The sequence below is a fragment of the Rhynchophorus ferrugineus genome, unplaced genomic scaffold (assembly GCF_030347505.1).
Source record: "Rhynchophorus ferrugineus isolate W39M unplaced genomic scaffold, kcgeb_rfMv2 rfM8, whole genome shotgun sequence".
Taxonomy (NCBI): domain Eukaryota; kingdom Metazoa; phylum Arthropoda; class Insecta; order Coleoptera; family Curculionidae; genus Rhynchophorus; species Rhynchophorus ferrugineus.
Window position 1 is genome coordinate 23,333,083 of NW_027472587.1, and position 54,197 is coordinate 23,387,279.

General features: G+C 30.6%; 2 protein-coding genes across 4 annotated transcripts in view; both read left to right on the plus strand.

Moving 5' to 3' along the window:
- LOC143201520 (uncharacterized) overlaps positions 1-4,691 on the plus strand; it is a 10,693-nt gene extending 6,002 nt beyond the window's left edge. Inside the window, exons 4-5 of the mRNA XM_076412648.1 lie at positions 2,039-2,204; positions 4,540-4,691. Coding sequence (XP_076268763.1) covers positions 2,039-2,204; positions 4,540-4,591 — 218 coding nt within the window. The 3' untranslated portion in view covers positions 4,592-4,691. The remainder of the gene's footprint in view (positions 1-2,038; positions 2,205-4,539) is intronic.
- Positions 4,692-9,249: 4,558 nt separating this feature from the next.
- Positions 9,250-50,354, plus strand: LOC143201363 (uncharacterized). 3 transcript variants are annotated; one of them, XM_076412365.1, is made up of 10 exons: positions 9,250-9,519; positions 17,967-18,069; positions 18,131-18,365; positions 21,140-21,356; positions 31,452-31,774; positions 34,373-34,489; positions 39,713-39,832; positions 39,886-40,114; positions 41,265-41,519; positions 50,096-50,354. In XM_076412365.1, the coding sequence occupies exons 1-10, from the start codon at positions 9,381-9,383 to the stop codon at positions 50,275-50,277; spliced, it is 1,920 nt and encodes a 639-aa protein (XP_076268480.1). In that variant the 5' UTR covers positions 9,250-9,380; the 3' UTR covers positions 50,278-50,354. The 3 variants fall into 3 exon arrangements, with proteins under 3 accessions (XP_076268480.1, XP_076268482.1, XP_076268483.1); XM_076412367.1 differs by lacking the exon at positions 50,096-50,354 and adding an exon at positions 45,814-46,136; XM_076412368.1 differs by lacking the exon at positions 34,373-34,489.
- The last annotated feature ends 3,843 nt before the right edge of the window (positions 50,355-54,197 follow it).

The following is a 54,197-nucleotide window of genomic DNA, read 5'->3' on the forward strand; positions in this document are numbered from 1 at the left end:
TTAATTCCACGAGACCACGTATCACATGACTATCGATGTTTGAAACCTGAAATCTTAATTTTACATTATCCGTGAAGAATTTTTCTATAATTGTATCTAATCTACGGACTATTTCTGCATTATGTGTACATCGAGAAATATTTCTTGTTTATCCTTGAAACGTAGCATTTTGTTTCTGTAAATACATATCAAATAAATATAGGTACTTTAAATCTCACTTAAATACGAATATACACGAAATTTCGTTAATATAACTATATACATTGGAAATAAATCTGACAAGGATAATATTTAAAATTATTACCAAATGGTGCCAATTACTTTTATTATTCAATATTTTATAATAACTTAACACATAACAGGTCAATTGAAAAGTCCCCGGCCTGATACATATATAGCGCAACTAGAATTAAATCCGTATGTTTTTAGTTAGCCCTAAAAAGATGCGTGTATAAAGCTGTCGGATTATTAGTTTGTGAATTATAGCATTTTGAGTGAAGCAAATTTTGTTATTGTAAAAAAAATGGATAAAAAGGAATTTCGCGTGTTGATAAAATATTAATTTTTGAAGGGAAAAAATACATTTGAAGCTTTTTGCTCTTGGTTTGGCTCGATGTCGAGTTTCCCGACACTGCCCCAAAAAAATCAAACATCAAAGATTTGTATGCTAGGTTTAGATGTGGTAAAATGAGCACCGAATTCGGTGAACGCAGTAAATGCCCAAAAGAAATTATTACCGCCGTAAACACTTTAAAAAACCGTAAAATAGTTTTGAATGGCCGTTAATTGAAATTGAATGAAATAGCAGTTACTCTAAAGATATCAGCTGAAAGTGTACATCATATCATTCACGAATATTCGGGTACGAGAAAGCTCTGTGCAAAGTGGGTGCCACGCGAGCTCACTTTTGAACATAAACAACGAGTTGATGATTCGGAGCAATGCTTGAAGATGATCGAGCGCAATAAACCCGAGTTTTTGTGTCGATATATGACAATGAATGAAACATGGCTCCATCATTTCACTTCGAAGTCCAATCGACAATCATCCGAGTGGACTGCATACGGTGAACCCGCTCCAAAGCGTGGGAAAACGCAATAGTCGACTGGCAAGTTTACGGCGTCTGTATTTTCGAATGCGCATGGAATAATTTTTATTGACTAACTTGAAAAAGGAAGTACAATCAACACAGACATAGCGTTATTGAACTATTTGAAGAACGAAATCGTGAAAAACAGTCGAACTTGAAGAAAAAGATAGTGCTGCTTCACCAATACAATGCACAGTGTCAAAACTCAGTGTAAACAATGGCAAAAATCCATGAATTGGGATTCGAATTGCTTTCTCATCCACCGTATTGTTGAGATCTGGCCCCCAGCGACTCTTTTGTACTCAGATCTCAAAAGAATGCTCGCTGGTAAGAAATGCTCGTCGAATGAACAGGTGATCGCTGAAATTGAGGCATATTTTGAAGCCAAGGACAAATCTTACTACAAAAATGGTATCGAAAAGTTGGAGGGTCGCTATAATCAGTGTCAAACCCTTAAAGGGAATTACAAATATCAGCAAATATCTGCGAAGAGAGCATATTTTCGTTTTAATATTATATATAAATATTATTGCCATCACTGCCGCGGTTCAGTTGAAATAAAAAATATTCAAATATATTTCTGAAACCTGAGCGCAGTCAAATACAGACTTTAATCGTAATTATAAACATATCCTGAATCCTATTTGCATGGATATTTACGAAATTTCACCAAAAACAGACCTACCGTTTACGAGGAATTTAATTATATACGCATAGACTGATGAATTATGTAAGAAGATTAAATATTTTATATAAAGATTAAAAATAATTATAATTATAAGAATTATAAGCAGAATAATTAAAGAAAAATATCTCCAAGTAACAAATATATTGTTTAAACTATTTTATTCTTTATTAAGATTTTTAAATATTGATTGATTTATTATTTTTATTTTATTACCACAATTTATTGCATATTTTGTATATAGTGTATCAAATATTTTTCAGCAACGTATGACATAGGTCAGGATTCTAATCTTCCCGCAACTGAACCTTGTACTAACCCATTCTACGGATCATCAGGAAAATGCACTAGAATTCCTGAATGTCTAGACCTGCTTATTTATAAAACGACTATACAGCAATATGTCCCTCATTTCTGCAAAATCGGAAGGTTAGTATTACATCATAGAGATAAATGCTTATGTACCTAGTCATAAAAATAGTAAACAAATAATAAAGTAATGCACAAACAAAAGCACTCGAAATAGACTGATGGTTCTCTTAAGTTCAAAAGAGAAATACACCTCATTAACTTGAATGGATTTTTCTATATATCCATAATATATAATACATTAACGGTCAAATAATGATGAACATTTATTCACAATCACCTTGTACCTTCGCCCGTCAGTTTGGCTTTTAAGATCTCCGAAATGGTACTATGTCTGTCCAAATTTCTATTATATCTCTCTCTGGAATGGATTTCCATGTTTTGATGACCCTAAATTTAAGCAGTCTAAGACTAAGAAACTAAGCAACTACAATCCGCCATTGGTGGCCGTTCACTCTGAACTGCAAACTTCTGTCCAAATTCCAGCAAGTCTACTACGTAGTCCGTGAACTCACAGCAATTTCATTACGCCTTTTGTGGCCTCACACGTGGAACTGTAGCGCACGTACCGGAAATTCTCAGACTAGGGGTCTTTGAACATCTTCAATCCTCCTCTGTTGTTCTTACAGCTTTAGCTACGATTTTTTACCGGAGCTCTACATAACTACACTACGGCGTGCTTGGAACTACTGGGGAACAATAGCCAATCCGATGTCAACCTGTCTTCATTTCTTGATAATAAACTTTTTTCTGGTTAATTGAATCAATTCAAAATTGAACAGTCTTAAAATCCCTCCGGAATCCTACCGACTAGTGCCGGTTATGTAAAATTTAAAATCTATTAAATTACTTAAAAAGTTGTTTTAATGAAAGATAGAAGAGGAAACTTGTTTAACGACTATACAAAAAGGAAATACATATAAAACAAATTTTTGGGCCACTAAATGATGGTAGGTGTTTATTTTTTTGCGACATTTTTCATTTTAGCAAATATGTTAAAATCCCTTCTTAATAATTTTATATTTCTTCGGCCTACACCAGCCGATTCTCTCTTGCTTTTATCAACTCTACTACTGAAAAGTGCATGCCCATTACTCAATTTATAGATGCCAAATCCCTTCGTTTTGATTATCGTTAGTATAAATTATTCCCCCAGTTCTTTATTAGCTAGTCCAGTATATTCCACTTTCTCATATTTCCAATTTGTGATATGTTGTTCTAGTGATATCTTGTTATCTGTAATTCATTACCATATTCTATTATTCTAAAATATTCGTCAATAATGGTATATTTTCATATATCATGTGCACATATATTGAATTATTATCAATTTCCTGGTATTTTTATTATTCTCCCTTTTTTATTTATTATTTTCTCTTCCTTCGATTTATTTATCATTCAACCCGTTATTTTCCTCTATTCTTTAGTCATCTTCTCCTTAGTACATATTCTGTCTTTCAATTTAACGAGCTATATAACCATTCTTATTCTTCACGATCAGTTGTTCTGATATTTTCTAACTCAATTAAAAAGCAATAGCAAAAAAAAAGCTTTTCAATTCATCATCGTCTTCCATCCTCACACCAATATTTGGACTACAATTGTATCTCTTTTTCTCTCCGTCCATATAATTCATCAATTCCCTTATTTGATCATTTCCTTCTTAATTAATTTATTCCCATTATATTACTCCATGATCTTATCCAGTGGTCCCTCCCTAATGTATACTCCTTTATTTTTCTTTAATTTTATTGTACTCACACCCTAAATAAATTGAAATATGAATAAGCATTTCTATTCCTTTTCCAACGTTCCGTATAGTTTCCTTCTTAAACGTTCGTCTGTGTTTTCTTTTGCTGTTCATTTTGTCTCAAAATCCTACCGCACGTGCTAATCTCATTATCTATATCGTTACACCTAGATAGACTTCCGGCTATTCCTATTCTTAACACGGCAATTAATTTGTCTCTAATTATCCATTACTAATCATTTTGCGAATTAGTTTTCCACCGTTGCTCTTCTTTTAACGACTTTATAACAGTTTCAATTGCCAATTAATTTAATTTACTACCGTGCCACTATATTCCTGTTAAAACTATTATATAACTAATACAAATAGCAGGCAAAATAATTTGCATTCAAACAGCATACATTTTACACATTATATCACTATTTTAGGGGGGCAGTTCGAGATGGAGAGCTTCGAGCTGTCCTCGTGGTGATGTTGTTTCGATGGCGTTTCTTTAAGGTGTTTATTATTAAATCCCAAACCACTGATGCCAAATCCGTATGGAAAGTATACGACTGGAAAGCGCCCAACATTGCCCCGCCCTTATTGAAAAGTCTTATCGAAATTACATTAACTATAAATTATTACAATAATTTTTTGTTACAGTTTTGCTGGCGTGTGTTGTCCCCAGAGGGAGCCTTTCTACTATCATCATTAAATTTTCAAAAATTGTATTCATGAAAAATTATTCATGTATTATATTTTATACAATGTATTTCTGTTCATTAAAAATAAATAATAAGATTACGTGAAAGCTATTTATATAGTTGTAGGGTTTGATCTATGTAAATTCAATATTCAAATAGCATACGAAAATAATAGTAATAGTTTATTGGGTAGAAAAGCCTATTTGATTTAAACTCGAAACAATGTTTATGTTTATAAAATTGACGCTCATTACATCCACGCGGAAAAGTCCAAAATATCATTTGTAACTAGAATAACGTTGCTGTTTTCTTACATTCTATAGTCTCTGACAATATCATGTATATCCTGTAATATTCAAAAGTAATTTGCTCGTAATAGGCTCGGAAAATATGGGAATTTTGATATTTCATCGAAAACAACGAGTGTCCGGATAGGAACACTTCTACAAGTGCTCAAAATACCTACATAATTGATTTAAAACAATTTTAGATTATTATAGATATCAAACAACACTCCATATTGTACTACTCACCGTAGTTCAGTACCATTTCTGAGTTCAATAAAATATATTGGTCGTTTTACACAATTTTATAATTTTATTAATAACGTTATTAATTATAATTTTAGCATATTACGTCGGTGTGTTAACTTAATTACTTATAACTTTATATGTATTTGAAGCACAAAAAGCTACAATATATAGAATGTTTATTACAATTGGTATAATTATCTATCATTATGTCTTTACAATTCTCCAGACAGACTAAAGAATTTATAAATGCTGCTGATATATATTTTGTTAGTATGTCTATATTTTGTATTTTGTCAGCTATGTTAGTTGTAGAAGAATTATTATCATTTAGATTAATTCTTATGCTCTGTGAGCTTTAGACGAAAATAATTATTTATAATAATAATATATTATAATATTAGGATGTATGTTGAACATAACTTAAATTTAAACCATTTAATCAATCCATTCGTCGATAGTAAGTGTAGTATGTGACGGTAACTGAATTAATAGTATTAAAAAGAAAATTAATACTCTACAGTATAGAAATGAGGTCAGTAAATATTCCAGACATACTAGTCATGAAATTTGGCAGAATAGTGAAAATATCAAGTAAAAGTGTTAATATATAACATTTAACAAGAAATGTAATTAAAATTTTAAGAATTATAAAAAGTATCCAATAATAATAATACACTAATAGTTTAATCGCCACTTAGAAATTGTAAAAATAGTATTAATGAAATAAAATGTTTCCTATTTGCCTTCTCAAGACGTTCAAGAATTCAATAACCCTTAGTTTGGTTAAGTAAGCCTTTCGAACTTTTTGTTTTGATTTAGTAATTTAACCACGATAATCTTATCTCCGTTTTCGGTTAATCTTAACACCTGTTGAAGGCATGCGTTTATTTATTTAATAATTTTTCTGTATTATGAGTATATTTCAGTACAAGGTAGAAAACAGCGGTAAATTTGAAGTCAATTAAATTATAAATCCATTTTATTCCGTCTGGTTGGCATTCGGGTTTTACAGGAATTTATGCTGACTTGAACATACCAAATCCATTAGATATTCAGAGTTAGGAACTGACTAACGTAATCAGTTATTTCAAACAAGAACGCGAAAATGGGGATATATCTCCCAGTAAAGTGCACAAGAGAGGTGAGTATTGATACTAATACATATTATGTTATGGGATTTTACTGGAAATAGTTAGCGTGTTGTATTAGCCCTGAATATTGACATGGGTACTGTAACTAAAATATACCGAAACGTTGTTTTTCACTTTATATAATATTAGATGTATCAAGATCACCTTGATGTAAGCTTTATTGGAAATAAAATATATATGTGTGAAATGTATAAAAAAGTAAGTACTCTTTCCGATATTCTGTTCAGGGTACAATCATAACCTCAATACAACTATTTCAGAGTAAAAATTTAAACTGGAGTATTCCAGGAAAATTCAGGAATGTGCAACTTTTTAGGGGGAAATATTTTTGAATTTGTTACTGGGTAAATGTAAACTAAACGTTGTGTTTTATATTAGCTTTTTTAGAAACAGGTATGAAAAAGGTACTTTTTCAATATGATGAAAAAAATATTGTCATGGAGTATTACGCCTTCCACTTTATCATTGCATATTCAATGCTATCGAATTGATATGAAAGTGGCAAATAATATATAGTCGAGAGAAATATATTATGTAGCCCTGTTTTAGCTTGCAGATACACATAAGAAGAAATTGACAAATGGTGGAATTGTGAACAAAAGTTCGATAGATTAAACAAAAATGCATTCTTGAGTAGCGATCCTGATAGTAAAAGTGACGGAAACAAATTTATTCATATGGACTTATGGCCCAATGTTGATAATTACCAAAATAAAGAGCATATTATGCGTAAAATTTGTGTCTATGGATAAGTGAGTAAATGTATACATGAGCTATATGAAATAATGGATTTCATTTCACTCTTTTGCAAGTGGTATAGCGAATGCGTTGAGTGGAATGTCGTGATTAAGTCGAAAGATTTAGAGGAAGTTGGCCGAATTTTGGAAGGAAATTGTTGTTAGGTAATAATAAAAGGTAGAAAAAAATAAGGCGAATTACAACTCATTTGAAAATAACTGGACAATGAAACGTGAAATTGAAATTGAATATAAAATACGTTACTTGGGAATGATATGTTATACATATTCAATTGATATCTTTAGATTGTCTGCAATTTCATTAAATTTCAATTTATGGTCAGTCAAAATCATTATGTGGATTTTTTAAATGTTTTCGTTGGTAACAAACTCTTTTCGGTGTCCACTGCTTTCACAGTCTTAGGTGCTCATTTCACCACGTCTAACTCTTCCGGAAACTCGGCATCAAGCCAATTTTTGGCTTCAACTGTATTTTTTCCTTCAATTCTTTCTTTATCCATTTTTTTCACAATAAAATAAACTGCTTAGTGTTAGGGACTATCGACAGAAATTTTGGTTCGACTGATTTTACTAATTTTTACCAGTGACTGTTTTAGTCGTATTTTTAATTACTATTTTTGGTCCTACTTGTATCATTCGACAAAAATGTACGCAATTTATGTATAAAGTTTATATTTATGGGTAATTTATATGTAATATATATAATTTTATGATTTTTTTGGTAGTTTGCTTGTAACAATAACAATATGTTGAATATTAATATTATAGCATTTTGGTACGATATTTTTCAACATTTTTAATGCAATAGGATAAAAAGATTAAACTTGGAAATGGTATATAGTAAAATATTTTGACTGTTTTTGTTGCAGTAATAGGTAATATTTCGATTACTCTCCATTTTTGTTAAAAAATATTTCCATTCACTAATAAATAACGCATTTATATCATTTCATTCAAATCACTTTTAATTATGTCATGAATAAAATTTATTTCTATATGTTTACTTTTTATATAGTATTTATGTTTATTATACATCTTTAGTTTTTAGGTTTTGTTTAAGTTCCATTTTATCGTCTATATTTATTACAGTAGATTATTGAAAAATAGCAATTAACACATTAAAATACAATAAAACATTTGTAGGGTATTATTCTATTCCATAGAGAAATCCCATTCCTTTTTGCAGATCCACAGAACATTCAAATATAAAAGTAATTCTACTTTGTTTAAAATTAAATTATAATTTTCATGTTATATATAATTATTATAATAGTATTCAGCAATTATATTATTCCATCCATTTTTTAAAGTTACTTCGTGAAGGAATTTGTACATCTCCGTCTCGTTTATACTACCTTTGGGAAATATAACCACATATAGAATTAACTGCTCCAAGAAATAATCTCCATCCATTCCTGTCTCATAATTTGTATAAGAAAGGAACCGTGCATTTGACTGAAAATAGTAATTACTGTATTATATAGTACATACTATTTTATAGTATTACTATTACATATATATATATATATATATATATATATATATATATATATATATATATAATTATTATTAGTAATATACTTATGTGGTTTAAAGAGAATCTTCGTACTTATTTTGATATATTTAATTATATGATGACACTAAAACAAGGTAAAGTTATAGTAAATATTTCAAAACATAACATTAAGATTATTTATAAAAAGAACAAAATATCCCCGCCTCCGCCTGCTCATACCCTAGCTAGACTTGACTTGATTATCATATATGGAAGTTTTAGTCATAGTCTGCGTCCCGCGTATTTTGTTTTATACGACAAAAAACAGATTTAATAGAAAGTCCGTCGCAGAAAAAACGTATACCCACAAACAAGGTGGACAACTAAAGTCATTTACTTTAAAGATTTTCAACTTTTGCGCGTAGGTTTCAATGTGCGAAAATATAGCAAATTTAGAGCTGACAATATGTATTTCTTTTAATTTTGTAATAGAACGCAATCGTTTAAACTTTATACATAAATTATTTTATTGATTGTACACCTTGCTATTTATACCCTCGATGGTATTTGAAAAATTGATGTTTATAATTTAGCTGCTGCATTAAACATTTCAAGTAATCAAATCGAATGGGACAATTTTATACGCTACCTCTAGATATCGAGACTCGTTGTTAAAAGCCTTTCTTTTTCGACTAATACTCGATATAGGAAATTTACTTTGGGTTTATTTCAGTAGGAAAATGGAGTTCTGAAAGCGACGGCGCAAAGTGTTTCGTTTATTCTCAGTGCGCGTTGGACTGTGGTCGGTGGTCGATTTTCCGCAGGTCTGTTTGGATTCGTTTTAAGATTTTCAATTCGCTAGAATGCAAAACAAAGTCGGTCTGAAACTCTTTACGAAAACTTGGTCACTGAAGAAGGAGAAGAAGAACATAGAGGAGGAACAACCGAGACCACTGACAGCAACTTTAGAAAAACCGACAATTTTAGATATTCGCTTTATAGGTAATGTAAATAATTCAACCTTAATGCCTTTAAAATAAAAAGTAATTGCTTTTAAAAATGGATATTTGAAATTGAGGATTATGATTGAAAGTAAAATATTTTGCGGTGTTAATTATTTTAAAGCTTAATCTTAGTTTATGTTTAATATTTTATTGTGTTTTCGAATATATAAATAACCCCTGACTAAAAACACAATATGTATTAATCTGATATGGAGTAAGGTTCAATAATCTGCGGAACCTGCGAGTCATATTTGGCATCAAATAGATTTCACAATTAAAACATCGATTATTTTTTACGATTCAAGATTAAAAATTACGAACAAAAACGTTTACATCTTGTTGGCTTCTTTTAGTGTCTGTCGATTCAAGATTATTTCAGTTATTTTATTGAATTGATATCACTCCAAAATATCTGTTTAAGGGTGCTGCTAGTTTATGAAAAAGTGATGTTTTGCATAAACGTTATATCATCATATATACTAAAACCTGATTCATAAACGAGCAGAACGAATTTAGTGATTTAAACGTACCGCAGGGAAATTTATACTGCGGGACATTTGATAATGATAGGTATTTGGTTTACTTGAGTATTAATACTCCTGAATTTGTGAATCAAATTTATTAAAAATATAATTGTTTAGAAAAGGATTTCTAGTCAATTCATGTGCTCAAAGTGTATATTTCTATACTAAATTAAAAAACACCTATAAAACAGTTTACCGTTTTTTATTAAGAACTCCAATAAAGCATTCCGTTTGTTTTTTTTACTTTAACATTTACGACAAAAAGGTGCAATATGTATTAATCAAAATATTTTTTATAATATTCGTTTTATGACTTTTTCCCCATCTTTCCACTTTCCAAAACGATACCGTGTCAAAAAAAAACGTTAATAAAAAAATTGAATACGCTGAGCATAGCTAAATCCCTCAATGTATCATTACAATCCCTAGAGCGCTTAGCCGAGAATTACTCGCTATTTATAAACGACACTAAAAGATGACATGGCCAAAATTTCATTTGTTCACACTGCACATTCGCACTTCCGAAATTTGTTTAAATCCGTCAGAGCGCGAAAAATTGACAGAACTCCACCTGAGTAGAATGACGGTGTTTGCGATTAGGTTATTGACGGATAATATTGATTAGTAATAGAAAAATTAACATATATGTATAATAATATATTATGGCCTTGAACATTCCGTTTAGGCGTCGGTGTGGGTGGTAGTCAAACAACAATATCAATGAATGTTGAAAACTCAAGTCATGGTTAGCGCCTGTGTACACTGAATAACTTAATAGAATAGAATAGACTTAATTTTATATAAATAAATGTCAAAACTATCGAATTTAAAATCTAGATTATGTTGTTTAACTGTTTCTACATTTTGTCCAATATATATTTTTGTTCTAAATCTCTGCTGTAAACTATTATTACGAATTACACTTTATTACCTGATCTGATATAGATGAGCACCAATCCTTAGACCTTTGTTTTTTTTTGCAAATTGATTCTTTCAGTGAATACGAAACGACGTGACTTTTAATACTAAAAAGGCATACATGATAAGAATAGTAGTATTCCATTAATCAGAATGCAAATTGTTTCCTCATCAGTCACATATATCATATTTAGCCATGGAATAGACATTGACAGACAGAGAACGCGATGCCCCATGTATAAAGTTGTAGCCAACTCCTCTTTGTTTAAACCAACTGAGGACGCGCTAAGCGGGTCTATGTACTAGTGAAGAAATTTAAAAAATAGGATTAAAAATATTTATATTACAGGGTGAAATAAAAATATATAATTTTAGTAAAATATTTCATTTAAATTCTAATTAATATATGCACAAAAAAGTTCAAAATACTTAAAAAAACAATATCTAATCTGACAACTTATAACTTGTGTTGTAATTCTAATTGCTATGGCTTTAAATATTAGTAAAAAACTATAATTTAAACTAATATAGTAATTATAATATTGTAACAGGTAACATTTTTAACTACAAAACCTTTTCTCCTTTATCTACATTTAAGTAGGTACTTAATTGGATAATATCCATATTAGATGCCGCTGTATTATTTTAAACTATCATTTACTTTTTTATCTACCAGAACAAGCAACAATTAATTATTTTCTCAGGACGTATTCAATTAATCAACAGATGAAGAACTATTGATTCCTATAATTTACCTGTAGCCATAATTTATTTTTAACAGATTGAGGCTAGTTAATCTTCATTTCAGTTCAGTTTTATCTATATAAATTTTAATTAGAGACTTACCATTAAAATTACAATTAGAAATTGCATCTTGGTTAAACAATCATCTTCCACATTTTGGTCAATAATCATCTGGTCGATCTCAAATGGGTCTTAAACAATAAGCCTTCCTCTTTCTTAATGTAAGAGATCATAAGGGATTTCCAAGAGTTTATCATTGATTCTGGTGCCGAATCTTTGTAAAAATTATTAAACTTATTTGAACTTTCATATCCTGGAAAATAAAAATCTTATTGTTTTTTTGTATTTAAACAAATATATGTTTACTTTAAATGCTACAAAGATAATGTCATAGCAACAAATTTCCCTAAAATTATGCACACAAGTTCATAATACCAGTAAAACCTCAAACATGTGACAAAATATTAGATCAATTGAAAAAAAATTATATTTTTATCACCTTCTAGTGATTCAGACGCCTAAAATATGATTGCTGGTGCGGCCATCTTTCTATATTTATATGTTTTGTGCAGTTAACTACGAAAATTGCATGTATGGTAACTATAGCAATATTCCATGAATAATAACGCAAATTGTTTCTATATCAACCACATTTGTCAGATTTAACATTAAATCTAGAGGAAATTAAATGACGACAAAGTAATTTTGACATTAAAGATGGGGTCATTACTTAGACGTCAACACCTATATCCCCAAAAACCACCACGCTCTGGTACGAACTTTAAATGCCTTTCTGCCTCCGTAAGTTTTAAATTTAGTTAGTAATGAGCTGGTTCCAAATGTCGCACGAATGTTTGTCAAGACTTCGGTATTTGTAGGTATTTCATATTTGCGTGTCGAGAAGTATGAAAAGAATAAAAGCCGTTGTAAAGTGAGGAACAGGCTCTAATCTTCAGATCTTATGGATAAAGATATTTTTTTCTTCGCCATTGTAATATACTAATTAATAATCGGTTAAACGCTTGCTGACGAGTTACAATTGACATTCTCCAAAAATATAGTTTTTTATTAATGTAACAAAAAAAAACAAACATAAGCCAAAAACCAAAAGAGGTGCTATTTATAGTTATATCGATTTGGATTCATATAAATCGCTTTACATGAAGAAGCAAGCAGATTTAACACGACATATAATTTTTATGATGTTATAATATTATCACTGTATGTAAGCCATTGTTGGCTTTGATTAATGGTTTATCTTTATGTCTTTCTGAAAACATAGCACTACCGTATCAAAAGATATTCGTGCCTCTTCGAAATTTTGTTGTCGAAAACTCTGTTCCGGCTATGCTGCAGCGATCTGAACAAGTACTGATCAGGAGATATTATATATGGTAGGAACGCTGAGTGCGTCTGAATTTCTTAATCGAGCCTCAACAATGTATCTTTTCTTTTCGTCATTCAATTTGTAGATTTGTATGGTAGGCATCTATTGTACCAGTTTAGTTCACATTTACTAGCTTCTAATAGACCGCATATCAACTTTTCATTGTTTGTTATAATACTATAGGAAAGACACGTAAGTTTTTGCCTTCAGCATTTCATTTTAGTTCATTTCGGTCCTGCCTCATCATATTTAGCAATATCCGTAATTAGTTTATCTGGAATTAGTTGCATCTTCAAATATTTTGTCAACTGCTAAGCTGCCACAATGTAATAATTCTTGCAATTAATTAACAAGGAATTTTTTGGTCTTCTAGACCGTTCTTTGTGATTTACGTCGAAAATTCAGCTTTTAAGTTGTAAAAACAAAACCCGCAGGTGAAGTATGACGGAGCAGCATCAATAAGGGCTGCTAAAAGTTGTAATGGACTTCGACCGCAAATTTATTGTGAATGTCAAAAATACAATATAAGGTATTCCATGATTAACCAATGCATGCATTGAAAAACTCAACAGTACTAAATGTAAAAATATTGTTTTATTTAACGCGATATTGAATATAACACCTAGAAGGACAAAAAAACATATATATTTCGTCACGCTAAATTCTTTTAGTAGATATTCTTACTGTTTAATGTGAGGTTCAAACTATGGCCGCGGGCATTAAACCCTACCGACTAGCCAGTAGTAACGAACTCCAATAATATGTTAGTCTATCCGATCTTACTCAGCCTGTTCACTGACTTGATTGGGATGATTTTCTTTGTAGCATTTTACTGGTTTTTCTCTGAACAATCAAAATATTTCTGCATATTATGGAAAACTATGCTAATAGACATGAATCAAAAAATGAAATAAGGCAAGCTTAAAATAGAAAGGGGTCTTCAGGCATAATATTACTATAAAATAAATGTAGGAGAGTAAAACTATGTATCTCTACGAATTAACACAGTAATAACAAGTCAATTGAAAAGTCTCCGGCTTGACACATAGATGGCGCTACTAGAATTAAATCCATATGTTTTTTAGTTAGCCCTAACTCTCAAAAGATGCGTGCAAAAATTTGGCAGTTGTCGGATCATTACTTTGTGAATTATAGCATTTTGAATGAAGCAGTTTTTGTTATTGTGAAAAAAATGGATAAAAAGAAAATTGCCGTGTTGATAAAGTATTACTTTTTGAATTGCAATAATACAGTTGAAGCAAATACTTGGCTTGGTGCCGAATTTTCGGACACTGTCTCATGAAAATCAACCATCAAAGATTTGTATTCTAAGTATAGACGTGGTTAAGTGAGCACCAAAGATGGTGAACGCAGTGTATGCCCAAAAGAGGTTGTTACCGACGAAAACATTAAAAAAATCCACAAAAAGATTTTGAATGACCGTAAATTGAAATTGAATGAAATAGCAGGCACTCTAAAGATATAAACTGAACGTGTACATTATATCATTCACGAATATTTGGGTATGAGAAAGCTCTGTGCCGCGTGTGAAAGTGGGTGCCGCGCGAGCTCACCTTTGACCAAAAACAACGACGAGTTGATGATTCGGAGCAGTGTTTGAAGATGATCATGTATAAAAAACCCGAGTTTTTGCGTCGATATGTGACAATAGATGATACATGGCTCCATCATTTCACTCCGAAGTCCAATCGACAGTCATCCGAGTGGACTGTACCCGATGAACTCGCTCCAAAGCATGGTAAAATGCAATAGTCGGCTGGTAAAGTTATGGCGTCTGCATTTTGGGATAATTTTCATTGGCTACCTTGAAAAAAGGAAGGACCATCAACATCGACTATTATATAGCGTTATTGGACTATTTGAAGGACGAAATCGTCAAAAAATGGCCGCATTTGAAGAAGAAGAAAGTGCTGCTTTACTAAAATAATGCACCGTGCCACAAGTAAGTGAAAACGATGGCAAAAATGCATGAGTTGGGCTTCGAATTGTTTCCTCATCCACCATATTCCCCGGATCTGGCCCCCCGCGACTATTTCCTGTTCTCAGATTTCAACAGAATGCTCACTGGTAAGAAATTGTCATCGAATAAAGAGGTGATCGCCGACACTGAGGCCTATTTTGAAGCAAAGGACAAATCGTACTACAAAAATATTATCGAAAAGCTGGGGGGTCTCTATAATCAGAGTAACACTCTTGAAGGGAATTATGTTGAATAAGAAAAATTATTTTGCCAAAAAAATGTGTTTTACTGTGGTAGGCTCGAGACTTTTCAATTGACCTGTTAGGCACTCCAAAAATAAACTGATACCTATAACTCTAATAACAATTACCGCTATGTTAGCTTTATTAAGAACAAAATTTGTGGCTTTCGACAAGTGTGGTGACGTTGCCAAGTAGTTTCAGCTCAGTAAATGTAGAATATGGTGTATGTTAAGAAAACATTTAATTCTGTATATAATGTTATTTTCCCATAAAATATTTTTAATTGTAATGTATACACATTTATACATTGTTATCTGATGGTTTTCGACTTTTAGTATGACAATATGTAGTTTTCAACTATTTTGTTCAACAAGACATTTACTCTACTGTAGGGATAGTTGATGACTCAAGTACCATGAAGCATGTATGGTATGTTTGTGTTTGTAGATGAAAGTGGCTCTAGATAACAGTATGAAATCCGAGGCTTGACCGATTGTCCGAATGTCATCTGGACATGAAAAAACCGATGGATGCTCTCTGAGTTGGTCTCTGGCCTATCGGTAGGATAAATGCTAAGAATGCCAAATGATTCAGGACCCACGTTAAAGGGAAAATCTTAAAATATAATAAATTTCAACGATTACCAAAAGTAGAAAATTATACATCAACAAAAGTCGCTTGGTGATATACTATTCGGACTGTTTAAATATCATGCCTTCAATTTTGAATAGAAAATTTAGATTTATACAACGCTTCTGAAATCAAAATGAAATAAGAACACTTTAGGATTAAAAACGTAATCTGAAAATTTATTTTTTCAAATTTATTTCATCCCACTCAAAGAGCACCTCCATAACAATTAAGGTTTTTGTACTCGAAGTAGGTATCGAATTTTATGCATTTCATACCGACATTGTATGAGTACAAAATGTTGTCGTCAAGTGAAAGAAACTAAGCAGATATCTATTAATTCCTGAAGTTTTGCAACTGTAAGTACGGACAAGTTTGTAAGACTATTGTTAAAATTCATAAAATAAAATGTTACTATTTGTGCATTTTATTTGCCCAAGTATAAAAAGTTATTTGGCACTATGCCAGATACATTTTTTCTTTTCATAGAAGTGTTAAAAGAGTCAACAAGTCAAATATAAGATAGTCATATATATATCATGAAATGAATATAATGCCGTCTTGGTTGGCACAGTGGTAAAAGTGACAGGACGGACCACCTACTGTTGTGATAGTCGCAGGTTCGAATCCTGCTGGGGCATGCTCGAAAATTTATATTTGTGACTGTCCTAGGCAAGAGTGTAAAATCCGACAAGGAAAAAGAACCCAGTCACGTCAGTAACCAGGCTGGGTAAGACCGGATGTCTTCTGGGATGATTTCTAAGTTGATCACTCTTACTTAATCACTTAGTTCTGAGGACCGTGGCTTAGAGCCCACGTCAAACAGTAGGTCCAGTCCAGATAAACCCTCGCTGGTAAAAGGGCAACTAAAATATTTTAAAAAAATGTATATAATCCAATACTTGTATGGTTGAAACATTGTAAACTTAATATTTTGGTAGCCCTTAATTTACATAAAAAAATGTCATAATTTTTCAACAGGTTTGCTATTAATACAAATTTGATTTGTGTTTGAAAATATTATCAATATTCCCAACTGGCAATTATGTATTGGGTACTATTTGGATTTATTACTTGAATTTGTATTGTTTAGCAGTGTTATAATGAAAGAATTTTTTTTCAATATTCAACTATTATTTCAATATTTTAGAATACGTCCATGGTATATTATTATTAGATAAGTAATTATTAGATTAATATTTTAACGGTATCTTATGGGATTTTAAACCATTAGAAAGTATTAATTTAGTAATTTAAATGTTATGATGATACGCAAGTGATACGGCTACAGTTGGTTCTAAAGGAAACGGTGTGTTTATGCCTGAATTTGAGATGTGAAGAATTTCGAGAATGAAGAGTATCGTTTATATTAAATAGGATTGGTTAGGCACTATCGTTAGAATAGACATTTAAATAAGTCGCCACTTATTTTCTTTAAGATAAAATAGTTTTCAACCAAGAATGATTTCTAAAGAAATTTATTTTAAATGTTTCAGTTTCCGTAGCTAGAAGGCTTCCGACGAGATTACAAAAAACCGTTCTCTCCTGAATTCATTAATTTTAATCAGAAACTACTTACGTCTTAAGAAATATAATATATATCTATAAGTAACTTACCAAGAAGATAAGATAGGTTGACGTTGGATTGGTAGACGGGTCGTGTTACGCAAATACAGTTCCTTGTTGTAGTGAAAGGCTATAGGTTTACCAAATGTGGGCTAGAAATGACATAGTCTCTTAGCCTTTGGCCTTGGTCATAAATTTAGAATTAGATTCTTATTAACATAAGATTGGATGGGCAATATCGTTCGTACATCTGTCCAACCAAGTAGTCACTTATATCCGCTAAAATGAATGCTTTAAATTTGCACGTTTTACTAATGTAAATACAGTGTACAATATATAAGTGAAATATTTTCATTGAGGTTTGAGGCTTAACATTTTTATACAGACTGTACTATTTTTTTTATTTCCTTTAAATTTAATGATGTTAGAATAATATTCTAATAATTTTTTCAGATAAAATCGATATGAGTATTATACGAAAAGAATTCTTCAACATCACCAATTTATGCAGAGCACCATTAATTGTTAAGCGAAGAAATGCTAATCGTCCCCTTAGGTAAAAGCAATATGCAATTTAATTTGTTTTAATCCTATATTTCCTCTATTTAATTTTTTAGTTTAATAAGCCCTGAAGCGTACAACGAAAACAAGAAGAAGAAACGAAAAACAAATTCGGATAATGACGGGCAAGAAGATAATCATAGTCAAATAATTCTTAGTGCTAGGAAGAGTAGTAGCAGTGTTCGATCAAAAAGTTCGAAAATATTAAAAGCTAATCCTTTACAAATCCTTGCAACTCCATTGAAGAAAATTCAGTACAACGATGCAAACAATAACAGTCAATGTTTAAGGGTAAATTTTGGCTTACACCTTACGTTATTAACATAAGATATCTTTTTATAGCACGTTAAACAATTGGTTTAAAAATATAAAATCATATCTCAAAACGTACGATAATTAATCAGGTTAATGTCCGCCGAGAGGAAGTAATCTCAAAGAAATATTCGATAGTCTCCACAACTATCGATACTGCATATATAAAAATATCGAAAAATATCAGCGATTGGTATCGATATCTTTGAACATCCCTAAGATAAATGACTTGAGTCCTACACATTATTTATATAAGTGTAAAACTATATTTATAATAGACATGTTTTCGCAGTGGTAAAAATCGAATGCTATATTCCGGAATTCCGATCTATAATCGTAAGTGAAGTACAAATCTCCAAAATTTAATTATTATTTCTCCAACGAATTTATTATGGTAATTGATAAATGGCACTTTCTATAAAAATTTCCCCAAGAAAAACACTTTTAAATCAATGCAATTATTTTATACTTGTATGAAATCTCATTATTTTTCAACTTTAAAATGGCAGTTATTAAGAAATATTAAAATAGTATATATTACTCAAAACATCTATATAGTTTTCTACAGTCATTTTAAATTTTTCTAAAAACATGGCAACACAGTGTCGAAATAACGATATTGTTGGCTTAGCAGTGATTATCAATCCATTTTGACCCTTTTCCAGCATTTCGAAACCTTGTCGAAACAAGTGGTAATCAGAAATACATAAGTACGGTGCTGTATATTGCAATATAATGAAATCACCATGATGAAACGGTTTGAAAAAGCATTTAATGCGATAACTATTTCCCATCTTCTTCGATCTTCCTCATTGTTTCAGATGTTATATAACATGGAAATAATTGACTCATGAACTACTGACTTGTTTGAAAGTTCTTTGAGAACTTGGGTTATGAATTCAATTGTGAAAAGCGTTCTCTTAGAACAATAAAAAAACCCTAATGACAATTAGGACATAACGGTGCAGCAGAATGATTTTAGGACTCTAATTTATAATAAATCGCTGGAAGAGGCTATTCAAAGCTAAAACAAAAGTTCACTGTTTGATGAAACTCCTAGCAAGCTTTAATTATATTTTAGAGTTTCAGAAAATAAAATTTTGCAGTTCCAGAAACTTCTACAAAATATAACAAAAAAATCACTGAAAAATATTAAAACAATACTGATCATATTTTACGCAAATGTTTGAATACAAGCAGTAAGAGGAAAATAAAACACGCTAAAATTATAAAGAATGTGCAAATAATACTGAAACTTTAATTCAATCTTGTTGAGAAATAATTGTGAATAAATAAAAAAAATTGACAGTAAAGTTATTAATTACAGTATACAGAGTAAAAACTAAAAAAAGGAATGCAACAGTTGATCTAAATATGAATTACAAATTGAAATTGAATGAAGAATTGAAAAAAAAACCGGAGTGCATTTTCCTTCTCATGTTATATTGGTTGATATGAAGTAGAATGTTATCGAAAGGCGTAACCACAGTTTATAAAATTTGATTTCAATTAATACTAATTGACCATGTTGCCAAATGTCTGCAAAATTCTTCAAAACAGTAGTAACAAACATATTCAGGGTATATAAATGGGCAAATGTTGTAAACTAAATTTTCAAATTTAATACGGTAATCCTGTAATTGCGAGTGCCGACGTCATATATTTTGATGACTTACAATGGCCATTTTATTTATTAAATTTATAGGGTTATAGTTTCAACGATTATTATTTGCCTGTAAACACAAATGACTAGAGAAATGAATTCGACCGTATATTTTTTTACTCTATAAAAACCTATAGTATATTATGTTCTATATTTTATATGTACATTATACGTACAATTCTATTAATTTAACAACTATAAATGTAAGCAACTGTTAAATTCGTTTGTTTTGACATTTATCTATACAAAATAACAATTTTTCTTTATTCATCGTTTTGTTGGCCGATTTGGTGATTAAAAATTATGATTAAAAATGGTGATTTTGAACGGCCTGGGCGACCAACAAATCGATGGCAATGAATTTTAAGGCTTATTAAAAGAACAAACTCCCAAGGAAAATAAACAAATAAATAAATAATAAATTGAACCAATTAAATTATGTATTGTTACAAAAAATGCAAACATTAGGAAGTATATATACTGTTGCACCCAGCGTCTTCACATAGCATAACGTCTTCTGATTACTTTCTGTTTAAGTCGACACAGAAAAGCTTGACAGTTTCGAAATATTGATGGAGTGTGGAAGTAAATCGAAAATGATCGTCAAACCAACAATGTTATTTCGACATGATATTGCCATGTTGTCAGAAAGATAGTTTAGAGAATGTGATTCTATATTCAACAGGGTATTTTATAACAATACGGGTATTGGTAACATGATTCATGATTATATCAACAACCCAGAACCTTTTCGAGAAATAAACGAGGCTCAATGAAAATCAACAAGTCATATTAAATAAATTTAAAAAACTAGGCGATAAAATACTTTTGGCATAAAATTTCAATTTGTTATGGCTACTTTAAACTAAGTTACATTGTAATCTTATTACAAATTCAGTATAAATCATTATAAGTGAAAGCCATATATGATATTCTTAACATATGATTTGAAAAAAAAAATTAAATTTATAATAAGCTATCTAGTATATAATACTAATATGTTCAAATATAATTCGTTATATTATTTTTTGTCAACATCGATTTTATAAAAAATGATTTATAAAAACATTCATTTTGTTAATATATAAAGGTGCCGTCTCGTAAAACGACCCTAACAACAATCAAGCAGCGCTCGTCCACACCTCTGCCATTACCCAGCGACACAGTGAAGTCATCGATCAAACTACCTCTGCCTTGCAAAACTTGTGGCAGGCCAGACTTGCCCGAACGTTTTCACAGTCATCCCACAACGCCGTTGAAATCTAAAAAGGATAATTTATTGAATAGCGAGAAATGTATCCCACCAGGTGAGTTATAATCAATATATTAATTAAAGTAATGTCCTTACAGTTATCATATAATTAATTAATTTTTGTCGCAATATTTCAATCAATTTACATTAGAGAATTTGTATATCAACTACTCATTTAATTGATTCAGTTGCATTGTTTTACTTTCAGTTGCCATTGTTTTGTTTTAATTATACCTCTGCTTATTTAATTCTCTTAAAACTTGGTGCCTATGTAGAATAAGTACATTGTAATCTTCAGTATCGCAGCAAATTAGTATAAAAAGAATAGCTTATTAATGTTGATTTACTAGATTCTTATAATAATAATACAAAATTGATGTATATATGTATCTTCAAACAGTTAATACATAATTATTAAGTGTTAAAAAAATTAAACATGACTAATATTTTACTGATCACCTCTTACGATTGCAACCTCAAGATTTGGATAATGTGACGGAAATTTAAAAAAAGTCAAAATTTTGTTGCCTACTCAGACTACTATAATTAAATTATCAAATAAAATTGCATAATGTTAACTGAATATATTAGCTGCTTGTACATATTCTGATTGCTCTTTTAAGTTAAAAGAATATTTATTAAAAGTAACTTAATATAATATAGATTAATCAAAGTATTGTACATTCTTTAAGGCAACTTTGTCCCATGTTTCTCCGGAGGATAGTATATCGAAAGTACAATATTAGTTTGATAGACTTCAGCATTTCTAAACAGTGTGTCAGCAAAGCCTACATCGACAGAAACAAGTGACAGTATTTTCGAGTATAGGGGATCCGGATATGTGTATTATTCACAACTCTTGAAACGAGCGCCTAACTTTTGTCTTGCCTGAGGATAGTTTGGTGTACGTATGGCCCGCCATTTTGCAGCTGTACATCATAAAATTGGTTCAATTAATATCAGTATACATCTTCAACAAATGTTTTGTTCGATTTTAGCAGCTTCTAGTACCCTAATCTTAATAGAACCTTGAGATCAGATGTAGCGAATCTTATCATATGGGGAGAAATACTTTATAGTCATCAATATTCCGCTTCGGTGTTAATCTGGACACCCCTTCTTAGTAGATCTTTTTCTCATCGCCACTAACAATACGCCACAGAAACTTTTTACTTTGGCAAAAATGAAACAGCGACGTTGAAATAGCTCGAAATAAATATTTTCCTGATTCTTTTGGATCTTTCTCATCGCATGTCCCATTCATTCTCTTCACAGATATCTGCAACTATTTGATTCATCCGCTGTTTAAAAGTTATTTGAAATTTTCAGATAGATTTTCGTCCGATACCCTCCGTCCAGTGCCGTTTAAATAATAACTATTAAAACGTTGAAACCCACACTAATTATGTGAAAATTACTTGGCAATTGTCAAAGGTTCACAAAGTTCGGTGTGCTTCGACAACAGTTTTATTAAAATTAATAAAAATTATTAAAATTAACTGTTAGGTTGTTTAACAGTTGTTTGTAATGATACTTCGTATTTCCATCAAAGATATCTTTGATCAAAATACATGAGGGGGCCTAATGTTCTTAAAGAGCTATAAATATATTTAAAATACGTATAGCATAATAATATAATATCCAGAAACACTTTTATAATATTTCGGTGTAACAATAGCATTTTTAGTTACTTTAGACAATTTTTCACTTCATTTATTCATTTTTATTAATCGGCACTTAATTTTCTTAATTTTTATTAATACTTCAATAATTTTTTAACGTGCATTAATTTATATAGCAATATAATATATAAAAGCATAAAAACATACAAACGTAGCAATTAAATCAGGTTAATGCTTTCCGAATTTTCAACAAGATCGCATTTTGATCACAATTTGATTCAAATATCCAATGTCCGTAGTGCAATATTGCCACATATACAAATAGTTCTTGGTCTCTTTGGTATTTTGCTAGGTTATATTGTTGTGGCATAAGTTTCGCAAACAAGAATAGTGTTAAATCCGTAACAGTTAGTTATGTTGAGGGACAACTTCTGCTGATTCCAATATTATACTTGTGGTCATATTTGCCTTTTCGATAGGTTAAGGTAAAAGTTCTAGGAATAAGCACATATTATATATGTCAATTCAAATGTGTACATCGAGGATAATTAAAGACTTATTACATTTAAAACCCATTTCTCAGCTAGACGAGAACAATTTGGAAAACAAAACACTATACTTAAAATTTCACATCCCGGAACACAATACTTTTTTTGGTCCTTTTATTTAAACAAATTATGTTTACCGTAACGATGTAAACATTATATCGTAACAAAAAAATTTCTTAAGATTATACACAAAAATAGATGAATAGGAAAGCATGCCTCTGACCAAGAGCCAGAATGATAAGTTGCAATAGGGCAAAATTTTTTGACTTTTAGTTTATTTTTGAGTTACTATAACTAAATTCTCATGTAAATAAAATAATGAATCAAAGATAATGTCATCAAATGTAATTTATTTTAACATTATAGTACATATAATGCATTTATTATTGAAGGTTTTAAATTACAGTTCATTATACAGTCACAATAGTTTCTACGTTAGTGTTGATTTATTATATTAACATTGAACTTTATTCTACACCGTCTCTGACATAGAGTTGTGGGTGAGTTTTTTATGCAGTGGTATCTTTTTCAGGCCTAAACCATGTAATTGATAATTTTATATTCAAGCAGTATCTTAATTTTCGTTACAGAACATATTCCCTTTTTTACTTTTAGTTCTCGTTTCCTTCGTTAACGTGTTTCTACTGTACTTCTCCTTCTCAAGTCAGTTTTGTTGCTCTTGTATTATCAATGTATTTCCCTTAATCCATTTGCTATATGACCGGTACAGTTAGTATCATTTTTGTACCCATACATTCTATCAAAATACACATGTAGATGCTGTAACATGTAAACACTCATGTAACGATTACACATATTACATACATTGCATATAAATTTTACGGTCTCTATCATTTTCCCTATCAGATTCACTATTACTAAATTGTTATTTTCTAAAGTAACAAACACTGGTTCTTGAATCCACCATTTGTCAATTTCTACTTACGTGTAGGCAATGCTTCTTTCCACAAGTCCAAACGGTTATTCATTGAATATCCCCCTCAACCAGCATATTCATTATTATAATTATGTCACCCTCCATATAAATTAGATGGGAATAAATATGCAATGATGGGCAATGAATGGAGGAAAGTGTCAAATCCTATGACCAGATTTTTCTATCAGATGATCTATAATGTATCTTTTTTCAGGTCTGTTTCTAAAAAAAGTAAATTACGTAAAACATAGGCATTTAATTTATATCTGACGAGTTGAAATTTCAAAAAGCTATGTATTCCTGAATTTTTATAATGATGCTTCCCAAAATAACAGTTGCTTCTGAAACAATTATTTTAAATTATGATTATATCGAAAACACAATATTAAATATATTACAACTTTTTAAACATTTGAATCCAATTAGAGGATACATCACAGTGATCTTGATTCATCACTCGATTCACATGCAGACATTTTCTCTGTGATGAATCTAACATTATATTTTCTTCACATTTTGTCAGTTTTTAGTCATATTATCCATTCAGTATTCTATGTAGCTGTAACACACTAAACATATTTTCAACAAAACCGCAGCAACTTAATATTTAATAGTATGAATACTTAACTCTCTAACGCATTTTCCTAAGAAAATGCGGAGCTGTTTCTGATCCTGACATTTTATTGTCTTTAATCCAGTTATATCCATTTACCCAAGTTCTATTATATCAATCAGCATCAGCAATCAGCATCAAAACGAGCAAAGCAACAAAACAAGGTTTGTAGGTTTATAATATCTAATTTCCTATAGCTAATATTTAGATCTGATTAAATTTAACAATCTGATCTTTTTAACAAAATGGCAAAAATACCATCTGATTTTAAAACCAATGTACAATTTGTAATAGGCGATACATTCGATATTGTGATGACGTAAGTTTGATTTTATTTTGGAAGGTCTATACCTCCATTACATATATTTACTTCTACATTTTATCTATATATTATTTGATCAAATCTACGGATACTCTAATATTTTATATTTGTTTCAAACTTTCTTAAATAATAGTTTATATGGATAAAAAAAATAATTTTTCATGCATTTTTAATTTTACACGAAAGAACCATTCAGCCTATAGAAAATAAATGAGAAAATTTTCTAATCGGTCAAACTTGGAGTTTAGAAACATTAGTTATTCATTTTTATTTATATTAAAATTAGGCATATATATATATAAATGAATTCTGAAGGATTTACAACTTCATATTGAAACTGAAAAGCTTTCCTTTTCAATATATATCACTTCCCCGATAAATTAGAACAAAAAATTTTTCAGTGCTAAATCACATAAATGAAAGCATTAAAATAGAAAGTGCTCTTCAACACCATATATGTCCAGTCTTTGTTTATTCTGATTACTACTTGTTCCGACATATGAGCCGTCTGAACAGTGCTTCACTTCTTAGTAGTATAAAAATGGGCTCATTTGTGGATAGTCCCAATAGATATATTGTTATTTTGAGATGGAATCTGTGAATTGCCTGAGGTATGGAAAATATAGTGGCTATCGATGGACAATATTTTAAATAAAATATAATGTACCGATTTTGCAAAATAATTATTCTAATTAAAGAGATTATTTACAGCTAATTCATAGGCCAAATAGATATGCAATTTTGCATTTTAAGGCACATCTAATTACTCAATGATTTTTGTGTCTGATTGTTAGGTAGATGTGCTACAGATCAATCCTAAAACTTTCCCTATCAGTAAATTTGATAATAAAGGTGGCTCATCCCGTCTATTTTAGAATTTACTTATAAATAAATATTGTTAATGGGTATATTTTATGATAGTCATTGCTGTAGTTTCAAAGCAAAACAAGCAACAATTGGTTACTCATTCTTAATATAAATACACAATTTTATTATTTTTATTGGACAAAACAATGATATGAAGAGTTTTATTGTTTCACTTCCTTACAAATTTTATGGGGTAAAATAAAGATTATATTTTATACAACAATAATAAATAATTAGCATCTTAAATAAATAAAAACAAAAACAAAACCAAATAATATAATCACTAATTACTCAAATGGCAAAATAAATAAAGCTAATAATCGTACGAGCTGTTCGTATATGTTATATGGTGGTCGGTGATCAGCAAACTTAATAAAAATGTATCTGAGCAACCAACTTTCAATGATAAGGGCGAAATAAATTAATTTAAATATAATTGGAATCGGTGATTATTATGGTAGATATTTTTAATGTCAAGTAATATTGAAATATAATAGTACTGATAGTCAAAATATTGGCAGCTGTACTATTATTTACAACAGTAATATAAATAAATAAATATATCGACAAATATTGGTAATGGATGATATTGATAATCTCAATAAAAGACGATGACAATGATAGGCAAAAACAATGATAGAATAAATAAGATGGTTGATAATAATCTCAGTCCAAAACAGTCAATGACATTGACGACCAATTATTGTAAAACAGACACTAACGGTAACTGGTTGCAATGATAAACTATCCTAGGATGAGATATAACATATGCATACGGTACGAAGAGGAAATAACGCACGACCCGCTTAACCAGCTTATACCCCAGCACTAAAAATAGTGGTCGTGTAATGAGATTAAGGTAACCAGATACACGAGATCTTGCCATTATCTAATATATAAATAAGTAAATATATAATTAAGTAAATCAATAAATAAGCAACTCTGTTCTGTAACGCGTACGTGCAATGCGTACAAGATAAAAAGCTAGAGGCAAACACGGTAGATACGCTGTCACCAAGAAGTGACAGGACCCATATTTTGTGATGTTATATCCTTCAGATTTTCGATAAAACATAATTTCAAAATAGAGCAAACAAACATCATATAATGGATAATAAGGATAATATCAATAGCAATGATAAAATGTGCTTGGAGGAAGTATGGCATGTGCACATGGTACGAAGGGAAAGTAGCGCACGACGTACCTACTTATGTCATAACTTTAACAATAACGGCGTGCAATGACATCATGGGAAGTAACGCACGAGATCATACTGCCTCTAAGTTAGTAGGCCTCACTAGAATTACCTGCTGGCCACTTTGGCGTTTTTGGTTTATAAAATAGTTAAGTAGAATAAAGGGTAATGAGTAGAGAGGAATAAATATAAAATAATAATTAGAGAACAATAAATGAAAAATAAAAAATTGTATATGATAAAGGAATACTAATAAATACATAATAATAAATAAAACATAATTAATGGATATTTAATAAACTATACATGATATTTAAAAAGAGGAATCTGGAATACTCGGTGAAGAAAATCACCATTTGATGAAACTCAGCTTGGGCGGCACAAAACAGTAAAATAAACTGTTTAAGAAGAACGTCGTAACTCTGATCGTCGCATTTTTAGAAATGAACTCTTATAATGTTCTATCGTCCCTAGGACGTGATCACATCTAGCAAATACAACCCTCGAAGAAAGATCAACAATTTTGCCATTCATGGTAATTATTATTTTTGTTGCTAAAGGCGACAAATCATACAATTAAAAAGAAGCGGCAATCCCTTCTAGTTCCTTTATATTGTCGTTCAAACCATTTTTAAAAAACACTTAAGCGATCCAAAATAAAAGGTCTAAAATATCGAACTATCATTTGAATGATGAATATCAGTCCACAGATAGTCGGAACGATTTATGATGTCCTTGAATGATACATATCTTTGTTTTAGAAAGAAATATTGAGATAACACAAACAAATAAAACTCGCTTTTACAAAATCTAGATTAATTTAAAACTAATAAAAAATAATTATAAAATTGAGCATGAATTATAATTTCACTAAATTATTCTTTAAACTGTTCTTATGACTTTTAAATGTGGTTTAAAATATAACAATTAAACGAAATATTACAATATATTCTTTATTTTTCTACAAATAATTAAAAATTTGGGATTAGTAGAACAACACGTCACAAACTAAACGATATAAATTCAGATTCCGTGGGAAGAATACACCTCATTTATGATTAGTGAATGTGATCGATACGTGTAATGGTAACGGATAAATTTAGCTGTTCGTCATTGTTGTTTCACAGCTGACTGAATTGATTAGCCGCTTACTGTATGCGACGGTCAACGTAATTATTTAATTTTGTTTCCAAATATGTGTGTATCTCTACTGATTTGACGTCCTTGTCCTTTAAATCTAATCAGCCAGTAAGTTTTATATTATTATTGATAGTTTTTCTGTTAATTATAGTCAATAAAATATGTTGTAGTTAATATTTTTTATTGGAAATAGTAACACGCATGGTCAAGAATTACATTGTCACATTACGTGTATATTTGATAACTGACAGACTGTCATAAAGTGCACAAAATATGTATTATGCTTTTAAATATGTAATAGTAATATAAATAATATTATAGTGCAAGAAATGTACATTATAATGTAGTAAACTTTATTTATTTAATTTCTTTGATAAATAACAAATTTTCTATAAAATAGTATTTGTTTCATTTTCGACTCAACTATAATAATGTCAGTAAAAATACCCATATATATGAAAATCTATTTTTCTCAATATTGATTGTTGATTTAAAATAAAACATATCGGCTTTTCTATTCCCATTTATACATGTACAAATATTTTATACATTATTAACAGATTTTTATTTTCTTAATAACTCTTATAGTTAGTTGGATTAATTTTAAAATGGAATTAAACTTAATGATAAAATCAATACCACAATACCCTGTTTCATATATAATATTGCACATAAATAAATTTACATAAACTATGGTATTCTCCATTATTAATTCTTCCTAAAAAACATATAAAGGAATAGAATTCAAATATGTAGTGACTTTTTAGGATAAATCATACTTTTTAGATGGCTAACGAGATATATAAAATTATAAAAGTCGTATAGGTAACAGGTCAATTAAAAAGTCCACGGCCTACCATAGTAAAACATATTTTGTTTGGCAAACCTTTTTTCTATTCAACATAACTCCCTTCAAGGGTAATACACTGATTATAGTGACCCTCCAACTTTTCGATACCATTTTGGTAGTACGATTTTTCCTTTGCTTCAAAATAGGCCTCAGTTTCGGCGATAACCTCTTCATTCGACGAAAATTTCTTCCCAGCGAGCATTCTTTTGAGATCTGAGAACAGGAAATAGTCGCTGGGGTCTAGATCTGGAGAATACGTTGGATGAGGAAGCAGTTCGAAGCCTAATTCATGAATTTTTGCCATCCCTTTCGCTGACTTGTAACACGGTGCATTGTCTCGGTGTATCAGCACTTTCTTTTCTTCAAATGCGGCCGTTTTTCGGCGATTTCGTCCTTCAAACGGTCCAATAATGCTGTTGATGGTCCTCCTTTTTCAAGGTAGTCAATGAAAATTATTCTATGCGCATCCCAAAATACAGATGCCATAATCTTGCCGGCCGACTCTTGCGTTTTCCCACGCTTTGGATGCATCGTGTGCAGTCCACTCTGATGACAGTCAATTGGACTTCGGAATGAAATAATGGAGCCACGCTTGATCATCTTCAAACGCTGCTCCGAATCATCAAATCGTCGTTGTTTTTGACCAAATGTGAGCTCGCGCGGCACCCACTTTTCACAGCGTTTCCTCATACCCAAACATTCGTGAATGATATTATGTACACGTTCAGTTGATATCTTTAGAGTGTCTGCTATTTTATTCAATTTCAATTTACGGTCATTGAAAATCATTTTGTAGATATTTTAAATGTTTTCGTCGGTAACAACCGCTCGGCGTCCACCGAATTCACTATCATCGGTTCTCATTTCACCACGTCTCAACTTAGCATATCAATCCTTAATGCTATATTTTCCTGAGGCAATGTCCAAAAACTCGGTATCAAGTCAAGTTTTTGCTTCAACTATATTTTATCCCTTTAAAAAACAATATTTTAACAACATGCGAAATTCGTTTTATCCATTTTTTGCACAATAACAAGTTGCTTCACTCTAAAGGCTATAATTCATAAACTAATAATCCGACAGCTCTCAAATGTATATACGCATCTTTTGAGGATTAGGGCTAAAAAATTTATGTATTTATTTATAGTAGCACCATCTATGGGTCAGTCTAGGGACTTTTCAATTGACCTGCTATCTCTCAATTGCGTTCAAGGGAGGCTGCAAGTGAAGTAGATATGTTTAGAATGCAACAACTTGGAACAAATCAGGCACAATTGCAGGCAATGCGACAAAATATAATTGAATGTTTTCGTATACGCAGTGCTCATGTGACACAGGAACGAGCAACATTTTACTACCATCCGAAAATATACGTTGTTTCCCACAAATCGGTTACAATTAGAGGAAAAGCGTTTGTCAATATTGTAAGGCATTAAAACACATCGGCGAATATACAGGCTTGCATTGCACCAGAAGAAAAATAAAACTCGCGACACCACCAAACGCATTACGCTCATTAGTATCTGGGATGGGATATAATTCTAATCTCTTCTTTAGCAATATCCAAAAACATAAAAGTTGTTTCCAAATAATGTCGCTTACCTCAACACATATTGGGCAGGATTACGTTCATGAACAATTTCAAGATATTATATCGTAGAAGTTCTAGTAGCCTTCAAATTTTTATCAGAAATACGTTAACAAAATCTTAACAATTCAAATTCAAGATCAAATTTATTGCATGATCAAAGCGCTGTTACCACTATCAGGTGGGGATCTTATAAATTTATTTTATAAACTATGAAGCAAACTATCGTTTGCGAACTGCAAACGTTTCGTCACCACCACAAAGATTTAGAACACTATGAGGTTTAATTCACCAACAATCGGCGAAGTGGCTATTGTATGATACGAAGGTAACATGCTGACCGTATCCTAATTTTCTTATCTTTTCTTCAAAATAGTTTTTCTTATTGACATTGGGAATAATTTTGATTTACATTTATAATATAGACAAATTCATATCAATTAATAAAAAAAAATTATTCTTTTTAGTGAAGAGTTCTGTACAGAAACCGATAGCTATTAAGTACGTATCCCGAAATGCCAGCAGTGCAAACAGCAAAATACCTTCGCCAATAAAAAGGAAACCTGCTTTAAATTCTCCAAATTCATCGTCAAGTAGGCCATCCAAATCTCCGGTATCCAAACCGGTTCAAAACAGAACAGCTTCAACCATTTCGTCCGGATTATCCGCTAGCGGCCAAAACGAGCCTGCAATGAGGGGAAACTCTGGGAAAAGGACTCTTACTTGTTATATATGCGGAAGGGAATTTGGAACAGCCTCATTGCATCTACATGAGCCTAAATGCTTAGAGGTAAGTTGATTCTACTAAATTATTTGAAAACATGTAGAAATATTCTCACCATAGTATCGATAACTTAGTCATTCCACTCACTCAACAACTTGAACATTCAACTTGATGAACAACACATGATTTAGCTCTACTAACAGATAAAAAGCAAGGCAAAGTTACTGAAACAGGCTTTTAGAACAATTCCATAAGTCAAATATTACCACTTGTGTGAAAATAAGATAAAACACTTTAAAGAAGCGTTATATCGAAAGTATTATTTTGAAGCAGACGAAATTAATTTGGGAAAATAAACAACCCATTTTCCTTTTGTTTTAAAATCTTTTTAAAATGTTTTTGACATGATATTAGCAAAGCTAACTATAATAATTAGTAACACAAATGTTTTCATTATTTAATTTAAGTTCATATTAGTTTAGATAATTAATTTGTGGTTACAAAGCAATGTTTATTAATGTATTAATAAAAAATTAATGGACAATATTATTCTTCGTAAACATATCTAGTTGTGATGCAGAAAACTTTCATTTTACCATAAGAATATTTTCATGTAGGTCATTATCACATATTCCAGCATATCTGATCAAATATTGAAATGATACATCATCATTTATTAATTTTTTGTAGAAAATAATAACTTATTTATTGATTAATATTGTTAAAAATATTTTAATGCGTACTAATATGATGCAATGATGCAGAAAACTTTCATTTTACCATATAAACATTTTCATGTAGTCCATTATCACATGTTCCACCACATATCTGATGAAATATGGATATCACCATTTTTTCTATAATTTAATAACTTATTTATTGATTAATATTGATAAAAATAATTTAATATATTTATCAATATAAAAACTAAAATTGCTAAATTTATGTACCACCAAAATTAATCACGATTATCTTCACACTGTACTACAATTATAAATATTTATGAACAAATACGTGGGTGAAACAACGTCGTTTTGTTTACGTTGGTTTGCTTTGCTTATAATTCAGTTCATCTAAAAACATTTAAAGTGTTACATTAATATTTTAGCTGAAATAAAATGTTTGTGTACCGGTGCAGATTGGCTAAAATATTTAAATACTAGTAGTGTTACTTCAAAGCAATGGCAAATTATCATCGGCGTGGATATCCGTTGAAATTGTTAGAACTTTTATATCCCAATTCTCTCAAGGTTAGTTAGTACTACTTCCTAAATTCGTTACTAGCGTCATTAACTCAAATTATACTAATATATTTATAATATGTTGGTCCAGTAAGTTTTACATATTGTTATAACAAATTAAATGAATGTATTAAACTCATCTAAAATAATACATTAGATGCTTGCATCTATTTTAATCAGCCATTTCAATTAGTAAAAATACTAAGTGACACTGTAAACAACTATTAAATAACCCAACCAAACGATTAAATTATATGGTTTAACATCTATCTGTATAACATTCATTTAGTATTATTAAGTAATTCAATGTTTATAGATGATTATCTTGAAACGCTTAAAAGTTCATTAGTACTGTTACTCCGTCATATTTCATTTGTTGGTTGGGTTTCAACTAATTTAAAAGAATGATTTTGATGTTAATGGCAAAGAGAATTCAGGATAATCATCAAAGTTCTAAGAAAATGAATTGTAAGACTTGTTGGACGAAAAGCTAAGATTCTCAAAGAATTATCGGATAGTAGTTACAGAAAGGATTTTTAGCTGTTCAGAATTGAACTGCTTCCAGATGTTTACATGCGATCTGAAATATCTGAAAGGATAAAAAATGTTTCGAACGTACACGCAGTTTTAACATCGCGGGTTCAAGGCTTTCCAAAATTGTTGACGAGAATCGCAAGTCCAAAAATTCAAACCTAAAATCCTTTCCACATGGTATTTCAATCTTGCCAGAAAGATAAAAAAATTATTGATTATGATATATTCTGCCAACTTGTCTCAATAAAGGTACAGACCTTTAAACAATTAAAGTGAATTAATGACCAGAATCGGCAAGTACCTAATAATATATGTGTATATATATATCTATATATATGTATATATATATATATAAATAATATAGGAAATGTTCAACTAAGACACAGAGACCATAAATCTATACTGGCTTCATAATGTGAATACCATACGTTAGGATCACGATTTTTTTCAACAAATATTGTTATTTTTTGGCGATATTGTTTTCAAGAAAATCTTAATAGTTGTAAACAAAGGTATCACACTTTCAGTTAGAAACTAAAATGTCGTTATTAAAAACCTAGAATAGCTAACTTTATTTTTGTGTTATTTTTCGTCGCGGCCGTCTGTAAGTTGATTGATCCGGCCCCAAATAATATCCAGATAAACTTCCTCAGATGAACTTTATATAAACCATACTTGGCACTAAAGGTGATCTAAAATACATGTACGGAATGCTTTGGTGTATATCTTTTTACTTTTACACCCATATTTTAATATTAGTAATATGCCTAATACTCATGACACAAAGAGAAACAAAAACAATATAAATGTTTACAAAATCTCCAGTAACCAAATATAAAAATGAATTAATTTAATAAATATTCATATATAAGTTTATCCACATTTTCAGAAATGGGAAAGGGAAAATGCTTCATTACCTGTAAATTTGCGAAGGAAACCTCCTGTAAAACCAGATAACAGCCTTTCCACAAAAGATTTTAATCAACAGGCATGGGAGTCATCTCAGGTAAGTAATTATGGCAATTTTGCCAATAAAATTCAATTTGGAAGAAAAATTACATAACCTCTTACTTCTTGTTATTAAGGCATTATAAATATTATAATTATATGTTAATGTTTCTTAACTTTCGTGTAGTGTTATATAAATACATATAGCAACACATCTAATTTATTTAATTAATCTTTAAAATGAAGTCAGAGTCTCGAAAGTCGAAAGTTTGTATTATATATTAAAAAAATTTAATGAATTATAAATGAGTATCAGCCTCACTTTTACTTAATATTATATCCAAAATAAATACATTTGGGGAAAAATGTATTTCGTTATTTCTCAAGGCTGGTATTAGAGTTGTCTTAAAATAAACATTTACATAATACTCGATACGAAAAAAAATTCCCTAGGAATTAGTCCAAATTTCGAATAGCACCTAAAACAAAATATATTGGGCGTTGATCATAAAGACATCTTTGTCATAAATAATAAGAGCAATGTCATATTTAGGAAGAAGAATTGGTATAGATTGACAGCGTAGCTTTAGTATAACCACCCTATAACCTGCATTTTGCTCAACACGAGTGTTTAAATTTCAAAACGGTCTTGTAGCGATTTTTGGTGAGAAATTAAGTTGTATTATTAACAGAAAAGTACCAAAGGTTCATTGATCAAAACAGAATATTTAATTTTTTGATGCTTGAATTACATGAACATGAAAAATTCCTATTTATTTTTGCCTTATTCTATGCGTGTTATTAATATATATGAAGAGCAGAACAGTTGTAAGCCCCAAGTAAATTTATGAATTAATTTGAATCTATTTCTAGTAAACCCATAAGGCATGTTTTCCAATTTATCCTTATAAATATAAATATAAATACATAATATAAATAGCAACGAGTGAATAAAAATAAATATTGCTCTAGAATGCATTTCATTTATTGTAAAAATATTACTGATAATACGCAAAATTAATCAGAAAAGTATTAACAGATAATAAATTATAACCAGGTAATATATTTCAAACTAATTTAAATTTAAATTTTAGTTATTAAATATTTTTGATTAGATTGAATATAACAAACCATAGAATAAGTTTATTATCCTAAGTAACATAATAGATCTCCGTAAGTCACCTGTCATGATATCGTGTCATCACCGCAGTCATTTTATATGTTTCAAGTGAATACTGGCTTCTTACAGACCTTAAAAATATTCTCGAAGAGAACTGCTTTCACTTATATTACGAAGAACTTATATTGAAACAAAATATTGCTCTACAAAAAACTACAAAAAGAGGTATTTTTAAGTAAAACAACAACAACCTTATCTCAGAAACGTATTCAATAATATGTTAAAAATAATAAAAAGTGCGTCTATACGTTATATGTTATACAAAAACACATTCCGCATAAAATATATCAAATGCTCATCAATTTTTGAATCATATGATATTTGAAAATATTTAAAGTTTTATTGATTAAGAATGTTAGTTTCAAGGCTAGAGGTTCAACTAAACCCTTCATTGGCATGTATCCAATGCAAGTGTTCATTAAAAGGCTATTTGCAGACATTGAAATATAAGCATATTTATAATAATCTATTTGGGTTTCTCGTAGAAATTTAAATATATTAATTTTTTATATATTATTTAACTAATTCATTATTTTAGTATTTTAAATTCAACTTTATATTTATTATATTTATGTTTAAATCAAAATTTAATAGAATCGTACTTTTTACGATTTAAAATTACGTACGTATTTAAAAATATATCTAAAAATCTCCATATATCTTAAACGCAGTGGAAGATAACTTGTCATGGTGATTCAGCATTAGCGATTAAATAATAAACAATAAATCCGCCACATGTATCGAAAAAGAAAATGGCTGCCACAAGCTCAATAACGAGAAGTGAAAAAACTTAAAACTTAAACTTTTAGTTGTTCCAATTCCTCTTATACCCAAATCTTCCATAACACATGCCTAAAACATTGCTTAGGTTTATCTAAATATAATCTACTTTATATCGTAGTAAACTTTATATATTTTTTATCTCCAAAACCAATACCAACACTGTCCTCTATCGGTTACTATTACTCCATCTGCAGCATAGCTTCTTTACATAAACGTTAAAATATTCATAATCAATATTCTCTTAGTATTTTCAATTAAATATACTAAATATTACTTCAAAATGTAGTAAATGTCTAAAATTTAGTAGTAATAAATATATTAACAATTAACCGTAAAAATAAAAGTTTGAAGTGAATAAAACACTAAACTCGTAGTCATCAAACATAGTAGCTGTTATAAGACTTAACAAGTTAACGTTTAGAAGAACCAATAAGACTGTGTTAACTCATTTAATCGTCATTAATAATTTTAAATTTCGATCTTCATTGCATTGAGTTCATTTATAAATTTGTATAATAAATATATAATATGAAATGAAAATACATTGATATACCCTTTTTCATACTACTAGTTGCAATGGCTAACATTTGTGTTAAAGCTTTAAATCTGTTTTGTACATAAAAAAGGATAATTCCAAATAATGTGGCAACTTCTATATAGTTGGCATATTTTTAAAAAATGACGGCTCACAAAGTAAAGCCCGCAAACATTGTGATAGGATCTTTATACTCATGAAATGTTGACAATCTAAAGCTCGCAAGATAACGGTAAGAGAAATTGGTTCGTGAATGGGTTATGTGAATATTATGAGAATGGATAAAATATTATGAACGCTTGGCATATAAACAACACTAATTTATTAATGAGGTGTTAAGCTACAAGTTTCTTTTAAATCAGCTGCAATGTATAATTTCCAATGTAATGTCCCATTATAGTACCAAAACATCCGCCACTTTCTTTAATGTTGGAGATGGACATCGGCCCTTCATTATCTGCTTTGAAGCTTCCTATAGCAGTTCAATTATGTTTAAATTTGGTGACTGTACTGGCCAGGTATGGTCAAAGTGTTTAATGTTAATCGGGTAGTACTCAAACTAACTGAATCTTTTCGGTTATGTGAATTGGTGCTTTATGGCATGTTGGAATATGGCAGTGTTTCGCAGCAATATGCTTGTTATAGTAATAACTTCATCGCTCAGGATGTCGAGGATTGTTAATGTCAGTAATCCGGCCTATGATGTCAATAAGAGGAACAACTGAGTTTCACGATATTGCAGCTCTAATCATAACAGAACATACTCCATATTATAATGGAATGCTTAACTTTAGAAAGCAGACAGTTCGAATTGTCAGCTTTATTTGGAGTAGCCCTCATATAAATCCAGTCGCCCCAAAAAAACATTCACAAATTTCTGCATTATATACTATTTAATTCGTATAATTCATGTAAAAAATTAATTGACGACCAATAAACAATAGTATACCGACATAAAGTTGTAGATTATATATGCATTTTACGTCACACATTTATCTGTATTATAATCATAGACATTTATAGGTATGATTCATTTTCATTAATAAAATATTATAGTTAATCGTTTATATCGAAGAGAATACAATCAATACAAAAATATCATACATCTTGATACTATATTTATATCGCCTAATCAATGAGGAAACAATATAAAAATAACCTTGAACTTGCGACCTTATTGAAACAATATAAAATGACACACATTGTAATGATAAACAACATGCAATCTGTACATTAACTTATTTTTTTATATTTCATATGCATCCAGTTATTTATGGACTTTCATGTTATAATGTATGTATTGATATTTTATAAGTTTTAACAAAACTCGCCTAACTAACTTACTTTATGTATATACAAATAATGGCATAAAAAATAGAACTTCCTAAGTGGTGCAAACATTTAAAACTTAATTGATATTAGCTTCAATTAATACGTTTTATATCAGATCAAACTAATATCATCATTTCTGTTTATGTTAAATAGAAGGATAATTGCTTTAGTATGCTTAATTCTAAATATTAGCAATATTATTGTCATTACAAGGCGATAGTTATGATAGATGAAGAATGCCATATAAATAAGCATTTAAATATATTTGTAGAAACTTCTATAAAGATATTGTTATATTTTATTCAACGCAATTTATTAAGTTGTCCATATTCTATTGTAACTGAATTGAAATGAATTTAATTGATTCATAACTCTATCATAGTTTTAAACTTAAACTTTTAAAAATTAAACATTAAAATCAGCTATTACTTTACAAAATCATTACTATTTCTATTATTCATTGATATTCTTATATCATCATTCAAGTTTTTTATAATATAGATTGCACAGATACTAAATCCTCAACTAATAAGGTCAGACTACTTCCTTTTATATTTAACTTTTCTTATGATTATCTTCACTTAATAATGCCATGCAGTACTAATAATTTAGTCTGTTATTTACAAATATTAATACAGTATTTATTAACCAACCCTTTTTTGTGTTCAATGAATGATGTTAGTTTGGCAACAATCCTATCAGCAATATAATTTTTCATATCTTCAGCCTTTCGAAACACTGTACGACCTAAGTCATGCTGCATTGATATGAGCATAGTTCTGGTGAGTAGGCGTTATATTTGGTGAAACCTATTCGATATGTGAGTGTATTATTCACAGCTCTTACAACGTCTCTTACTCGCTATTGCTTGTTTGCAACAATACGTCATTCAATTTGCGCAATTTACATTTATAAACATCCCGCAATTTTGCCGATCTTACTATGCAGCAAGAATTAACTTTATATAACTTTACGCATAGAACTGTCGAGTATATTCAATTTTCATGGCGATTTAGTGACATATACAATACATGTTTCAACTATATTATGTCTTATTGAACTTATCTGATTATTTCGCAACGGTGGAATTTCGACATAAAAAATAATACTACATTTTTTTCGCAGACCTACTTCGTTGTTGCATTAAAAAAATACACATCGTAATGATACATTGAAAATAATATATCTAAAAGTATTTTAAGAAATGACGGTAAATGAATTTAACACAGCAACATTTTATACTATTGCTTATCTATTAATTAAGGAGTAAATATCCAAAAAGTTTCAGATACTTTATCATCCATATAGAAACACATTGAATCGGTGACATGCAACATTTATTAGTGATTGATCATTGGTCGATACGTAACCACAATTTATTAAATTATTCATGTCATAATAGGGTGAAGAAAATATTTTATAAATTATCTGTTACTAACATTTTTTTCTAGGCTACCTTAGTTCCTTGCAAGAATTGTACCAGGACATTCTATCCAGATCGTTTAATAGTTCACCAAAGAAGTTGCAAAACGGCACCAGCAGCACAAACAGCACCCTCATCAAGCAAACCAGTAATTAATCCTCATTTAATATAAGCTAAATATATATTTATTTAACTTTATAGAAAAAAAATGTCACCTGTAATACAACCTCCACTACACCCAGTCCAGATTCGTCGTCATCAAGTAAATCGTCAAAATCTAATATGCCTCCTGCTGTTGAATGTCATACATGCGGAAAAATGTTCGGAAGACATTCTATCAAAATTCACGAGAAACAATGCATGAAGAAATGGAACGCGGAAAATGACCACTTACCACCAGATATAAGAAATACTGCGCCGCATAAACTTGGTTAGTTCTAATTTGCAATTAAACCTGGGTAATAGAAATAATTTCTTATATATCTGCAATAAAAGCTTAATCTTGAACAATACATTTTTTAAATATTATGTAAAACCAATGTTATAAACATTTATTATATTGTATTCGATCGGTTAGCAGTATAATTAACTGTATTGAATTTCTTAGAAGTAAGATTCTATTCCAATAATATTCTTTCAGTTTCCAGATTGGTATTATCCAGGAAATTATTGACCTTGATGATTACGTGTTGAAGCAGATGTTATTATTAAATATTTGGTAGATTGACGATCGTTCTTTTAAAGGCTTCAACGTTTAAAACATCAACGATATTTTTAGTATCTATCAAAACATAACATTAGTTCATGTAACTTTTGCCAGAGCCATTGCAGAATAAGTGGTAGGTCAGTGCTACCAGTTCAAACATTTTCGAAATATGAACCTGTTATAAATTGGGGGACTTTAAGGAGCACACACATTTAATTTTAACAGATCAATTGAAAAGTCCCCGGCTCACCACACTAAAACAATTTTTTTGGCAAAATTAGTTTTTTCTATTCAACATAATTCCCTTCAAGGGTGTTACACTGTTTATAGCGACCCTCCAACTTTTCGATACAATTTTTGTAGTACGATTTGTCTTTTGCTTCAAAATAGGCCTCAGTTTCGGGGATCACCTCTTCATTCGACAAAAATTTCTTCCCAGCGAGCATTCTTTTGAGATCTAGGAACAGGGAAGAGTCTCTGAGTCTCTATTTTATATATAGATCATTTCATTTTCATTAATATAGGTTCTTTAACGAACTCTGGCATTTGGAGTAATAACCCAATGTTTGCCAGGTTGAGGTGTGTGTTTAATATGTTTATTTAAATTAATATTCTATATTTTTGTTCAACTTGAGTATTAAATGCAACACAGATTCGCATTGTGTCTAAATTACCCAATATTACTCTAACTGCAAGATCAATATCGGATACAAAATATTATCGGATCCAGTATAATTTCTTTCAGTTTAACTTGACCTTGCTTTAATATCGAGAATCTGTCAAAATCTTATGTTTTGAATATGCTTTAATATTTAGGCATATTTATGTGAATATTTAACGAAATAAGAAAATATTAACGTGCAAAATATTTCAGACATAAAAACACCGGAACTACCGGAAAAAAAGTCGCCAAAGACCAGTCCAACTCCAAGAACGAATAAAGACGAACGACCGGCCTCAGGAACGAAATCGCCATTATTTCCCTGTTACCTCTGTGGTAGGCTATTTACGGTTAACTCAATATATATTCACGAACCGCAGTGCCTTAAAATGTGGAAAATCGAAAACGACAAACTGCCTCCGAATAAAAGACGTCCAGTTCCCCTGAAACCGGACATTAAATTCACTCGTAAGTTTTTATTTTGTAATAAGCGCTTTTAAGATCTATATGCCAATGCAGGAAAATATAATGAATTTAACACCATGTAACATATTGTCCGAAATTGAGAGATCAATGTTTGTAGACGTATATTCTCATATTTTATTAATTAACATAATATATATGAACCACTTGATCTTTTTCGCACATTGTCCGAATTTGTGAGGTCAATGATCCACGAGTCTTTGTTTAAATACAAAGTATAATCAATATCAGTATAGGGGTAAAATTCTATTTATGTCTCTATTTGGGTTTTAATTTTATTTAACCCAAAAAAGTGCCTTACATTATGAAATGTGTTTAATTTTGTTTTAATAATAGAGCTTTTACGATATATATGTCCAATATTATAAGGTCAACGAACCTTATAGAATATCGATTAATTAATAACTCACAAATTCTGAACCTATTATACTATATTAATTGATTTATGAATCGAAAATTTAAACATGAATGAACTGAGAATTATTATATTAGCATTTCATTAAAAATATACATAAAATGTATACAGGTATGTATAATGTAAGTAGGGGGAAACCGTATTGCATAATATTGTAACCAACAGCATAGGTATTAAAAATTATAATTATTTATTGTTCCGTTATAAAAATTATTGTATTTTTTAAAATATATGAGCAAACAAATAATTTTAATATGAAAATATCGGTTTTGTCTATAGTGACAACATTTATTGAATAAAGTATATTATTTTTCAATTGTTTTTGGAGAAATAACATATCAGTAACCAATAGAACCGCAATCGATGTTCGAGGTTACTAGATAATTATATACTTTAATTTAACACTTTACTATACTAGTACATATATAGCAGTCTGATATTATTTATCTTGAGATCAATCATCTACTATTAATATTTACTTTAACGCATATTTAAAGTTATTTAATATTAATACCAAATATTATAGTCAACTAAAAATTATCTTGTTTTTCCACTAGGTGTAGATAAAAACGTACTAATCTTGCGGCCATTAATTGTAGAAATATTTTCGGGTATACTCTTAAAATTATTTTTATAATATGACGACTTGTAACCTTTAACTAACAAAAATCTCTTAGGTTAGTTTTTCATACTTATTTGAATGTTTGAAGGGCAAATTTGCAAAAAATTTAAATGTAGCTTCCTTCTGTGTATTTAGTTTTTGGCTTTATTCCTCATTATTTCATCACATTAAATTGATTTTCAATATTACCTGATCAAATTTAGTCAAAGCTTTCGACAGAAAATATAGAGAGGTATCTCTTGGAACAGTTGCGAATAGAGGATTTTAGATTTTCTGAATTGTCGGCATTTATCGACAAGCTGAATTAATCAGTCAAGAGAACGCAACAACGCCCTAATGTAAACCTGCATATGTGATCAATGACACCCCATATGAAATATGGCACCAGATACCTATTAGATGTCAGGGTTATGATGAGCAATAAATATCATATCATATTCGAATATAATTTTGCTCCGTTGAATTATATACATTTTAAAACCTTGCAACAACAATTCACTAGTTCTCAAATTACACATAATTAATCGTCACAAATTTTTAATAATACAATACTCCAGATATTAATGTGTTCTTATTGACGATTGTCTGTCGCGACTGATTAAGCCGCTTCGTGTCCGAAAAAAACTTATTACTGGTGGATATTCTAAGTCTAAATAAGGCTGTACAACTCGGAACACTCTGATCGTCGAAAATCGACAGTTTTTTGGTTAATACAAAGAATTTGACCATAATTTCGAAGCGAATTCTGAATTTAAACTTATGGAACCAAAATAACTATACAACAAAGATTCAACATAAAATTTAGAGCTGGGTAAGCAAAATAAAACAAACAAAAAAGATTAAATAAATATATCGAGTTAAAACGGCTTCAAATATGATGGAAAATAAACGTCCTTAAAAAGACACGCCACAAATTTAAATTCAACATGGAAACTATATTATTCGACAAAAATGCATTGAAAAATCAATGCTCTATTGGTAGGAATGAACGTGATTTAGTTTTCTTAATTTTTATGTAAAGTCAATAGGATATTGATATTTTTCTAAGGATATTTGATATATCTAACATTACAATTATTTGCTGTATATACATGGTTTTAAGTACCATTATCTACATTAAGGTTTGGTTTTAAAATTTTCCCCAACTATTTCTTCATATTTCTAAATGTCTATAAACACAGATAAAACTATGGTCATTATGTTTCAAAATTTGACGATTTTATTATCAAATTATTTCATATATTTCTATGGATATTTAAAACTATTAATAACCATGAACATAATTTACAGAATAAGTACATACATTTTCCCACAGTTTTAGTTCAGAATTTACCTAAAATATCTTCTAAATAACGATAAATAAAATACATCATATTCTAAGATCTAAGAGTGAACAGTTAGTAAGCAAAGGTAACTTGTAATAAACAAATAGTTAAATTAAAATTGCCAAATTTTAATTTATCAACTATATATATCTTATATATTTTACATCATATATTCTTAATATTATTCTTTCCTCTGCGCTTTGGAATTATGACTCGCATCAAACGCTTCAATAGACGCGAACTCTGAACCGCGGTAATCCTTATCATTTATTTACATTACTTTACTTACGGTTAAAAGTAACGGTGGAGCATCAATCTTAGTTATCCAAGCATATTACCAAATTAAATTACAATCAATTACACAGAATTACTTGTGAACAAAAAGTGAATGTCTCAGATACAGAAATAAAAAAAGCAATTTATAGTGGCAGGTTACAATAGTAATTTGGGTTTATTATTTTGCTAGTTTTTAGGCAATCTATGAATAAAACTAAAAAAAACTCATATTACTAACTTCTTAAATAATATCTAGACATTAACTAGCTTCATAGCTTTGGTTTAGGATCACGGCTGCGAGCTAATGTACTAGGTGTGTTGGCCATCGAAAAAAATATAGATATATCGATACTTTAAAAAATATCGATATTTTTTGCAATAAGTATAAAAAATATCGATAATTTACAAAAAAAATATATCGATATTTTTAAGAAAAAATTAAAATGGCGAAACACTAGCCCAAAAATATATATAGTATTTCAAAATTTCTTAAAAAGTAGTAATATTTTAGATAAACATCTAAAATCAAGTACCAATTTTAAAGTTTTGTTAAAAATTATCTTTCATTTATTCTGAAAACATGTCTAAAAATATCGTCTAAAAAGTATCGATATATCTATATATCGGGCAAAAAATATCGGCCAAAAATATCGATATTTTTTCTGCATCCCTATAATATATTATTCATAGTGATAAAACGAAGCAAAATATGTATACACTGTTTCAAAATGGGGCCTCCTTTTTGCTCACATCTTTGTAAAACTCAAATCCTGGTGGCTTGAAAAATTAAATTAAAATAAAATTTAAAGGTATTCTGTAAAAAGTATTATATTGTTTGCGGTATAATCTTCATCTAGAAATATTCAAATGTATCTAATAATATTTCTATTTTTTCTTTAAGTAAATAGTATTAATTAAAAAAGGTCTATTAAGTAACACAGCTCCGCAAGGGAAAATAGTCTATTAATATTGAACTGATTTCTCTGTATGTGGGTGCCCTAAAAATGGAAATTATAAGGATATAATTGCTGGATGTCAGATTTTGAGTTGAATCTTCCCAAAAATATTACTGAGTTCAAAAACTCCAATACCGGAACTTACCTCTCCAGGGCCGTCTTTCTCCTGGTATAAATTGGCTATTTTCCAGAAAATTTGGGGGATATGAGTATTATATTGTGGGAAAGAGGTGAAGAAAAGATACAAAGAAAAATGGAGCGTCTCACTGACATCAGACCATAGTTCACAGATACCGTCCAGGTTCTTCCCACAAGCGAAAAACTATGAGGTATCTCACTGAGAAAAGGAAAAGATTTAATTTGTGCTAGTGAACAGATGTTAGATAAAAAAATTAACGTTAATGACTTGGAAAGAAAACAAGTCTATTCTCTTTAATTTTAATATAATAACTCTTTTAACATAGTTACCCAAATTACCAAGGAAATATTTGTTTTATGACAAAAATGTAGTAACTTTCAGATTCAGTTCAGCTAGAAACGTATAAATTATGTCACAAAATCTGAACAGCTTCTACAGTTTTTTGCAGACTTGTGTAATCATACTAAAAAGCACGTAATAAGGAATCTAATAGATCGCAGTATGAGCTACCGTGATAACAATATTAACACAATTTTGTAATTTCAGAGACGGGAAAGTTGAACTTTGCGGAAACGACAGAAGCTTACTGGCAGAGCCATTTAAGTCAGCTTGTGCCATGCAAAGTATGCAGCAGAACTTTCAATCCAGATAGAGTGGCAGTACACGAGAAAAGTTGTAAAGGGAACTAGTTAACTCGAAAATAATTTCAGATTAAATCATTAATATTAATTTTACGTAAATGAAAGACTTTAAAATGATTGCCGTTAACTATTGGTTACTAATGATATTATATTACACTACACTACTGTAGAATATAGGACACAAATCGATATTTCATTAAAAAATAAATATTTTGTATAAAAAATTAATGAGAGCTTTCAATTTCTGTCTCATTTTCATTACCTTTCATTAATTTTGAATTAAAACTATTTTATTTTGACGTATAAAGGGTTTTTCAATAATTATTCAATAAGTGGGTTGATATTTTTAATATCAAACAAGCTGTATCGGAGTACTAATTTTTTTAATTTAATATTGTCATGCGCTGCCACCATTTTTGGTCACTTTTCCGTTGACACTATTTCGTGAAAAATTACAGCTACTTATACCAAGTGGCAGTTCAACACCTTATTAACTAATAAATATGGTGTATCTGTCAGCGGTTTATATTATTTTGCCCATCTTCTATATGTTACCACTGCGAAAGATAACGATACAATCAAATCGTTCACGCAAAATACCCAATGTGGCATCCACTCTGTGGTACATAGCACCGTGTTTTTGAAATGACAACATTCGTGTCTATGCCGCTTTAATTTAGATCAAAATTAATAGTTTTGACATTTCTGCAATGCTCCTGTTAGTATAATGTCTCCGTTAGCAGGATGAAACATTTTCTGATGCATCAAAATTAGACCTTCTGAACTTGGTGTGGGTTGGCGTTCTTCCCTATACGGCAAAGTGTATTTGATAGTATACCCGTTCCTCAACATTATCTACAAAAGTATTTTTGGTCAAATTCTTCATTCTTCTCTCTGTCCGTTTCATCTTTTTTAGGTCACGATATATATGGAACTTATAATAAATTTGTAAATTAAAATACATTTATTTTAAGACATTGATATATTACTTCAACATTGTTATGTACTTTAGTGCTATGATAATGATAAACTTACCATAGCAGCCTGTTCAAAATATATGTAAGTTATAAAATGGCAAAATCTTTTAACGACAAAAGGTATTAATTAACTTGAAAAGCTATTTTATTTAAGGAAATAACAGACTACTTGTTTAACATAAACCTAACTACTTATGTCCAGACATATAGTGATATGACAACAATTTAGCCATATAAGCATCTTGGATCATGTTCTGCTTCCAATAATCGTAGTCAGACCAGTTAAGCCGCATGATATAACATGTATATAATAGACAGAGTAGAACTTACCTTTTTTCAGACAAGTACTATGACATGATAATATACAGGGTATACTGGATAACTTAACAATTTAAATCATACAATAAAATTAATACAAAGATATAATTAATATAACGAGGTACTATCTCTAACTACACAAAAAAAATTAAAGAACTTAAGAATTCATAGAAGAATCACAATTAGAATGAATAACCTGAAGCGTATCATTCCTTAAGAGGACACGACTTGAGAGATATAAATTTAAAAAAAAGAAAACTGAAAAATAACTTTATCCAAGTTTCCTTACCCTTCACGTTATTGCAATGAACAACAGATCGCATGAGTATGACAGTAAAGAAATACATCAAATTTTCTTTGGACCACACAGGAAAATATTTTTGACTCTCCGTAACCCCTAAACTATGAGCCCACTAAAGCTAACCAGAATATATGGGGTGCCCTGTGAGTATGGAAAAATGTATAGAGCGCAAAACTAGGAGATGAGAATGCAGCATATGGATAAAAAAACATCAACGATGTACGAAATACGGTCCAATCACTTCTAGCTTAACGTTTAATTAATATTCAGTAGAACATATAGTTCAATAAAGTCAAGGTCCTTGTGTATTCCATAAGGCTTGCTACAGAATGTTTGGAGATTTATAAATACCAAAACAATCTCAATAAAGATGGAAGCTATGAAACTCATTTTATCTGGAACACCATTTTTTCTGTCCAAATCTTAAGTCTATATATAAAATGCAACCAAGAGTGAACTAACAAAGGACTTACAGATAGTGCAAACAAATTTCCAATTTCGTATGCACCCTCTTCTTGTTTGCTGCAATAACATGTCGAGGTCGTAACCTCCACATAACTTGATAATTCTGTATATGTAATTAAAACTTAACTACGGGTGAAACAGAAAAGGTAAAGAAATGTATATAAAAGGAAGAAGAATGCCATAGTCATAATAATGTTATCAAGTTTATAACGACATTTGTCATATATCTTCATACTGTAGCATGCTATATTTAATATGGCAAATAAATAGAAAATATTTAATTTAAAAAATTATTAACTCGATTGATATTTTATAAATATGCTACTACTATATTTAGTCGAAAGTACTGGTTGTATATGTTATACATTGTGATTGTCCAATAACTGTGTGGAACCTGGTGTTTTTTTGTATTGGCAGTCAGTAGGCCTAAAAGATCTAAAAAGTCGACACGACTCAGATATTACCTATACATGCTATCTAAATTAGATTATCTGTTGGAGTCAGTATCAACTATGGTCCATCATTCTTACCTATAACAATGAATCATAGAAATATTCAGCTTTTAAAAAATTATGTAAATTTGAAATTTATGGGGTTTTGCTCGTTCAAAGCCCTAAACTCAATCGGTATGTTCGATGCGATCAAATATGCAGGAAAAACTACATTGCAGCAGAAATATGCATTGAAAAAAAAATAAGCCGAATATTTGGACAATAATACTCGACAAAACTAATTTTTAGCACGATAATGCTCGGACATACATAAGTGGTCAATGCAACTGTTGAATATTACTATTATTTGTTGTCAATATAATAATAAAAATCAGTACACGGAGAATACAGGGTTGTATTTTGCGGTACGCGTAGTCAGTCATTCGTTACACGTCTCTATTGAGCAATGGTCCCTTAAATAATGTCTGAGATCGAAATAACAGGGCCGCTGGTAATTCATTTCCATTAATCCAATCGCTGTTACTGTCACCCCGTAGGTGTTTACCTACTCAGGTACAACCGACGACATTCTATTTGCAGCATCTTATTATCTAATGTAAAATCCGACATATCCCAAAACCGCAATAATTCTAGACAAAACTAGTTCCTGACGAAGTATTCGTTTTTTGCCTGAAAAGACAAAAAAAGTTATTAGCGATGGAGCATAATTTTTAATGATATTTTTTTCTGAATTTAACTTTAATTAAACCTAATTAAAAAAAACTACAAGTTTGTTCAAACATGTAACTTAATAAATAGAACTTTAGATATTCTAACTGTAATTTACTCTAATAGAAATGCATCACATCGAAGATCTCGTTATGTCAGCCTTTAGTTATGTTTATTGGTGCAATATCTGGATGACTTTCAGCATTTTACTCAATTTTAAATTCAAAAAAATTACCATTAAATATAATAAATCTCATAAAAGTACGTCAGATGTAAGAATAATTAATTAAGTAATTAACCTTCTGTTGTGGTCAGACAACAGAAGGTTAATAGATATATTTGCATAGTTTTCTTAAAATACCGCTCAAATATTATTAATCAATCAAAATGTAAGTTAGCTATTAGAATTTATCTAAAGTAGCACATAACTGGATTAAATCCGGACCCAGCTAATAAAAAAAATTAAACAAAATCTACCTCTATTATTCTACAAGAGTATTGCTTTTAAGCAAGCGTGTATGAAATAATTTAAATAAGTATTTAAAATACTCCTATCATGTATTTATTCGAAACAAATCTGGAGTATTAGTTCAGATCTACAAGCAGCCAGTGATCACTGTGGTAAAGCTACTCGAAACAATTCGTTTAATTTTAAGTTAAGTTTTCATCGACTTGTTACACGAAGCGTTATCAAAAAAGTAACATAAGTTTCATTAAACCTACTATAATATTAAATTAGAGATTAGACTATCATGAAATTTTCCCACGTGCTCTTTAAGACTACTAGGTTAACTTTAGGAAAGTTGTTTTATATGTATATTTCCTGTTTTTATATAGGAGCAATATCAGCATGAATTTCTCTATAATATGAACTTACTTGTTTATAAACAAATATTACCAAACAAAGACAATTTTATATAAAAATATATTTACCAATTATATTAATTAAATTTCACTTGTTTGCAGCCACTGGAGAGGTCGATTTCAAAGGCACATTTAATCGCATATGGGACAATCACTTAAATGAGTTAATAAAGTGTGAGAAATGCGAAAGAAGTTTCTTCCCAACTCGAATAGAAACCCATAGGCGTGCCTGCATTGGAATGAAGATGGAGCTAAAGAAATCTAATTTAATAATTGTAACTTAAATACCAGACACTTTGATGGAATAACTAAAAGTATTTAACATTGTGCATTTAATAATAATAATTCTTTTCCGAAATAAGTTTTTTATTTTGTTCATTATTTACACTATTATACAAAAAACTACACCAGCGTCATGTTTAATTTCAATAATTTACTTGGTATTGTCACCTAAAATAAATCTTTGAAAAAAATGCAGCTTCATTCAGCAGAATTAAAACAGCTCATTTAATATTTGATATGTATTTTAAATTCAATTTTTAATGAAGGGGCCAAGATCGAATGATCTATGACCTTCTGAAGAGTTAGTCTGAGGCCTAGTATACATAAAACCTGGTGATATAGGTTAGAATAATGAGAAAACTAAAATTACTTTACTGTTAGTGGCATTCATATAAATGGAAAAAATAGGGAGAGTTAGTTTCCGCAATAACAGCAAATTCTGCTGCGGTATGACAGATATTCCTTCTTTGGAAAAAGTTTAAAGTAACATTGCCTTTCAACTGAAAGATATTTACACGTTCATTGTTACCTACAAAAATAGCCAAACCGCTAACAATTTAAGTTCACGCAAACTTGCATTCTGATAGCATTTCTCGACATTAAACAACCTGATTCAACATAATAAACTACAAGTTTAAATCTAAGACTAATTATCAACATTAAGCTTTCCTCTCATATTGTCTTGAATGTTCTCTACAATGTTGTTTTTTTAGTTAATAACAGTGAGGGTGTAGCGCAACTACATGCAAGGATACATTAAAAATCATCGTGTTCCAGAGGTTCGGCTCCTTTCGACACTATTAGTGTATTGGTCTACGCAATATAGTCGCAGCAAGCGGAAATGCTAAACGTCTATGTTGCCAAATTTACAGAATTTTTTGAAACAAAACATAGTAATATTAATTAATATGTCAAGTTTGTAATAAGATATACTTAGCCGCAAGAGAAAGAATCAGACATATGCGAAAATTTCACCATGAGCTTGCTGCACAACTAAAGCCGATGACAAAAAAGATCATCTGCCCTCTCTGTGTCTTCAACGTAATGATTTCAGTATCCATAAATACTGAATTTCGGCAAAGTCAGCAGATCCATAATATAGACATTAAGCAATCTAATCTATATTTTAAGAGGTTTTAAGTCATAGGACAATAAAAAATGTATTGTTGCTTAAAGAATTTTTCAGAAAACAAGAAATTAAGAATTTTGAGGAAGTCAAGCTTTAGTGCCATAGGGAGTGCCGCAAGCGCAAATAATTTTAGGAAATATATTGGCAATTTTAAAAAATATATTCCGATTAATTTTTGTTCATAAATATATATACATAATAATGATATAAATACTATTAATAGTATGAAAACTAAACCAGATTAAAAAAAAAACATCAAAAACAATATATAATCTATTAATAATTGATGCTTAACGAACTTTTTTATGAATTTATTCTTTTTTATATATTGATTTTATGTCTGTCCCCGTCCTTTTTATATAAATATCGTACTCTACTCTCATGTAATTGCTGATATTCTTTTCAGGGCTGGAGTTGGCATATTATATTCCCTTCATGTCCACTGCCCCAATTTTTCCCCTTGGACCTTCACTACCCCCAAGATAGAAGCATGTTTATATCAGTTTTATAAAGAGAACATTGTCCTTACCTTATTCGGGCCAAGTTCTGTGAAATTCTCCATTCTTACCCTAAACGCAAGCGTATATATCGATAGCTTTCAATCTCATGGGTCTCTCTCATTATTCAAGGATTTATCCTAAATCAGAACACAATCCTTTAAAAAATGGCTGGCTATGTTGGTTACCGAAATGCTCTCGAATCTTGATGAATCCGCTTGATGAATTTTTCTCATGATCTATCCCCTGGTCACCAACTCACTGTCAATCATCCGTACACTCTATATGAATGGCTCCAGGACAAGCTTACTGTAGATCCCTTCTCACATTGATATACCGGGAAACGAGCGCGCGGATAGTCATGCTAAATCGGCAGCCTCCCACCCCACCCCAGTAACAAATATTTGTATCCATACTGACCTGATCCCATTCGTTTCTTGTTTTACTAAGAACGACGCGCAAAATACTCTCATACTGACGACTGTTAACGGCTCACCCAGATTAGAGTATGTATGGGCTGCAAAATTTTAAAAAAGCCGTAACATGAGAAAATCAACGCGTTCAGCGGTTTCGGCGCCCGCACCTTCGCCCAAATTTCATAAACGTTCGTAAACGCCGGAAAGCGTTTTACAAGCGGGTCAATGGCGTCTTGCACGCCAGAGCCATCACCGCCTCCAGAAAGATACCCAAGCCGTCCAACAACCGATAAATCTACCAACGATAGCCCTGATGATGCCCGGTTGATGGGTCTTGGAATTGTAAAGTATCTGCAAAAAGAAAATGAAGAACTTAAATTGAGGTTACTGAACTTCGACTTACTTCGGTTACTACTCTTGATCAAGTAAGGAGACGAGCTCCCCGCAATGCGGATGCTGCTACAAGACGCCCTTGATAAACCCACCCCGGTCCAGCCAATACATCAACTTTGGAAAATGAAAAAGCGGATGACGGATTGACCGTGGTGGGAAAGAGGAAGAAAAAAAGTCCCATAAGCCCACCAAAATCTAATCAGCCCAACCATCGTTCTTCGTTACATGAAGAAATATACATAAATCCTTCGAATCGCGAAAAATAACTCCATTGAGGTTACTGGAACTCTAAGCTGAAGGAACTGGCTTATTTATTCCAACTTCGAACGACTTCCGCAAATTGACCAAGCTTCTCGAAGAGCGGAAATGTGCGTTTCACTCCTTCTGCCCATCTTCTGATAGAAGCGAGTCATCACCCGCAAGATCTCAACGATTGTAACGGTTAACGAAGCCAAATAACACCTTATTTTGCAAGGTTTCCACCATAAACATATTCAAAGGTAGAAACTTCAATCAGACGAAGAACGAACCTAACGAAGAAAGGAAAATCATAAATCTCACAAAAATAGACCTGTCAATCGTGAAAGTCGAACTCCAGCAAGGCAATAGCCTGCCTGTATAGTACTACACCTGCCAGTTCTTTGGCCATTCCGGCTCTCGTTGTAGAGCGCCTCCCTAGAGATATTTCTCCAGTCTTCGTCTGTCGGACAATCGATGTATTAAAGAGCTTGCCGATATTTTAGGCCAATAACTCATTAGCCTCTTTGTGGCCTTATTCTATCACAGCTGACACTACTCCGTCGTGCTCTAACTCCTAATTGTCTTGATCTTCTCCGATGAGCGGTTAACTCATATACCGCAAGCTAAGTGGTGTGATAACGATGTCATGTCCTTGCTTGGCGCTTAGGCCTCTACTGGTTACGGACACTCTATCAGTTAGGGTTATTGGATCACACACAAAAACGGCCAAACTCACTTATTCTTGCGGGTCTCTCTGACCAGATATCCGTAACAGGATTCCCCTTCCGAGTTTCAGGCAAGAAAATGTTTATAGTCGCGAAATGACGACATCAATATACTAAAAGCGAATAAAGAATTGCTTTTCCACATCTGCGTCTATAATCGATAATCTCCCATCTGAAAAGCAATGATCATACATTTTCTGCGCACATCAGACCTTATCATGTACACCCTCACTTTGTCACTGATAACTTATAGAAGAAATGTTTGATATAGAGCAGGATCCGTTGGAAAACTGTACATTCTATTACAATCTTCACACTCTGAAATGAAACATGCTTATTTAGTTTTTACTTTTTTTGAATTCAATTGAGTAGCAGCTGCAAGGCAGCGTGACACAATGTTTGTGCGTTGCTAATAAGCCAACTTCCTACAGAAACTAACTTCCTATGTTAATATAATAACACCCTAACAAGCAGTAATTTCTTAGTAAAGGCACCAAAAGTTATCGTAAACATTTAACATTA

Coding starts and splice junctions, on each gene's coding strand:
- LOC143201363 (XM_076412365.1), top strand. CDS start 9,381: ATGCAAAACAAAGTCGGTCTGAAACTCTTTACGAAAACTTGGTCACTG. Junction 21,357..31,451: donor CGAGAAATGTATCCCACCAG/GTGAGTTATAAT, acceptor TATTCTTTTTAG/TGAAGAGTTCTGTACAGAAA. Junction 40,115..41,264: donor TACTGCGCCGCATAAACTTG/GTTAGTTCTAAT, acceptor AAAATATTTCAG/ACATAAAAACACCGGAACTA.